Source organism: Anolis carolinensis, unplaced genomic scaffold (genome assembly GCF_035594765.1).
Source record: "Anolis carolinensis isolate JA03-04 unplaced genomic scaffold, rAnoCar3.1.pri scaffold_10, whole genome shotgun sequence".
Taxonomy (NCBI): Eukaryota; Metazoa; Chordata; class Lepidosauria; order Squamata; family Dactyloidae; genus Anolis; species Anolis carolinensis.
Window position 1 is genome coordinate 7,440,959 of NW_026943821.1, and position 60,968 is coordinate 7,501,926.

Consider the following 60,968-nt stretch of genomic DNA (forward strand, 5'->3'; position numbering starts at 1 on the left):
TTCCTGCTTAGAAGTTTTGTCTTTGGTAATGAAGACTTAGCTTTCCAATACAACTGAGACCAAAAGCTCCTCATCCCTCAAGCTGAGTTTGAAAACTTTACTTTTCGGACTATATTTCCAGAACCAACAATGCAACTGCGGTTCCAGGTTTCTGGAAGCCCCAGTCAAAAAACATCTGCTCATACCTTTATTCCAGGCATCCTCAATCTGCAGCCCTCCAGCTGTTTTGGCCTCCAACCTCCCAGAAGCCCTAGCCAGATTGATCAATGGTCCAGAATTCTGGGAGTTGAAGGCCCAAAGAGCTGGAGGGCCGCAGTTTGAGGACCCCTGCTTGATTCCATTAGGGAAACTGTCCTCTTAAACAACATGGCTATAAGAATGTGTTCTTTGTCGTCTCATCTAGAACATTGCCACACATGCCACATCCTGAGAAAGAGGTTCTGAAGACGTAAACATTCAACTCCTGATACAATTTTCTATTGCACTGGAACAACAGGCTACACATGTACAACATAAATACAAGGGGTGAGGCCCAACACCAGAAAAATAGACTTTAAGAACACAACAAAGTACAAACCCAGGGGTTTGCAGTTGCATTATGTTATCTATAATTCTCTGCTCTAGTAACTCACAAACTCTAAATTCTGCCATTATGGTTTAAGGATGTTATCTAGACTTCTCTGTCAGAGAGTTTTAAAAATTCACCAAACTACAAATCCACAACAGAATCATGGCAGTTAAAAGAGTATCAGTGCTAAATTGTGCAGTGTGAAAGGGCTCAAAAGAAGCTCTCCAGGCTGCCACTGGGGAACATTTGTGGATGTTCGAAGAGCCCAAAATAGCAAAAAAAGAAGAAAAATGCCACATGGTCAATCAAGTAAGGAATAGACATTTGACAGCCAAGGGAAATAAATCTGACAAAGAGAAACATCCAGTGGTTTCTGCAACTGAAAGAGCAATCTACGGGGAGGCGGGGGATCTTCCTCTGTAACGCATACCCTTTATTTTTCAGCATTGGGAAATTCACACCTGAATATATGAAGCAAAAACACTCAAAATATTGCAGCTGGGTGTTGTAACTGCATTTTGCTACTCATAGCACTCTGTACCCTTCAAATAGAAAACATGCATCTGCGAAGCAGTCTTGAGAAACCAGTTGGCATTAAATATACTCCTAGTTCCTTCCTCCTCTGTGTCTTCCTGCTTCTCCCCATCTGTTCTTGTTTCACCATATGAGGGAAAGTACTGAGGGATTTCATGTGGCACAAAAACCTTAAAACTTGGTCAAAAAGAATGTTGTTAAAATGAGAGAGATTTAGAGGAGAGACCGCTGACATAAAACCCTCCTTTTCTCATACACGAAGCAAATCTCATTAACTTCAATAGCTTCTGCACATGTACAAATCTCCAGCCCCAGTCTAGCAACTTTCCTTGTTAAGGACACACCGCTGGCTTAAAATAGGAGATCTGCTCTCCTCTGAAAGGAGTAGTTAGCTATTCATAGTGTTCAAAAATGCAATTAGAGAAGCAGCCGGCCTTTTCCTTTCTCCTCTGAGATCAGAGAGCACCCTCAAAGAATAGTTTTAAGGACAAGACGGCAAGCGCCTTGGAAGAGATTGAAGTGTCTTCCCCGGGAGTGACCTTGGAAAGAACAGAAAAACCCACAGGGCCTTTGAGAAGTAGGAACTCGGGAGGCAATTTCCCACTGGAGTTTGTGGAGGAAACAGAGGGCAAGATCCACACATACTGTTTTCCCCACTACCCTGGGTCAACCCTATCTCATCTCATCCTCTCCTCTCATCTGCAGTCCCACAGGCCTTGAGAAGAGGGGTATTTTTGGCAGGTGCACCTGTTCAAAGAATTCCTGCAAACTCCGGGTAAGCACATAGCTTAGAGTTGGAGAACTTGCTGACACACACACAGCCACACACGCCTTAAAGACTGGCTAGAAATGCCTTTTGAGCAAAAGGCACCCCACCCTCCAGCATTTCACAGATGAAATCGGGGACATGGGGTGGGAAAGTGTGGTCAAGATGGCTAAAGTTATAAAGGAAGAAGGAAATTCAAAAAGTAACACAGGATGCAGAGGTTTGCTTTAGCCTGAGCTTACTTTCATCACAGTTCCTCTCATAGAATCATAGAATCGTAGAGTTGGAAGAGACCTCACGGGCCATCCAGTCCAACCCCCTGCAAGAAGCAGGAAAATCTCATTCAAAGCACCCCCGACAGATGGCCATCCAGCCTCTGCTTAAAAGCTTCCAAAGAAGGAGCCTCCAGCACAGTCTGGGGGAGAGAGTTCCACTGCCGAACAGCTCTCACAGTGAGAAAGTTTTTCCTGATGTTCAGGTGGAATCTCTTTTCCTGTAGTTTGAAGCCATTGTTCCGCATCCTAGTCTCCAGGGCAGCAGAAAACAAGCTCGCTCCCTCCTCCCTATGACTTCCCCTCACAGTAGCAGAGAGGAGCTAGTTACAATAGCAGAGAGGAAATTATATACCGTGTTTCCCCGAAAATAAGACAGTGTCTTATATTATTTTTTTCTCCCAAAGATGTGCTAGGTCTTATTTTTAGGGGATGTCTTATTTTTTCCATGAAGAATTCACATTTATTGTTGAACAAAAAAATGAACATTTATTCTATACTGTACAGTAGTTGTCATCACAAACCAACATAACCAAACCAGACAAACTATGACTCCTGTCAAGAATTTCTTGTTACTACTGTATAAATATAAATAATATAACATTTTAATATATTATTATTTTATTATTTTATTATTTCCATGTACAACTGGTATGTACATTTACCAATCCTGCAAGTTCTGGTGTTTTGTTTGGCGGGTGCCGGGCATGCTTCCAAACAAAAACTTTGCTAGGTCTTACTTTCGGGGGAGGCCTTATATTTAGCAATTCAGCAAAACCTCTACTAGGTCTTATTTTTTGGGGATGTCTTATTTTCGGGGAAACAGGGTAGCACAGTTGTTCCCAACCTTGGGTCTTCCTGTTGTTTTGGACTTCAACTCCCAGAAATCCCAGCTAGTTTAACAGATGTTAGGAATTGTGGGAGCTGAAGCCCAAAACAACTGGAGGACCAAAAGTTGCAAACCACTGATATATTTTGTGTCAAAATCATTGCTTAAATAGATAATTTTAAAACTGAGAAAATAATGGGATCACAAGCTGCTAGATAGTTTTAGACCAAAAACGGGCAACACCGACTGCACTGTCAGTAGCTTTAAGCAATTTTTCCTCTGTGCCTGAGGCAGGGCATAGTGGGCAAGTATACGGATGCTGGGTTTGTTCGGCGCCACAGTCACACAAAGTGGAAGATTCTTCTAGGTAGGTCCATTTAGTCAGGTTGTCTTCTGATCTGCCCACTCCACTTCTGAGTCTGTTCAGGGACTTCTGAGTTGCCCATTCTTGGTTTATCCCTAGAGGAAGACCCTCGTGGGGGGCTATCCAGTTGGAATTGCCTGATTTTGTTACCCACAGGGATATGCTTGCTTTTGCTGGAGGCACATTAAGAGGAGTGGTGGTTCTCATGAAACTTTTCCTTGATTTAAGTCTACTGGGAGGAGGCTGATAGCCATGCAGTGGATGGCTTTCACAGTGCTCATCCTTATTTCTTTCACACATCGAGGGGGGGGGGGATGCCAGCTAACCTGTAGAGTCTATCAACAGGTGTAGGTTTAAGACATCCTGTGATTATTCTATATTTCTCATTCAGTGCTATATTCACCTGCTTCGCGTGGGCAGATTTATACCAGACAAGGCAGGCATACTCAGCAGTTGAGTAAGACAAGGCCAGGGCTGATGTTCTTATTAATTTTCGGTCTGCACCCCATGCGCTGTCAGTAAGTTATTGTGTGCAGTTGCTTTGTGCTTGGTGTTCGGTGTTCGCACAGTGTTTCCTAATGTTAGTGTTCAGTCTAAGGGGACGCTGAGATATTTAGGGTGGGGAAGCTCTTGGCCTTCCCAGGTAACCTTCAGTTTCCTGTTGGCAATTGACAACAACTAATAATTAAATATCCAGATATGAGGTTTCATCCTTCCACAAAACACTTCCCTAGCTCTGTAATATGTACCTCACCCCAAGGAAATAAAATCTTATGTAGGACAGCTCTCCAGAATTCCCTGCTGGGATATTTTCTTTTTAAAGAGCATGAGTTAAGTGTCCTCCTGTCATGAGAAAAGCAGCAACACAGGCAAAGAACGGGGCTTAACTGTGGAACCCGATTCTTCTACTTCTCCTCTCCTGGGAGACATGAAATGATGGGCCATCTCTGAGCAAGTGAAGAACAGCCCTGTCATTACCAACAAGAAGCCCCAACACATCTACCATTAGAAAGATGGCCTTCTGTGGAATAGATGGTACCACTAACCTTTTCTTCTCATAGAAGAATCAAAAGCATAACCAGTAAATGGGGAAAAACATCAGACCTATCTCCTCCTAATAAAGGTGATGCATTCAACAAAACAGAGCACAATAGTACCACATACTTCACAGCACCCTATATATTCTGAACTAGCTGTGCCCGGCCACACGTTGCTGTGGCGAAGTATGGTGGTATGGGAAATAAAGTATTGAGGAATTGGTGGTAGTTAAGGTCAAGGGTAAAGGTGTGGAGTCCAGATAATCCAGTTAAAGCAGAGAATATAAGATTATAAATGGGTTATATAGCTGTGTGGAAGGGCCTTGAGTCTACACTGCCATCTAATCCAGTTAAAATCTGATAATCTGTATTTTATAGGCAGTGTGGAAGAGGCCTAAGTGAGGCCTAACTCTGCCTGTCCCCTGGGTGAGTGGGTTGCTAGGAGACCAAGTGGGCAGAGCTTAGCCTTTTAACTGGCAGCAATTGGATAAAAACAATTATTCCTCTCCCTCTAATTAGGACTTTATTTTTCTTTTCTTTTTGTTGTATAACCTAGAGGCGTGGATGATGGGTTGTGTTGTCAATTTTCGAGGTTGTGGGGTGTTTAGTTTTGTTGTTTTGGCGGTCGCCAGGATTCCATCACTCTTTTATATATACGTATAAGATTGTGGGAGTTGAAGTCCAAAACACCTGGTGGGCCAAGGCTCATGGCTGCTGTATATGGTATTGGGATCATCTCTTCTATCCATTGATACAACCACCAAAAGCTTGAATATATATATATTTTTAAATAAAAAAAGGAAGCGTTGATTTTCCCATTTAATACAAGGAGTAACATTTTTACTACACTATTGTATACAATGGGGCTTGGGCAGCCACAAATTTTGGTACCCATGGGAGTCTTGGATCCAATCTCCATCAGATACCAAAAGCCTACTCTATATGTTTTATACTTAAATGTTACGTTTAAAAGCGAAAAAACATGCTTTTCTGGTTCAAATGGTTCATTCGCCCAAAGAACTGCTACAATTCAAGAATTCCTGACTGCCTTTATGGTCCATTGCATTCTGATATCGGAGTCAGAGAACCTGTGAAAAGTACACAACTTAACATGGCTCCCAAGATTTTAAATGTCTCCTTGGAAGGAAGAGAACTTCCTAGAGCAGGGGTCCCCAAACTAAGGCCCGTGGGCCGGATGCGGCCCTCCAAGGTCATTTACCTGGCCCCTGTGCTAGACTTCAGACTTAGGGTTGGCCTAAGTCTACCTGATCTTTGCTTACTTATGGCCTCATGAGATCGTCTAGATGGTCTTTGAAGGTCTCTTTGCTTAGCTACGGGCATATGAGACCATCTAGATGGCTTTTGGAGGTCACTTTCCTTACCTATAGTCCTATGAGACCATCTAGATGGCTTTGGAGGGTCCCTTTCCTTATCTATGGTTTTATGAGATTGTCTAGATGGTCTTTGGGGACCCCTTTCCTTACCTATGGTCTTATGAAACCATCTGGATGGTCTTTGAGGGTCCCTTTCCTCATCTATGGTCTTTTGATGGCCTGATGAGATCATCTAGATGGTCTTTGAGGGTCCCTTTCCTTATCTATGGTCTTTGGATGTCTCTTTGCTTACCTATTGTAATATTCTTCGTATGAAGGAAGCTCAACAGCCAGCAGAGTCTTGTAGGAAAGAGTTTATTCCAAACATTAGGAAGGCTACTGAGGCTTTGGGTGCACAAAAGCTATATATCCCAGCAATCAGTAGTTCTTACATTACAGCTGTCAACCAGAGAGTGTGGCTTAAAGGCACAGTATACCACACCTATGGTCTTATGAGATTGTCTAGATCAGGGGTCCCCAAACTAAGGCCCATGGGCCAGATGCGGCCCTCCAAGGTCACTTACCTGGCCTCTGTCCTAAACTTTAGACTTAGGGTTGACCTAAGTCTGAAATGACTTGAAGGCACACAAAAACAATCCTAATTTTGGACTATTTCATCATAGTCTGGCCCCCCAGTAGTCTGAGGGGCTGTGAATCGGCCCTCCACTTAAAAAGTTTGAGGACCCCTGTCCTAGAGAATTGAGACCATTAATAAAGGACCAGTGACAACAACATAAATCTTGCTGGAGAACTCTTGGTTAAGTCTTCCAATAATGCTCTAGGAAGGCCCCGGTCTCATTTACCTATCCCTCTCCCCCTACCTCAACTCTAGTATGTCTCCTGCATCCACTTAATTTCCAAATTCAGAATGAAGCAGGGAACATTAAAAAGAGCATTTTCCCACTGGTTTTTTATTATTTGGTTTATTAAACCAGCCAAGTGCTGACTCTGGATTTCTTTGGAGGAGAAGGGCGGGAGAGAGCATCTTTCTGGACAGGGATTCTAAAGATGAGTCAACAATGCAACAGATCCTTGGCCTGCAAACGAAAGCAATGTTTTCCCAGGTTTGGAACATTCACAGCCTTGGTCAAATACTGGTATTGTTATCAAGAGTAACAACAAAAGCCTTCACTAAGAATACAGTGATATGCAAGAGGTATTATTTTTTCTCCCCACTCCTTATTTATTCATTAAAATATTGAGATCCCATCCTATTTTCAACAGTGTGGCTTATGGTAAAACCAACTGAAAACAATAATCTCTAGTGGTAATATTAAAAGATTAAAAATATATCAAACCATCCGTTAAAAACCAGATACATTAAAATGGTTTAAACAATTTGATATATAGTAGAGTCTCACTTATCCAACACTCGCTTATCCAACATTCTGGATTATCCAACACATTTTTGTAGTCAATGTTTTCAATACATCGTGATATTTTGGTGCTAAATTCGTAAATACAGTAATTACTACATAACATTACTATGTATTGAACTACTTTTTCTGTCAAATTTGTTGTATAACATGATGTTTTGGTGCTTAATTTGTAAAATCATAACCTAATTTGAGGTTTAATAGGCTTTTCCTTAATCCCTCCATATTATCCAACATATTCGCTTTTCCAACATTCTGCCGGCCCGTTTACATTGGATAAGTGAGACTCTACTGTAATACCAATTTTAATATAATGCCAACTCTAGCAAATGTGCTAAGAATAAAATCAATTAGGCCTAGAGAAAGCCAAGCTTTGATTTGTCGCTGAAATGATATCAGCTTTAGCACTACCTGAGGCTCTAAGGCAGGCATGGGCAAACTTTGGCCCTCCAGGTGTTTTGGACTTCAACTCCCACAATTTCTAACAGTCAGTAAGAAATTGTGGGAGTTGAAGTCCAAAACACCTGGAGGGCCAATGTTTACCTATGCCTGCTCTGAGGAAATTCCACAACTGGGATGCCACAAGAAAAAGAACCTCTCCCACATCCTACTATAGAATAGCTTCCCTACTGATAGAAAACAGAGGAGTATGCCACCATCAGACTCTATTGGTGGACAGTCATAGAAAGAGACATTATTTTGTTGTTGTTGAATGCAGTCAAGGAAATTTTGACTGATGGTAACTCCATGAATGAGAGACCTCTACTATCCTCCACATTCCTGCTTGGGTATTGCAGACACAGAGATGTGGCTTAATTGAGCTTCTTCTGCCTAGAATATGGTCTTCTCCTTTTCTTACTTTGTTCCACCTTATCGCCCATTGTTATGGAAGTTTTCACAGTCACCAGGTTGGACTAGATCCCAGAGGCCATCTAGTCCAACCCCTCTGTAGTGTAGGAATAAGCAGTTCCAAGACTATTTCATTATCAAACAGCCCTTATAGTTAAAAACTGAATATTATAGTAAAAAGATAAAGGTTTTCCCCTGACGTTAAGTCCAATCGTGACCGACTCTGGGGGTTGGTGCTCATCTCCATTTCTAAGCCGAAGAGCCGGCGTTGTCCGTAGACACCTCCAAGGTCATGTGGCCGGCCTGACTGCATGGAGCGCCGTTACCTTCCCGCTGCAGCGGTACCTATTGATCTACTCAGATCTGCATGTTTTCGAACTGCTAGGTTGGCAAGAGCTGGGGCTAACAGCGGGCGCTCATTCCGCTCCCGGGATTTGAACCTGGGACCTTTCGGTCTGCAAATTCAGCAGTTCAGCGCTTTAACACACTGTGCCACCACCAGGGGCCCGTTTATTATATTATATTATATTATATTAATCAATATATCAAATCAATATATCAAGATGTGGGCAGAAGAAAGCCAGTGAAATGACATTCCTAACCTATTAAAAGAAAGTTCCTGGCAGTCCATTGTCAATCAAATTGTATAAACATTGTCTCGCCTTCTTTCACTTCCTCCAAGAAACCCCGGCTTTCTCAATCTGACAATTTGTCTTCTATTATCTACTAGCTTAGCTACCTGGTAATGCCTAGGTTATTTGAAAAAGGCATTGTTAGTTTTTGGATGTTATACAATATCAGTTTGGTCATATGTTACACTATTTCTTAGAAAAAACTCAGTCTTTGCTTTTGTTTTTTATGAATGCCCTCATTAGAAAATGCATAAGGATGTCAGTGAACTACAATTCCCAGAAATCTTTGGCCACTCACCCCAAACTCCGCCAGTATCCACAGTTGGCCATGTTGGGTCTGTGTGCCAAGTTTTGTCCAGATATGTTGTTGGCTAGGTTCAATGCTCTCTGGATAAGGGTAAACTACAACTCCCAGATTCCAAGATCAACTCTCTCCACACTCCACCAGTATGCAAACTTGTTCATGTTGGGTCTGTGTGCCACGTTTGGTCCAGAACTATCATTGGTGGGGTTCAGAAGGCTCACAGGATACAGGTGAACTATAACTCCCAGAGTTCAAGGTCAATCACCCACAAAGTCCACCAGTATTCCCAGTTGGCCATGTTGAATTTGTGTGCCAGGTTTGGTCCAGATCCATCATCTGCTGGGTTCAGTGTTCTCTGAATATAGGTGAACTATAACTCTAGGATGTCAAGGTCAATCACCCCCAAACCCCACCAGTATGCAAAGTTGACTGTGCTGGGTCTTTGTGCCAAGTTAGTTCCAGGTGCATCGTTGGTGGAGTTCAGAGTGCGCTTCGATTGCAGGTGAATTATACATCCCAGTCCCTACAACCCCTATAAATCATGGTGAATTCTCCCCAAACCTAGGATGTTCAGTTGCTGTGTGCTATAGAAAAGAATAGGAAAGGGCTAAGGGAGAGGCAGTGGGTGGGGTCATGCAAATTCCACACCAATGGAGAGAGAAAGGAATACTGGGATGTGGAGCCCACTGTAACCTGCAATGTCCTTGGAAGGAGGGCTTTGGTGGCTCCTCAGCACTGGGAGTTGTCGCTGATTGTGTAAATGGACACCTCCGCCACATAGACAGGTACAGATTTTCACTTTTATTACGTGTACAGAAGATAATCACCAGCCCATGTCCATCCATGGACCAGTCTTACATAAATCCCAGATAGAACTACTAGGCCAACTGAAGGAAGCAAGGTAAAGTCTCAGTCTTCCGTCCCTTGCCTCATATGCCCAGTTTGTGACCCCAAAGTATTCCTCGTCCCACCTTTCCGGGCCTGGTTTAACCCTCTGAGGAAGTAAATGCCCCCAAAGTAATCACCTCTGTCTGACCCCTGAAGTTGAGAACAGAGGTGCTTAACACTCCCTCCCTAAAACCTGAGATGCCGACCCTATGATGAATGGCACTCAGCTGTTAGCCCAGGATAAATAAAGGTTAGTAACTGGAGAGGCTGCCCAGGGAAAGGACTGGCATTAAATCCTCACTCTCAAGAGTGTACACACACAAACGAGCACACACTTGCCCATTAACATGAAGAGGTCCTGCTTCCATTGCAGACACAAACCACACTGTGAGGCATATGCACACTTTTCACGTTAACTGTCTTGCACAGTTAATATGTGCAATGGCATAACCGAGGCTCTGGCAGTAGTGGTCAATAACAGCCAAACAAAAACAGTGTTTCCAGACCAAGTCAAAATGAATTGAGGTCCTTGGACTGTTTACTTTTAGATACTGTGAGGCCTGAGTTCGGATTTAGACACATAATACACATAATAAAAGGGAAATATGTGTATGTGGCAAAGGTGTCCACTTACACAGACAGCCTCCTGCCTCCACAAACAGGCTATAGTTCCCACTGAGCAGGAGACACTCATAGTGCTCCCTACACTGACATGAAGGTTATAGTGAGTGCCATGAACACGTAGCCCAAACTCTGCCGGTGTTCCCCACAAACACCATTCTGCCCCCCACCCAAGTGAAGTCTTTCATGCGGGGACCATTTCATCCTAGATGTTCTGTTTTTCCTCCAGAATGGACATCCCAGGGTTCCTTAATTTGCATGACCCTGCCCACTGCCTCTCCCTTAACCCTTTTCCTACCCTTTCCTATGGCACACAGTTAACAGAGGAATTGATTAGCAACTGAACAAGAGGTTTGGGGAGAATTCACTATGATTCACAGAAGTTGCACTTGACCTACATCCAGAGAGCATTGTTAACACAACCAACAATGCATCTGGACCAAACTTGTCATGGATAATGGGACTTGCAGTACCTTCGCTGATACTGTGACCCCCACCAACAACGGACTAGGACCAAACTTGGCACAGAGAAGTCCCATGACCAACTGACCATAATGAAGGGGTTTACAGGAATGATTTTGGGAGTTGTAGTTCATCTACATCCAGATAGCACTAAATGCAGCTGGTGTCAGATCGGGACCAAACTTGGCACACAGACCCAACATGTCCAACTGTGCATACAGGCCTGGTCTGGGGGTGACTGACCTCGGATCTGGGAGTTGTAGTTCACTTGCATCCAGAGAGCATTCTGAAACCACCCGATGATGGATCTGGACCAAACTTGGCACACAGACCCAACATGGCCAACTGTGTATACCAGGGGTCCCCAAACTAAGGCCCGGGGGCCGGATGCGGCCCATCGAAGCCATTTATCTGGTCCCCACGGCACAAGGGCAGAAGGGGGTTGGGCTAAATGACCTAAGGGGTCTCTTCTTCTCTTACAACCATTATTATTATTATTATTATTATTATTATTATTATTATTATTATTATTATTATTATTATTTATTAACATTGAGGCTGGGTGGCCATCTGTCAGGGATGCTTTGCTTGTGCTTTTGGTGCACAGAGGCAGAAGGGGGTTGGACTAAATGGTCCAAGGGGTCTCTTCCAACCCTCTTTATTATTATTATTATTATTATTATTATTATTATTATTATTATTATTTTATTATGACACAGCAAACAAGATAGATATGCTGGATTTCATATCACAAAATCACGTGTCGAACACTTCCCAAGTGTCTAGGACTGTGTGATGTATTTTCGGATGATGTGTGCAGATCCCAGAAGGGTGGCCTTTTGCAGATGGCAGATCGTAATTTTGTCAATGTCTATTGTTTCCAAATGCCAGCTGAGATCTTTTGGCACAGCACCCAATGTGCCCATCACCACCGGGACCACCTGCACTGGTTTCTGCCAGAGTCTTTGAAGTTCAATCTTGAGGTCCTGATAGCGGCTGAGTTTTTCCTGTTGTTTTTCGTCAATGCGACTGTCACCTGGGATGGTAACATCAGTGTTCCAAACCTTTTTCTTTTCCACAACTGTGATGTCTGGTGTGTTGTGTTCCGGAACTTTGTCAGTCTGGATTCGGAAGTCCCACAGTATCTTTGCGTGCTCATTTTCCAATACTTTTGCAGGTTTGTGATCCCACCAGTTCTTTGCTGCTGGAAGGTGGTACTTGAGGCATAAGTTCCAATGAATCATTTGGGCCATGTAGTTGTGCCTCTGTTTGTAGTCTGTCTGTGCAATTTTCTTACAGCAGCTGAGGAGATGATCAATGGTTTCGTCGGTTTCCTTACACAGTCTGCATTTTGGGTCATCAGCTGATTTTTCGATCTTGCCCTTAATTGCAATTGTTCTGATGGCTTGCTCCTGGGCTGCAAGGATCAGGCCTTCTCTCTCCTTCTTCAGGGCCCCATTCGTGAGCCAGAGCCAGGTCTTCTCCTTATCAGCTTTTCCTTCAATTTTGTCAAGGAACTTTCCATGCAATGTTTTGTTGTGCCAGCTGTCAGCTCTAGTTTGCAGTGCGGTTTTCTTGTACTGGTTTTTTGTCTGCTGTGCTATGAGGAGTTTCTGATTTTTGACTTCAATCAAAGCAGGTTCTTCACTTTGCTTTACATATATTCTGCCATTATTATTATTATTATTATTATTATTATTATTATTATTATTATTATTTATTGCTCGGTGACCAACTATAGTCCGGCCTTCCAATGGTCCGAAGGATCGTGAACTGGCCCCTTGCTTAAAAAGTTTGGGGACCCCTGGTGTATACTGTCAGGGTTTGGGGATGATTGCCCTGGGAATCTGGGAGTTGTGGTTCACCCTTATCCAGACAGCACTGAACCAAGCCAATGACGGATCTGGACCAAACTTCAATGATATTACCTAACATCCCAAAACAAACAATGCCTTCTTTGAATAACCCGGGCACCGCCGGGTCCCCAAGCTAGTATCAAATAAACATGATGAGTAGTTTTAACCAGTTCCTTAGCCGTTGACTGCCCAATGAGACCCTCCATGGTCAAAAGCTTTGGTAAACACTGGAGACAGATTATAATAGCTCCTATCAGAACGCCACATGCAAACAGCCAGCCAAGCCCTACCTAGCTGACCGACTTTGGAAAGAATATGCTAGAGCGACCAGACATCTGATCCAAGACTCAGGGACTTTTTCCCCTTCATAGGTCTTGTCTCTATATGGAGGAGAGGGGAGGAATGGGGTCTAATCCAATCTCCTCCCCGCCTCTAAACTCGGCAGACGCCACCTGTTCCCAGGCAGTTTGATGGCGAATGTCCCAAACCGACAACAGAACTGATCTCTAATTTTAGACCCTGCTGAGTTTGGTCAAGGGAGAAAGAGGAAAGGCCGTACTCCACTGTGTGCCTCCCAAAAGAGGTCGAGAGCAGCTTTGCGATATCTTCAGGGTCTAAAACTTTGGCCCTCCCTCCAGGTGTTTGGGACTTCAACTCCCACCATTCCTAACAGCCTCAGGCCCCTTCCTTTTCCCCCTCAGCCGCTTAAGCGGCTGAGGGGGAAAAGGAAAGGGCCTGAGGCTGTTAGGAATGGTGGGAGTTGAAGTCCAAAACACCTAGAGGGAGGGCCAAAGTTTGTCCATGCCTGGTCTAACACCTACAGAACTTTGCTCCCCCATTAGAAATCCTTTCAAAGACTTTCTTAAAATCAGACAGCAGCTGAGAAAGAAAGGAGCAGTGAAAGAGGAATCTCACGGGAAAGTTGTGGGACTGATTGTAGGAACATAAGGAGCAACGGCACTGAGAAACAAGTGGAAGGCTTTGCAGCTCACACAAAGGTGTCGGGAGTGATCAAAGTCACCTGTTCATCTGTATCTGACAACACACCTTGGCACAACTGTGCACACATCTGACTTTATATTGAGATCAATGCCTGGATGTCCCAACTCTGTTTTTTGCCTCTCCAAAAACTCCCCCCAATAAGTTTGGAAATTGAATTTTATTTATTTACTCTACTTCTATCCTGTCCTTCTCATCCCTGAAGGGGGACTCAAGGCAGCTTATAAACTATTACTTATTTATTATTTATTATTTATTTACACCCCGAAGGGGACTCAGGGCGGATCACATTATGTGCATATAGGGCAAACATTCAATGCCCATAAACACATCGAACAGAGACAGACAGACACAGAGGCAATTTAACCTTCTCCTGAGGGGATATTCGATTCTGGCCACAAGGGGGAGCAGCTGCTTCATCATCCACTCTGATGGCACTTCCTCATTCCAATGTTGTAAATTAGTTAAATTAGCCTCCCCGCTTTTATAAGTGGTACCTTATTTCCTACTTGATAGATGCAACTATCTTTCGGGTTGCTAGATCAGCAATGAGCATGGGCTATATTTTATTTTTAATTGGCGGGTGCTCACTCCGCCACGGGCTGGCCTCGAACTCATGACCTCATGGTCAGAGTGATTTATTGCAGCAGCTGCTCAACAGCCTGCGCCACAGGCCGGCCCCCCTGTCTGCCAGATTCAGACAGTAACAATAAAACACAGTATTATAAAACTATAAAAACATATGCATATCAATTATAATCTTTCAAATCATTAAAACATATAAAAGGTCTAGCACAAGCTGAGCTTTAGAATGTTAAACCAATTGCTTTCGCCGTTCTTATACGGGTTCCATGATACTCATGGGTCATATTTATCCCTAAAGGCTTGCTTAAATAGCCAAGTCTTAAGATTTTCCCTAAAGCTTAAAAGTGAGGGGGCTGTTCTGATGTCACTGGGGAGGGAGTTCCACTGCCACGGGGCCACCACCGAGAAGGCCCTGTCTCTTGGGTTGGACTAGATGGCCCATGAGGTTGGGTTGGACTAGATGGCCCATGAGGTCTCTTCCAACTCTACTATTCTATGATTCTATGATTCTATGATTCTTGTCCCCTTGTGATGAGACTGAGACCAAGAGCAGGGCCTCCCCAGAAGATCTTAACAATTGCACTGGATCGTAAAGTGAGATACGTTTGGACAGGTAAGATGTATTCAAGGTTGTGGAGAACAAGCCCTATGAGGAGCGGCTGAAAGAGCTGGGCATGTTTAGCCTGCACAAGAGAAGGCTGAGAGGAGACATGATGAGGGCCTTGTATAAATATGTGGGGGGAAGTCATAGGGAGGAGGGCGCAGGCTTGTTTTCTGCTGCCCTGGAGACTAGGATGCAGAACAATGGCTTCAAATGCCAGGAGATTCCATCTGAACATCAGGAAAAACTTCCTCCCTGTGAGAGAGAGCTGTCCAGCAGTGGAACTCTCTGCCTCGGAATGTGGTGGAGGCTCCTTCTTTGGAGGCTTTTCAGCAGAGGCCGGGTGGCCATCTGTCAGGGGTGCTTTGAATGCGATTTTCCTGCTTCTTGGCAGAAAGGGGTTGGACTGGGTGGCCCACAAGGTCTCTTCCAACTCTAGGATTCCATGATTCGCTTTTTTCTGCTTCTCCTCCCTTTCCTCCCCTCTTTCCCACCTTCCTCCTTCCTTGCCACCTTTTCACCTTCCTTTCCCCTCCTAACCTAATTCCTCCTTTTTCTCCTTTTCTTCTTTTTCTGTTTTTCCCTCCTGCCCTCCAGTTTCTTGTTCCTTCCCTGTTGTTTCTCTTCCTTCTTCCTTTCCCCTCCCTGTCCTTTTTCCCTCTTTCCTTTCCACCTGTTTTCCTCCTCCTCCTTCCTTCTCTCCTGCCCTCCAATCCCTCTCCTGTCCTTACCACCTTTTGTGCCTTTCTCCTTCCCTCCTGCCTCCTCTCTCTCCCTCTCCTTCTCTCTCTCTCCCATTCATTCCCTCCTGTTTCCTTCCCGACTCACGGTCCGGACGAACTGGACGTCGTCCTCTCCTTCTCCGCCTCCTTCGGCCATGGCTGGGCTGGGCGGCTGGGCGATGGATGGAAGGAGAGCAGCCCGGTGGGGAGGTTGCTTCGCCGCCGGAGGGAAGAAGGGAGGGAGGGAGGGAGGGAGGCAGAGACACTCCGCCTGGGCGTCCCGGCTCAGGCAGCAGCAGCAGCGGCAGGCAGGAGAGCTCCGCCCCCGAGGAGGGACGAGGAGGCTGAGCCGGGCGAGGAGACAACCTGGCAAAGAGAAAGGAATGGCTTATGGCAGGGTCCTCAAACTTTGGAAGCAGAAGGCCAGACCACAGTCCTTCAGACCAGGGGTCCCCAAACTAAGGCCCGGGGGCCAGATGCGGCCCTCCAAGGTCATTGACATGGCCCCCGCCCTCAGTTTTAGACTTAGGCTCAGGCTCACCCAAAGTCTGAAATGACTTGAAGGCACACAATTTATTTTATTTATTTACAGTATTTATATTCCGCCCTTCTCACCCCGAAGGGGACTCAAGGCGGATCACATTATGTACATATAGGGCAAACATTCAATGCCCATAAACACATCGAACTGAGACAGAGACAACAGACAGACAGACACAGAGGCAATTTAACCTTCTCCTGAGGGGATGTTCGATTCTGGCCACGGGGGGAGCAGCTGCTTCATCATCCACTCTGGGGCCCCCAGATGGCGTAGTGGACTAAGTGACTTGAAGGTTGGGTTGCTGACCTGAAAGCTGCCAGGTTCGAATCCCACCTGGGGAGAGTGTGGATGAGCTCCCTCTATCAGCTCCAGCTCCATGCGGGGACATGAGAGAAGCCTCCCACAAGGATGGTAAAAACATCAAAAACATCCGGGCGTCCCCTGGGCAACGTCCTTGCAGACGGTCAATTCTCTCACTCCAGAAGCAACTCCGGTTGCTCCTGACACGAAAAAAAAAATCATCCACTCTGATGGCACTTCCTCACTTCCTCATTCCAACGTTGTAAATTAGTTAAACTTGCCTCCCCACTTTTATAAGTGGTACCTTATTTCCTACTTGATACCCTGTTTCCCCTAAAATAAGACATCCCCAGAAAATAAGACCTAGTAGAGGTTTTGCTGAATTGCTAAATATAAGGCCTCCCCCGAAAGTAAGACCTAGCAAAGTTTTTCTTTGGAAGCATGCCCAACGAACAGAACACCAGAGCATGCAGGATCGGTAAATGTACCTGCCATAGAGTGTTGTACATGGAAATATTGGTAGTAACAAGAAATTCTTGATAGGATTCACAGTTCATCTGGTTATGCTGGTTTGTGATGACAACTATGGTACAGTACATAATAAATGTTCATTTTTTTGTTCAACAATAAATATGAATTCTTCATGGAAAAATAAGACATCCCCTGAAAATAAGACCCAGCGCATCTTTGGGAGCAAAAATTAATATAAGACAATGTCTTATTTTCGGGGAAACACGGTAGCTGCGCCTGGCCACGCGTTGCTGTGGCGAAGTATGGTGGTATGGGAAATAAAGTATTGAGGAATTGGTGGTAGTTAAGGTAAAGGTGCCGGCCTGTTTATGTTGGATAAGTGAGACTGTACTGTATATTTATAATCTTATATTATCTGCTTAGAACTGGAATATATGAGGCCCCTTCTACACAGCTGAATAAAATGCACACTGAAGTGGATTATATAGCAGTGTGGAGTCAAGATAATCCAGTTGAAAGCAGATAATATAAGATTCTAAATGGGTTATATAGCTGTGTGGAATGGCCTTGAGTCTACACTGCCATTTTTTTTTCTTTTCCAAGCAAGAGCTTAAGAATACGCTGCCACTGAGCATGCACAAAGTATCCCCAAGTCACTACTAAACATTACTTAGAACAGTGGTTCCCAACCTCTTTTGAACCAGGGGCCACTCTCCAACATTAGTACCAATAATAATAATAATAATAATAATAATCTTTATTTCTACCCCACCACCATCTCCCAAAAGGGACTCGGTGCGGCTTACAAAGCACTCGTAATGTATCAATACATACAGTGCAATTAATACAGATACATCAATACATCAATAGGAAAACAGAGTTCACATTATCAATACATAACTATCTTCTTCTTCTTTATTTGTTCAGTCATTTTCGACTCTTCATGACCTCATGAACCAGTCCACGCCAGAGCTCCCTGTTGGCCATCACTGCCCTCAGCTCCTTCAAGGTCGAGCCAGTCACTTCAAGGATACATAACAATACCACAGTAAAATCAATCAACCCTAAAATACACATCAATAAAATGTTATGGTTATTATAGGCATAAAATGAATAATGACCAACTAGTCATATAAAGTGCTTCCAGTGAGAAAACCATTGGGTCTACTATTTGAATCTTTTGGGCTCTATATCTACTGGAAAGCTTGCTTAAAAAGCCAAGTTTTTAGGTTGAACCAAAAACCAAAAGAGTTACAAATCAGTTTTTGGTCAACTTTAGATTCGGTTTGGTTATTTGGGGTGCTGATTAAGAAAATTGCATTGGATAAACTACATCAGCTCTAGTTTCTGATACAGAACATATACCATCCAATGGTCGCCATCTGCTCACTCACAAAAAACCAGATTTAATAATCTAGAGCTGATGTGGTCCATCTAATGCAATTTTCTGAATCAGCACCCCAAAATAACTAAAAATGAAGACACCAAGGCACCCCGCTTCCAGGCGCCACATAGAACAGCTCCGCTCAGGGAAGGGAGGAGGAGGAGAAGCAGCAGTCAGGAGGCTTGTTGAGTCTTTCTTGGGTACTCAGCCTCTCCCCTCCAGATATCCCCGTTGCCTCAGCACTATAAGAGGGTTTCGCAAGACCAGTCACTCTCGTTGCAATGATGTAGTAACAGTGAGGCCGAGGACCATATTTCAATTCTTGGGGACCACAGGTTGGGAACCACTGACCTAGAAGAATCCCTCACCTTATGCGACTGTGGAGCAGAACAAACAACTCACCATCTGTATGCTTGCTTACAATGCCCTGCCTCATGCACAGAGGAAGAATGGTTTAAAGCTACAGACAATGAAGTTGCTGTTGCCTGTTGTTGGTCTAAAACTATTTAGCTGCTTGTGATCCCTTTTTATCAGTTTAAAACTTATTTATGCTATGCTTTTGACATGAAATAAAGTTTGAAGGGTGGAAATCTGTCAGAGGTACTTTGCTTGTGCTTTGTGCATGACAGGGGGTTGGACTAGACGGCCCATGTGGTCTCTTCCAACTCTATTAATCTATGATTCTATGAAATAACTAGCTGTGCCCGGCCACGCGTTGCTGTGGCGTTGTCTGGTGGTGTTGGTGAGAAATTGTTGAGGTAATGGTAGTATTGAATGTGTGTTGTATGGTTGTCTTTATGTTTAGTATGCATTTGGTTGTTTGTGTACTGTGAAAGTGGTGACAATAGAGGGGGTCTATGTGTGGAGCTTAGCTTTCTAACTGGCAGCAATTGGATAAAAACAATTATTCCTCTCCCTCTAATTAGGACTTTATTTTTCTTTTATTTTTGTTGTATCAACCTAGAGGCGTGGATGATGGGTTGTGTTGTCAAATTTCGAGGTTGGGGGGCCTGTAGTTTTGTTGTTTTGTCCCTGCCCTGATGCCATCACTCTTTTATATATATAGATGTGTTCTTATGTGCCTTCAAATTAATTCTCGAAACCCCAATTTTCTCCTTTTTATGGCAAGATTTCTTCACGGACATTGCCTCCCTCTCAACTGAGAGAGTAGAACTTACCTAAAGTCACCCATTGGGTTTCCTTGGATGAATTTGGATCCTGGTCTCCTAGGTTCCACCGCAAGCTGCGCTATGTTGTGCTAGCTTTCCAGATCCTGGCCCACAGCCAGCAGTAGAGAATTTCAACTGGCATCTTAAAAAATTCCAAGGAAACTCCCAATTCCCCAGTTCTGAGAAGTGTTCATTTTGGGAAACACCAAAGAGGAAGGTTATGATGAGACACATGCACACAGCCATCGTTTTGAGAGCAGCAGCCGATGCATCACTTGTGAAACCAAACAAGACCAAAAACAGCTAGCAGAAGAATGTTTTTTTTTTCTTTCCCTCTTTTTCAATTCTGCAGAGTCATCCCGGTGGCAGAGCAGGAAACAGCAGCACAAATCAAAGCAATGGGGTGATTTTGGCATCTCTTCCAAGATTTCTCAGATGAAAACGGTAATACATGAGGCCAGACAACGTCAGAGTGTCATCAAGATGGTCTCAGTTATGAAGAAGAGACAAGCCAGGAGAGGCTGCAGCAGTTTGCTTTTGTCTGAGCAGACTGGACTCAGGCAGAAGATTCAGTCCTTGAGACTCCCATTAATTCAGCATACATTGCTTTTCCACATGGAGCTGTTTGCAGCAATTTAAGTAAGATGTAGAGCAGGGGTCCCCAAACTAAGGCCCGGGGCCACATGCGGCCCATCCAAGCCATTTATCCGGCCCCCGCAGCACCGGCGCCCTCCTCCTCCTTAACCTGGTGCGTGCCTTCCAAAGCTTTGCTTATTTATAATGGCATTTTAATTATTATTTAATTAATTATTAATTATTAAGGGGTGTTTTGCTAGTGTTTTTGGTGCACAAAAGCAGAAGGGGGTTAGACTAAATAGCACAAGGGGTCTCTTCCAACTCTCTTTGTTGTTGTTGTTGTTGTTGTTGTTATTGGCACAAAGACATAGTATAACACAGGAAATGAGATCTATATGCTGGATTTCAAATCACAAAATCACAAGTCGAATGTTTCCCAAGCGTTTAGAGCTCTGTGATATTATTATTATTATTATTATTATTATTATTATTATTATTATTATTAACAACATTGAGGCTGGGTGGCCATCTGTCAGGGGTGCTTTGTTTGTGCTTTTGGTGCACAAAGGCTGAAGGGGTTGAACTAAATGGCCCAAGGGGTTTCTTCCAACCCCCTTTATTATTTTGATGATGATGATGATGATGATTAACATTGAGGCTGTATTTGTTCCCATTTTGTTTTTTACTTCCAAATAAGATATGTGCAGTGTGCATATGAATTTGTTCATAGATTTTTTTAAAAAACTATAGTCCGGCCCTCCAACGGTTTGAGAGACCGTGAACTGGCCCCCTGTTTAAAAAGTTTGGGGACCCCTGATGTAGAGGAAAAGTGGGAAGAAGATCGAGATCTGTTTTTCTTCCCCATTTCCTTTTTGTCCTCTTGTTGTTGAGCGCGTATATTTTATATTTCCATGTATAAAAACATCTTTGAAGAAGTCTGCCACTGTTCAATACCTTTTGGTGACCTTTTTGTTAGCATCTCATGACCCATCTCATGACTCATCACCCATCATCTCTGGGCCAATCCATCTCTTCTGGCCCCATAAACTCCAGCTGTGCAGAGGACAACAGAAATCCGGGGTACGGGCCGCCTGTCCTTTGTGCAGCTACTTGGACACATAAAGATACTCATCACCTGGCATGACAGTTCCCAACAATGAGACAGTCATGTGTCCCATTTTCCACAATGCCATTTCCCCTTTTCCCAGGACTTCTTCATCTTGCCAGGCCCACGGATCTACAGGTGGACCGGTATCTGCACTTCAGCTTTCGTTATCCACGCCCTGGATCTCACTATCCGCGGCTGGTTTAAATTGCTCCATTTCACTCTTGCTTGGCCAAATGCATTCCAGTTTTCATCACTGAGCTGGTTCAAGATTTATACACTTCCTATAAGGATTTCTCTGAGAATGCCTTGGGACCACTTCTGAACACTCAGAAAGAAATGCCATGCTATTAAATGCTATGGAAATGCTAAGCTATTATTGCAGTAGTAATCATGGAGAAATAAACTAGCACTCCTATACTGCGGGGGCGACTTTGCCCACCCATAAACTAAAAAGCAAAAGCTCTTTGGGTTCATATGCTGCATAATTTGACTTAAAAAAGAAGAATTGTTCTGCAAATAAATTACTGTTGATGTAAACTAATTAATGGGGAGGGGGTGGGGGGGGGACCCTGCTTTTGTGGGCAAGTCTTCTTGATACAAGTGAGCAGCTTCCCTCTCTTGGGACTGAACTGCCCACCAAAGCTTACACAATTCTGCATCCAATAGCAAATAGCCAGGTATTTTTAATTGCTCTTGGGTCCCACAATACCATTTGAACACCAGATAATTCACTGTAGGATCATTGTACATTTCATGGCATCTCTCGCCTAAACAGAATTGGCAAGGAAAAGACAAATGTCCAGGCTGTTGAAAGATTATTTCCCAGCCCCAAAATATTTGGCAATTCATAATAATGAGGATGGTAGTAATTATGATAATTGCAATTATAGCCAGGCATAACTATGGTTGAGAAGACGAAAGCCTGGGTTACAGGTGTGGCAATCCCAGAGAACAGAAGGATCAATGACAAAGAGCAGAAAGAAATTCTGAAATACTGAGATCACCAAAATGTGATTCAGTGCCTTTGGGAAAAGAAAACAGCGATCATTCTGGCAGTGATAGGTGCTCTGAGAGTGATTTGGACTGACAACACAGCCGAATAACATTTGTTGTAGATAGGATCACAAGAGCAGAGTTAGATGCTGTTTTATAGGCTGTGCCTGAAGATGATGTTTGCAAAGCTTCAAAACTAGCATGGTGTTCAATGTGTTGTCGAAGGCTTTCATGGCCGGGATCACATGTTTTCCAGGCTGTATGGCCATGTTCCAGAAGTATTCTCTCCTGACATTTCGCCCACATCTATGGCAGGCATCCTCAGAGGTTGTGAGGTATGGAGAAACTAAGCAATAAAGGTTTATATATCTGTAAAAGTTCCTGGGTGGGGGGAAGAACTCTTGTCTGTTGGAGACCAGTGTGAATGTTGTAATTAATCACCTTTGTTAGCATTAAATGGCCTTCCCAGCCTCGCATCCTGGTCTGGGGAAATCCTTTGTTCAGAGTCGTTAGCTGCCCCTGATTGCTTCTTCTCTGGAATTCTTCTGTTTTAAGAGTGCTGCTCCTTATTTATTGTTCTGATCTTGGAGTGTTTTAATACTGATAGCCAGATTTTGTTCATTTTCATGGATTTTTCCTTTCTATTGAAGGAAGCCAGGCTTTGAAGCTGCAAGGCCATTCAATGTTAATCAAGGTGGCAAATTGCAACATTCACACTTGCCTCAAAACAGACAAGAGATTTTTCTCCCACCCAGGACATTTCACAGATATATAAACACCACTTGCCTAGTTTCCAACAGACCTCACAACCTCTGAGGATGCCTGTCATAGATGTGGCCATACAGTTCAGAAAACTTATAGAAACTCGATGTTGTATATGTTTATTGTTGTAAGCCATAACTATTATTAAGCCAGTGTAGCATAGTGGTTTGAGTATTGAACTACCACTGTAGAGACCAGGGTCCGATTTTCCACTAAGCCATGGAGATCCACTCAGTGACCACACACTCTCAGCCTCAGAAAACACCATAACTCAGAAACAACTTGAAGGCCCACAACAATAACAAGTGGAGAATTGCTGTATTTCCAAGGACAAAGTAATTTACAGTACCTTGATTTGAGGTCTGATGCCTGTCTGCTGATGCCTCCCAGGGAACAAAACATCTCAGCAATGTCCCCTCCACATGCACATTTTCCTTTTGTTAACCATACTGGCCCTGAACAAAAGACTAATGAAACAGTGTAGGACAATTAAAAGAAAAATGAATATTTAAAATATTTTAAAATACGGTATATATACCTACAGCAATGTAAATGAGGGCTGGGCTTTAGTACAGTGGGCTGGGCTTTAGCACAGCAGCTTAAACCACCAGCTGCAGTAAATCTTGTCAATCAAAGGTTGACAATTCGAAACCTGGGTCAGGGTGAGCTCCTGGCGTTTAGCCTAGCTTCCGCCTACATAGCGGTTTGAAAGCAAAATGTGAGTCGATAAATAGGCTTAAAAGTGGGGAAGTATTTTAAGGCTCTTGTAAGGAAATGTCAGAAAATTCTGGCAATTTAATCAAGGAGGAAAGTTTACTAACAAAGCTCTTTGGTAGGGAGATGGAGCAGCAGCATTTCCCCTCCACCCCCCCCCCTTGCCAGAATCGAGTACAAGCCTCCAAGATGCCAAAAATGGGAAAAGCATATATATACTTCTACAGTAGAGTCTCACTTATCCAAGCTAAATGGGCCGGCAGAAGCTTGGATAAGCGAATATCTTGGATAATAAGGAGGGATTAAGGAAAAGCCTATTAAACATCAAATTAGGTTATGATTTTACAAATTAAGCACCAAAACATCATGTTTGACAACAAATTTGACAGAAAAAGCAGTTCAATATGCAGTAATATTATGTAGTAATTACTGTATTTATGAATTTAGCACCAAAATATCATGATATATTGAAAACATTGACTACAAAAATGGCTTGGATAATCCAGAAACTTGGATAAGCGAGGCTTGGATAAGTGAGACTCTACTGTATCTATGTAAAATTGTCTGTCTTGTCTGTGTATAACTGGCATTGAATATTTGCAGCATATGTATGTTCTGTGATCTGTTGTTTAAGAGAAGACCAATCACTTGATATTTCTTGCTTTTAATTATTTTGTGATAAGATTAAGAAAAGGCACATGAGAGGCAAACACAACAATCATTATAAAATCATTATGGGGTATATTAGAAACGACAGGGCACTTGACATCTTTCTAAAGGAGGATTGAAGAAATGAGGTGCATACAAACATCATCCAGACCAAACAGGAATGATCCATTTTTTCCCACCTGCTGGTGTCCATCAGTTTTATTGGACAATAGCTTGCATTCATTGTGGTGCAACACATATAGAGAACACCAAGTTTGAGAAAAATTATTCTGTCATATGCATAATATATCAATTTATATTTGTGTCTTAGTATCCCTTTCGTGACCACCGTAATTTGGGGTAGAATACATGTCACAACAGTTGATAGCCAAACTATATTCCCTTTTACTTTTGCTATAAACCTCAAGTCCAAAACAGGTTTGAGAAGCCAAACATCTTCTCATATTCAGGCTCTGCTGGCTGTAAATCATATACCCAATGGCAAAATAATAATATTGAGGACAATAATTCAAATATTTCAAAACAAAAATACACAGGCCTGGTCATTCAAGGCCAGTAGAGGTAGCTTATTTGGATGGAGGGCAGGATGACAGAAGGATGACTAAACACATCATTTTTAAACATCTATAATCAAAATATGGTTTGCTAGAAGACACTGATGTTGTGCACGAGCACAAGGTGAAATGGCAGGAAAAAGAGAGGATGGACTTAAGGTGGATTTAAGGGCAACAGAATGGACTATGCGAAGGCTAGGAGACCAAAACCAACATCAGTCTCATCTTAAGGGACAGAATAGCTGTTACCAGCACTTTTCTTTCCAGAAACCTAACCCCCTTATAAATTTGAGCTACTTGAAATTGTGCCAAAAAGCTACAAAGAAATGCAATGAAGTTGGACTGTGCAAATTAAACGTTCCACCTGTAATAGCAGCCAGAAATAGAACTCTACTCCCAGCAGGCAAAAAGGCTGAGTACATTGGGGCAGGTTTTCCTACACATCTGGTTTTTTAAATTATTGACAACGATCACCCAAGGGCAGAGTCTGGGAGACCATTATTACAATCTTATTTTATTTACCTTTGATTGTTTTCCTTCTCACAGATATTCCTAGTTATAGTTCTGGTGTGGCCACAGTTGGCCCTTCAGTGCCCCGGGGGCATGGCGCCTCCTTTTTGCCTCGAAGCCCAGCAAAAGACATCATGATATGTTTGCGGCTTATAAAAAATTGCCTCCCATAAGCCTTGAAGGACTGCAAGGGGCTTCTGGGAGACTGAACAGAGGCCCCCTTCTTGGCATGGCTACTCTGCCCTGTGGGCGCCTCTTGTTCAGCCTGCAAGGGCAAGCCACTTTCATGGCTAATCGAGCGACCAAATCGGCGCCCACCTTTACGTTTGGGAACTTTGGATGTCTCACTGGCTTGAAAATTGAGGGTCAGGCACTTGAGCCGGCTTTTGGGCACCTCTTTGATTTGGCAGAGGCCTTCAGCAAGAGGGATACGGCTATCACACAGGTTTGGTGTGGAGGTAAGTGGATCGCGAGGCCCATTCTCTGGGCAGCCAGGATCACAGCTCTCCACCGGTGTTACACACACAGCAGAGATGCCCAGCTGCCTCACGCCAGCCACTAAGACTTCCATATCGAGTTGAGCTGCGTCGGGTAGGTCAAATGGGAAGGCTTCATGTTGTCCAGGTTTCAGAGGAATTTCGTCTGGAGAGAAATCTGTTTCTTCGGTGGGAATGTTCATTGACAGACCTTCAGACCAACTTATCGATCGACGGATAGGTTTGTCTTGCTTGGCTGGAGGAGCCAACGGCTGGGTCTTCCTTACCAAATAGCCAGCCTTGTCCAATACCCCTCTTTTTTCAAACCCGTCATCCAAACCCATCTCTTGGCATCCAGACATGACATAATCAACGCCTGGGCTTGGCACCTTACAGTTTTTGCATTTCACAGCAACAGGTGGAGTCTCCGGTTTTATAGAGATAGCGGGGCAATTGCTTCCTTTGGCCAACTGTCTTGGAAAGCCTAAATATACAAATAAATAAGTAATCAGCAGCTAATTATTGCAGAAGCTGCTGTGATTATTATTATTCCAGGAGGTATCATTTATTAACTAATTATTTATTACAAACAGTTATTAATTGTTTCTTTTGACACCAGGATCCAAAACGGGCATAAATCAATAGATATGAAAAGATGGTGCAAAACCAATAAAGAACTATATTATGAATTACAAATTCAATGATACAATTGGCAAAAAATATAGGGAGACCAATAAATATAGAAGAATGGGAATCAATCTGGAATAGGAAAATTAGATACACATATGCATCTATGTTTAATCTATGTTAATTTTATCAATATTTGTATGTATGTATTTTTATCCTTTACAATTTTATCTTGTAAATCGCCTAGAGCATCGTGGATGGAGGGCGAGGTAATTAAATGAAGATGATGATGATGATGATATGCGTCAGATCTAAAGGAGAACTGGTTAAAATTAATACATAGGTGGTATTTAACACCGAAAAAACTGGGCCTAATGTACAAAAATACCAGTAACAGATGCTGGAAGTGTAAGGATCAAGTAGGCTCCTATTTTCATATGTGGTGGAGCTGTAAAAAAATTGAAAAGTATTGGAAAATGATACATACAGAATGTAATAAGATTCTTAAATTAAATATGATTCTAAAACCGGAACTCCTCCTGTTAGGGTTGTATGATCATGATGTTAAAATTGAGACAAATAAAGATAAACTCTTCACTTATTTTATAACGGCTGCTAGGATGCTTTTGGCGAAATATTGGAAATCAGAAGAAACCCCCACTAAAGATCAGTGGATAAATAAAATCATTGAAATAAGAGATATGGACAATTTAACCTTTTGGTTAAAGGACAATTCCGGCAAGGCCATGAAAAAAACAAACTGGACTGATTTTGAAGATTATCTAAAAAAAGAATATGAATGAAGACAGAAGAAATCATATTGGAAGAGAAGAACGGAAGCCACTCTACCCCCCAATCCCCAGAGCATAGGTAACTTCCCCCTGGCTATATAGCCAGTACTCCTTCCCCTCAACCCATATCCACCCTCCCCCCTTTATCCTTATCCCATTTTATTTATTATTATTATTATTATTATTATTATTATTATTATTATTATTATTATTATTATGTATTTTCCCCTTACCACTCCATCTTCCCTCACCCCCAATTTTCCCTCACTAACTTTTCCTTTAGTTTACAGCCCCCATATCACTTTCATGTATTAACAAAGTTTCAATAAAAACTATATTTTTTTAAAAAAGAACTATATTATGATTCCTATAGTTACCTCTCATGATGCAGCTAGGAGAAGTTCTGAGATCATTCCACACCCGCTGAGCTTCTCCTTTGTCATTTAAATATTAAAAACCCTGAAAACCTGCATGTTCGGGGAAACAGCAGGTTATGTGAAACGGCCTTACCTGTTGCACTTTCTCTGAGCCTGTATGACTGCAGCTGGGCCCATTTCTCTTGGGACGTGGGACTTTCAATAGTCTCTGGGACCATCTTCTTCACCAGAAGCCAGCTGCTTGGTTCTCCTGCCTTAGCAGAAGTGGAAGGAAGTTTCCAGGTGAGTTTTAAAAATAGGAGTAAATAATAAGGAATTCAGGTTCCACATCCGCTCAGTAAAATCTGTCCTTCTAGAGGCAGGTGGAGATTCCCTTCTGGGTGCACAGAAGATTGGGTGACTTAGAAGGCGCTAACAGACTGTGCTCTGGCACCACAAGTTGCAGAGCCAACCTTAAGAAATGGGGCTACAAAGTGGTATCCACTACATGCGAGTGTGGAGAAGAGCTAGCCACAGACCACTGACTACAATGCAGTCTGAGCACTGCCACATGCACAATGGAGGACCTTCTTATAGCAACACCAGAGGCACTCCAGGTGGCCAGTTACTGATCCAAGGACATTTATGATAATGCCACATTTTTAACTTTGCTTGTATTTTTAAATACATTATAACTGTACCCTTGTTTCACTTCTGACATGATAAATAAATAACCATTTGCTGCCTTCTGCTGGTTGGAGTGGAATGTGCAGAGATCATAACCAGATAATATATATTCCTCAGCTAACAAAAGAGAATATTTGATACTAGAGAAAAAATAACATGTAAAGAATAGAGATAGGTGTGTACATCGCAAATAGTGAAGAGCTTTTTTTTTTTTCAAAATTAACATGAACATGTGAAATGAAACCAGGTAAGTTAATCCATAGGGGCTCCTGGTGGCACAGTGCGTTAAAGCGCTGAGCTGCTGAACTTGCGGACCAAAAGGTCCCAAGTTCAAATCCCGGGAGCGGAATGAGTGCCCGCTGTTAGCCCCAGCTTCTGCCAATCTAGCAGTTCGAAAACATGCAAATGTGAGTAGATCAATAGGTACCGCTCCGGTGGGAAGGCAACGGCACTCCATGCAGTCATGCTGGCCACATGACCTGGACATTTCTATGGACAACGCCGGCTCTTCGGCTTAGAAATGGAGATGAGCACCAACCCAGAGTCAGTCACGACTGGACTTAACGTCAGGGGAAACCTTTACCTTTTACTAAGTTAAGCCATCCATAAGTAAGAGATCACTTGAAGATTTCTTCCAAAATGCAGCCAGGGATGAATTTTATTTTCATCAGCATTCACTGTTCTTATTATTTTAATTTTGTTTGCCAAAGAGGTAAATCTAAGCCTTTTCTTAAAATGCTGGCAGGAGCTGCTTTTCCCTTAAGTCCTTTCCCCGTTTTTCTTTGTTTTTCCTATTCACACACTCTTAGTAAGAGATTCTAGATGCAACGGCTTTTCACCTTGCCCTGCCATCCAACAAATAACTTACCAGATCTTTACTCTGGCGGGAGAAGATGCGTAAGGATTTGCGTCCTGTGTCCTTTCGCTCAAAAGAGGTTGGGGAGGAGCTAGGGGAAGTCTGAACAGGATGTTTTCTGAAAGACAAGGGAAAACTGGGAAGTGGTTCCAGCACTTTTGCCCAGGTTACATTGTATACCAGGCATGGGCAAACTTGGGCCCTCCAGGTGTTTTGGACTTCAACTCCCACCATTTCTAACAGCTGATAGGCTGAGTAGATAGAGGAAAGCCAAAATAGTATATAAGGATCTGTGTTTCTTTGTCTTGTACCCTTTTTTCCTGGAGACAGGAGGGTCTATATTGCTTATTCTCTCTGGCCACTGAGAATAAACTTCTTTTTTTTTTTACAGCCACCAGAACTCCCTTTGTCTCATTTCCTCAAACCTTTGTCTGCCATTTCAGTTACACTCCCTCTGAAGTCACAGGTTCGCAGCTTGGGAGTTCTCCTGGATTCCTCGCTGAGCCTGGAACCACAGGTTTCGGCATTGACCAGAGGAGTTTTCGCATAATTAAAACTTGTGCACCAGTTGCACCTGTACCTTGGAAAGTCAGACTTGGCTACGGTAGTCCACACTTTCATTACATCTTGAATAGACTACTGCAATGCGCTCTATATGGGGTTGCCTTTGAAGACTGTTCAGAAGCTTCAAGTAGTCCAACGAGCGGCAGCCAGGTTGCTCATCGGAACGGTGTACAGGGAGCATACAACTCCCCTGTTACATCAGCTCCACTGGCTGCCAATCTGCTACCGAGCACAATTCAAAGTGCTGGTTTAGCCTATAAAGTGCTAAATGGCTCCGATCCAGCTTACCTGCCGGAACGTATCTCTATGAGTGTCAGGGTGCAACAAAGAACAGCATCATCAAAGCTGGTCTTTTCGCAACCTGACTACAAGAGGACAGAGGAAGGAGACCATTTGGCGGGATAGGCTGATTTATGACAGGGTCTGGTCTTCAAACGTGGGAAAGGGCCAAAGGAAAGGGAGGTGTGGATGGAGAAGGAGGAGGGGGGAGGCAACAACCCCATATACTGAAGGGAAAAGCGGAAGAGGGTCAGTAAAAGCTTTTGCAGTCATCTTGGCAAGGCGGATTCAATAAAGTTTTCCATTGCGACCAGCGGTGTGAGCCTATTTCTTGGGTCCTACACCTTCCAGGAATGGACAATGAGCCAGTTTGAGCATTAAGATCTACAGGGGAATCTCCTTCACAAGCATGATTGGTGTGTCAAGAGAAGGGTCTTCTCGGTGGTGGCCCCTCGGCTGTGGGACTCCCTCCCCAGTGACATCAGATCAGCCTCCTCCCTCCTGATCTTTCACAAAAAAACTTAAATCCTTGCTGTGGAAGTAGGCCTTTGGCAAGTAGAAATTAAAGGGCAATAGACCCTCACAGACCCGACACAGGAAAAAATCAGGATGACGATTTCAGGATTGGTGTTTTGGTTACATGTTTTAACTGGTGTGAATTGTAATTTATATGTTTATTGATTTTAATGATGTCTTGTGTTTATTGTATAATTGTGGCATTGAATTTTTGCCAAAACTTGCAAACTGCTGAGTCCCCTTAAGGGTGAGAAGAGTGGGGTAGAAATAAAGTAAATAAATAATAATAAATAAGATTACTTCTAGCAGATATCCCTCTGAAATTGAGAAAATGTGACTTGACCAAGGCTACCCAGTGGGTTTACATCAATGAGAGTGAATTCAAATCCTATATTCCCAAAGTCTACACTGTATGATAGGTAAGATATCTTGAATACGACATCTTCCCATTTTCATCTTCCCCACAAAGCCCCTTCCTCCGCAATCCCATAGAGAAACCCATTTCATATGCACTGTACCTCTGAGTGTGTTTTTTCTTGCTGCCGCTCCGTTTTCTTTGAATTTGTACAGTTGAGCTTGGTGGGCTGAGTGCCTCTTTTCCTGTGTCAGTGACAGATAATAAAACTACAAATTAAGATTCAATCACTTTACAAAAAGAAAATCAATATGGTTCCAGCAGTGATAGGTACCCTAGGAGCAATTCCAAATGGACTAGCAAACCATTATCAGATGATACTACAGTGATTGCTAGATTCTTAAACAGAATTGGAATGATTGATTTCCAAAACAACAGTTTTTAATTACTGTACTTTTAATCGCTTTTAACCTAACTGTGCTTGGCATTATGAATAAGTTTAGTTTAATCATGATCACTTCTCGTATTAATGTTGGTGTAATGGCATTGAATATTTGCCAATTTTATGCTTTATGTTTGGAAGCCACCCTTAGTCCCTTTGGGGAGAGCGGGTGGGTTAAAAATAAATAAATAAATATTGAGCAGCCTGCTGCAATAAATCACTCTGACCATGAGGTCATGAGTTCGAGGCCAGCCCGTGGCGGGGTGGGCACCCATCAATTAAAAATAAAAAATAGCCCCTGCTCGTTGCTGACCTAGCAACCCGAAAGATAGTTGCATCTATTAAGTAGGAAATAAGGTACCACTTATAAAAGTGGGGAGGCAAGTTTAACTAATTTATGACTTGGAATGAGGAAGTGCCATCAGAGTGGATGATGAAGCAGCTGCTCCCCCCTGTGGCCAGAATCGAACATCCCCTCAGGAGAAGGTTAAATTGCCTCTGTGTCTGTCTGTCTGTCTCTGTCTCTGTTTGATGGGCATTGAACGTTTGCCCTATGTGTGTATAATGTGATCCGCCCTGAGTCCCCTTCGGGGTGAGAAGGGCGGAATATAAATACTGTAAATAAATAAATACATTATTATTATTATTATTATTATTATTATTATTATTATTATTATTAGCACCTGTTTTTAATCTCATGATGCACTTTGGGTCTCAGCTTTGTGAGTCTATGTATTTATAAATCTATTTACAGTACTTATATTCCACGCTTCTCACCCCAAAGAGGACTTAGGGCGGATCATACATATGCGGCAAACATTAATGTCGTTTTATACACTGAAAGACAAACAATTGTACATATAGAGGTGCTGTTGCTCCATCTCCCTGCCAAGGAGCTTTGTTTGTAAACTTCCTTCTTTTTGATCGAATCTCTGGCATTTTTCCTGGCATTTCCTTATGGGTGCCTTAATACCTCCCCGCTTTTTTTTATCTACTCACATTTTGCTTTCGAACCGCTAGGTAGGCAGAAGCTGGGCTAAAGTTCAGGAGCTCACCCTGACCTGGGCTTTGAACTGTCAACCTCTTGATTGACAAGATTTAATACAGCTGCTGGTTTAACCTGTGTGCTAAAGGCCGGCCGCAAACAAACAAGATAAAAAGCAAACAATAAGCAGACAAAAAAAATGTAAAACGGTAGTATGCTTTCAGCTGGGAATAAAAACAATCACCTTGCACAGAACCCCAATACATTGGTTGAATACATGGGTCCCCGGCTTCATCCACAAAGGTATCAAAGCTGAGTGAATCCAAGCCCGATCTCCTGCAATGAAATAATTGATTCAGTAACAGTCAGCCTTTGGTATTTGCTGGGGTTTTGTTCCAGGATCCCTTGTGAATCCCATTACATAACCAACACAAGCAGTTCCATTTAGCCCAGCCATGGGCAAACTTTGGCCCTCCATGAGTTTTGGACTACAACTCCCACAATTCCTAACAGCCTCAGGCCCTTTCCTTTTCCTCCTCAGCCGCTTAAGCGGCTGAGGAGGAAAAGGAAGGGGCCTGAGGCTGTTAGGAATTGTGGGAGTTGTAGTCCAAAACACATGGAGGGCCGAAGTTTGCCCATGCCTGATTTAGACAAACCAATGTGTTGTGCTGTCTGGATCAGAACACATAAGTGGTAGGAGCCAAATATGTGATCTAAATCTCACTGGAAGAAAGGTAAGACAGAAAATAAATAAATTAAAAAGCCTACTATAATATACAGGAATCTCTACCTCTTCTTGACTGAAAGTTCAGCAGCCCAGGCAACATCTTCAGAAGCTTTCCGCTTGGAATTAAAAGACATTCTCAGAGTACTGTCAGTCGAGGAGCCTGTGATAAAAGGATAGTTTCAAGGCAACCACAGATCAAGCCAGGGAAAATTCATTTTTTGTGTACTTTATTGTCAGTGTTCACTGCACTGTACATAATGTTTACATTCATTTTTTATTATCCTGCCCACCCCCCCAAATACTTAACGAAACAACTCGATCATGACTTCTGACACTAGCTTTCTACTCACCTGTTTTAATCTCTTGGCAAGGAGCAGCATAAAGAGATCGGCTTGTCTTGAATTTGCTCAGGGTCTCAGTTACAAAGTCTGAAAGTAGTAACAGAAGGACATCTTAGAGTCCTGAATAGTGGAAATTGATGGCACCCATACCTGTTGAATAGTGAACCATTCCAAGTTTGACACCCCAATCCCAAGTACGGAGCTCTCCAAAGAGGCTGAACAGTCTCCAAAACAGCTTCAGCACCTTGGACAGCTCTACAATGGATTTGCCACTCGTTGCAATTGGTTCCGGAAAAACAAAGCCTGAGATCCTACACAATTCAGGTGGAGCTTAATTATCTGGCCGTGTATTTCTCTAATGTCCATTTCTTAATTGAAAGTCACTATCAATCTAACAAAAAGGTGATAACAGGAGGAGAAAACAGGAAGTCAGAGATATCAATGAAGAACGGGCTTTTTCCAGCCAACCAACTACTTCATCTCATTTACTAAATTCGACAGAGTCTTCCACTTCAGAAGTGGTAGCTGTGTTCATCACAAGATGTTGGGTTCAAGTATAGGGTAAAGCACTCTTTCTCTATCTAAAGTGTTCGGAACAGCTATCTTTTCATACATTTTCAGAGCTGGTTGGAAAGTGGATTTTGGGGGAATGATCCAGATGTAGATGGGCAAAATGGCCAATTCTGTAATGTGGTGCTCCCAGGTTTTAAAGCAGGGGTCCCCAAACTAAGGCCCGGGGGCCGGATGCGGCCCATCGAAGCCATTTATCCGGCCCCCACGGCACAAGGGCAGAAGGGGGTTGGGCTAAATGACCTAAGGGGTCTCTTCTTCTTTTACAACCCTCATTATTATTATTATTATTATTAACATTGAGGTTGGGTGGCCATCTGTCAGGGGTGCTTTGCTTGTGCTTTCGGTGCACAAAGGCAGAAGGGGATTGGACTCAATGGCCCAATGGGTCTCTTCCAACCCTCTTTTTATTGTTGTTGTTATTATTGTTATTATTATTATTCATTATTATTAGTATTGCTCGGCCCACTATAGTCCGGCCCTCCAACGGTCCGAAGACTCATGAACTGGCCCCCTGTTTAAAAAGTTTGGGGACCCCTGTTTTAAAGGATACATTTATGCAATTTGTGGAAAGGCTCTTCCCATGACTTTGTAGCACCTTAACTTCCTTCTTGTTTACAAGTTCCACTCAGTGCACTTTTCCCAGCTCATTTTATGTTTTTACTGTTGTGTTTTTCATGTGTTTTATAATGATTGTGATTTTTAATGCCTTTTAAATTTATTTGTGTGTTTTTGTATTTGATACCACTGTATGCTGGTGGCGGGGTACAAAATAAAATTATTATTATTATTATTATTATTATTATTATTATTATTATTATTATTATGCTCCTCTAAGTAAAAGGGGGGGAGGGGGGTTGCCTCCAGTTGCTCCTTTAATGGGTCCTCCCCAGTCCAACTCCATACTGCCTTCTTGATCACAGATGGACCATGGATGATGGGATTTGCAGTACTTACACTTGCTTTGGATCTGACCTTAACAGAACACTGAGACCCTTACGAATTACCAACCTGGGCTAAGCTTAGCATAGAGAAGCCCCCTGACCAGCTAAATATACTGAAGAGGTTTTTTTTTGGGGGGGGGGGGATTGATTTTGGTTTATTGGGAGTTGTAGTTCACCTGCACCCAGAAATACTGTGACCACCACCGACATTGGACAGAGACCAAACTAGGCACAGAAAACCCCATGACCAACACAACATAATGCAGGGGTTTGGGGGGAATTGACCTTGATTTATGAGAGTTATAGTTCTCCCACATCCAGAGAGCACTGAATCCAGCCAACGTTTGGATCTGGACTAAACTTGGCACATAGACCCAATGTGACTAACTTTGAATACTGATGGGATTTGTGGGTGATTGACCCATGATTTTGGAAGTTGTAGTTCACCCACACCCTTATGCATTTTCTAATGGGAGCAGTCATAAATAACAAAAGGAAAGACTGGGTTTTTTCCCCCTAATAAATAGAATTACAAATTACCAAACTGACATTACCAAACATCCCAAAACAAAATATACCCTTTTCAGATATCCAGGTACCCAAGCTAGTATATAATAAAAGTGTCCATCCAAAGAAAGAATTTCCAGCACATTCCAAGGCAGCATATTCTAATATATTCTTACTATTTTATGGACTCAACACTTAATACCCCAAAGTAGGTAAAGGTAAAGGTTTCCCCTGACTTTAAGTCCAGTCATGTCTGACTCTGGGGTTGGTGCTCATCTCCATTTCTAAGCCGAAGAGCCGGCGTTGTCCGTAGACACCTCCAAGGTCATGTGGCTGGCATGACTGCATGGAGCGCCGTTACCTTCCCGCTGGAGCGGTACCTATTGATCTACTCACATTGGCATGTTTTCGAACTGCTAGGTTGGCAGGAGCTGGAGCTAACAGCAGCCGCTCCCGACGCTCCCGGGGTTTGAACCTGGGACCTTTCGGTCTCCAGCTCAGTGCTTTAACGCACTTCGCCACCAGGGCCCCAAAGTAGTGTGTCTTTAATTCTAAAGCTGTAAAGAAGTGGGAAAAACCTACATCTCTCCAACTCATTGCATGCAATGTCCACCATAAATTTCAAAGGGATGAGGTTTTTGTTCAACGAAGACCACAAGGAGGAACAGTGGACGGGGCCAAATCTCTGTGTGATGGCAAATCAACTGAAGACTACTGAGTACAACTGAATAAAATTGATAGATTTAACAGTGTGATGAAGGTAGGAAAATCATCCATTTGATTTCAAAATGACTGAACTCAATGATAAGTCTACTCTATCAAACACTTGACCTGGTTCAATGTGATGAAGTGGCAACTCATCTGCCTATCTAAGTCCTTGATGCAGACTGCAAGCCTGTGTAGGATGTGACTGAGTCCCATCCTTTCATAACACATCAGATCAAGGAATCAGGAAGTCCAGAAATAAGTTTGGATCAAGAACATTTTGGAAGAATCCAAATTCCATAATTTGGACTTAGATAGTCTGAGTGTCCTCGGTTGCACTCACTGCTCACACTGCGCCTCCGCCGCCTCCGCCTTACTTCCCCTTCGCTCTCTTTCTGTCCTTCAGATTCAGATGAAGGCTGTCTCTTTCCATCCAGGTCAGAAAATGCAGCTTGCACTTTTCCCAAGAGAGACTTGGGGACAATACCTAAAACCAAGAAAGCACAAGAAAGGAAATGTTGTGAATCAACACATATGTAAATGTCATTGCATTCCTGGATCTACTTTGGTTGGGCCTAAAGATTGTATTCAGGCCTAGGCCAGGCATAGGCAAACTTCGGCCCTCTAGGTGTTTTGGACTTCAACTCTAACAATTCCTAACAGCTGGTAACAATTCACCATTGAAAAAGAAATGAAGGAAAACTGCCATTTCTAGATGTCCTAGTCATCCGCAAACCCAATCAATAATTGGGCCACATAGTTACAGAAAATCTACACACATAGATAGATCCCTGCATAAAAACTCAAACCATCACCCAAGTCAAAAAAGAAGCACAATTAAAGCCCTGGCAGACTGTGCAAAAAGAATTTGCTAACCACACCTCTTCCAAGGGAAACTGAACCATCTAAACTGGGCTCTCCAGGCCAATGGAGACTCCACCACAGACATCAGAAGATCTGCAAGGCCAAAAACAAGCCATGAGAGCAAAGACAAAGATCCACCCAGAGCAACACTTAGAAAACAGGGGAATTCTGGACCACAGGAAATAATCTGGGCCAGCCAGCACCTCCTAACAAAGGATTCTCCCAGGCAGGAAGCAGCCAGGCTTTGAAGTTGCAAGGCCATTCAATGCTAATCAAAATGGCCAATTGCAACATTCACACTTGCCTCCAATAGACAAGAGTTCTTTCTCCCACTCTGGACATTCCAGATATATATAAACCTCACTTGCCTAGTCTCCAACAGACCTCACAACCTCTGAGGATGCCTGCCATAGATGTGGGCGAAACATCAGGAGAGAATGCTTCTGGAACATAGCCACACAGCCCAGCAAACATACAGCAACCCAGCTGGTAGGCTGTTAGGAATTGTTAAGAGTTGAAATCTAAAACACCTGGAGGGCTGGAGCTTGCCCATACCTAGATATTCCAACTCCTGATGTCAGATTCATTGATGAGCTTGAATATGTCAGATTTTTGGACAAACATATGTAGAGAATTCTCAGTTGTTCAAATCAAATCAAATCCTGTTCAGAATGAAAACATGCATGCTTGTTTTTCTGTGGCCAGGCATAGCTTTATTCAAGAATCTCAAAATGTACAGTGTAATAGCACGCTGAGCATATTTGATGAAATTATTCTGACTTTTGGCCAGGGTTGTCAGAAGTCAACCTCCCAAATCCTGCTGAAAGAGCAACCACATAGGAACTGCTATTCGAGCTCCATCCAGCAGAGGGGAGCATGGATGCTTCAGTGAATGAGCAAAGTCTGCTCTACCCCTTTTGGGTTTGGCTTTTCATCTCACTATTTTTTTGTAGTTGTGCTTTGATGCCACTTTGACCACCATGGAGGCATCCTATGGAATCTATGGTAATTTATTTATTTAAGATATTTTTACCCTGCCTTTCTCCACGAACGGACCCAAGGTGGCTTACAACATATAAAACATACAATACAGAAGTTAAAACATTGTTCAAATCAAATATTCGATATAACTAATTACCACCTCTCCAATATAAAACCATTCCCACATAAAAGCATTAAACCTTAAATCTTAACCCAGCCCTAAAACATATGGTTCTGTCTTTAGTCTTCAAGGGGAGTGTGACCCTGTCCAGCTAAGGTTGAAACCCTATTCCCAGATCCATCTTACATAAGACCAGCAATACTTCCATCTTGTCTGGATTAAGTTTCAACGTGTTTACCCTCATCCAGTCCATTACTGACTTCAGGCAATGGTTTAGGTGCAGAACTGCTTCCTTGGTATCCAGTGGAAATGAGTAACAACGTTGAGCGTCATCTGCATAGATGATACCGAAGTCCAAAACTTTGGATGATCTCTCTCAGCAGCTTCATGTAGATGTTAAATAACATCAGGGATAGCAATGAGCCCTGTGGAACTCCACACTTCACCAGCCATGAGGTCAAGCAGGACTCCCCCAGGACTACCTTCTGTGTTCGGCCTTTGAGAACCACATGCCCTTGAGTCTCCCCAGAAGGATACCATGGTCAATGGTATCGAACACCGCTGAGAGGTCCAGGAGAGTCAACAGGGTCACATTTCCTCTATCAAGCTCTCCAAGTAGATCATCCACCAAGGCAACCAAAGCCATTTCTGTCCATATCCCAGTCTAAAGCCAGATTGAAATGAATCCATATAATCAACCTCTGGAGCCATTTCAATCTTCCATTTCAAAATACCTCAGAAAACTACAAAACTCACCATTTCATTGGCAGCTAAAATGCTCCTATAGTGCTATTATTGGCTGCCTGCCATGTATAAAAATATATATTCTATTATGAAAATTAGTGTGGTGTCATGGTTAGAGTGTAGGGTTATAATTCTGGAGACCAGCATTATAATCCCTGCAAATTACAAAGGAAGACAAAGACAAACATACTCTGAATAAAGCTTGCAGAAAAACTGCAATTATACCAATAACATTATTGTAATTTTTTAAACCACTAGTATACATTACAGTGGGTTAATGGGGTTGGTTCCAGACCCCGTGAATACAAAAAAATCTGTTAATGTTCAAAGTCCCCTAATATACAACTGTTGTAGTTGAGTCAGTAGGTAATGTAGCGTGTGTGGCTCTTTAAGGCCTTTGTGCCTCGACAACAACAGCATAATAAAACGGTGTCCCGTATATAAAATGGCAAATCGAGGTTTAGCTTTTGAAATTTAAAAAATATATATTTTCAACCCATGGATGGCCGAATCCATGTATGTAGAATCTGTGGATATGCAGGTTCAACTGTATATAAAAGTCATGAATCTTGTTTGTGTTTCAAAGGTTGTATGCTATGAGAGGCCAAAAAGTCCGGTTTATTATATTCAGCTGAGTCCCTGGAAGTGGAATCTCTTCCAAAAGGCAAACCAGAGAGACGATCAAGGCGTTGACTTGCCTTTTATACATTTTCAGACAAAGAACATGCTTCTACATACATCTCGTCATTAGTACGTCACTTCACATGCTTACATACATGGACATAAATATGCACGATCAGCATTTTCCTATCTTAAGTACTCTTAAAAGCGTGTAGCAAGTCACAGACACCACGGCTGGGCTTTAGTACATTAATCATGGCCCCTTGTCAAAAGGGAGGGGGAGAAGTCAGCTCTCCTTCCATTAAGCTGTGCTAGGAACCAATTCACACTGGAATGTATAGATAACAGGCCCCCCTTCTCCCCCCTGTCCTGTCAGCTTGTGCATCCCTAAAATCCAACACAGAGAGAGTCTGATTTTTCTACATTTCACTGCTTCTAATGTGCATAGAATATATGTCTAAAAATCCATATTTTTCAGTTCCTCATCAGCTATAGATTAGGTATGGGCAAAATTTGACCCTCCGGGTGTTTTGGACTTCAACTCCCACAATTCCTAACAGCCTCAGGCGCCTTCCTTTTCCCCCTCAGGTGAATAATCTTATAGCACAAGGCATGGGCAAATGTTGGCCCTCCAAGTGTTTTGGACTTCAACTCTCACAATTGGGAGTTGAAGTCCAAAACACCTGGAGGGCCAAAGTTTGCCCATGCCTGCTATAGATAAATTAGTTATAGCCAAACTCTGGCAGTGCAGAGCACATATACAGAAACACACTGTCTGGGCAAGGGCCAAGCTGAAATCCCTCGCAGGCAACTCAGACTCACCAATCTCAGAAGCGTGGGAGATGAGAGTCTGAACCACGGTGGCCTGGCTTCGCAGCTGCTCCTCCACTTGGCTGTTCAGCTGGCTGCAGGGCTCACTGAGGAATAGGTTGGGTGCAAAGACAACAGCCAAGTTGCCTAAATCCATTTTATTCTGAGCACACCTGAAAGGAGGCCCAAAGCAGGAAGAATGAAAGAGGGGCTCTGGAATCAGGAAAGGTCCATGAAAGAAAAAAGGAAAGTCTCTAGAAGTCTAATTTAGGCTGGTTTCGGTCCACTTATTCACTAGCTTTGGTGGATCACTCATTTTAATGGGTATTGGAGTTCAGGTGGTGAGAGTTTGAATCCCACCAGCTCTGCCACAGAAATTACCTTAGGCCAGTCATTCTCTCTTCTGCTCAGAGGAAGTTAATGGCAAACCTCCTCCGAAAAAACCCCAAGAGCCATGGTAGTATAATGGCTTGAAGGCTAGATCAGAACTTCAAGAGGAAAAGTATAGGTATAGTTATACAAATGTTTTAATGTAATTTAATGTAAACTGAATTGAAATGTAATTGTAATCTATATATATATATAAAAGGGTAACGAAATTTCGGCCTAGGACAAAACAACAAAACGACACATCCCAAAAACACTAAACTTGGCAGCACAACCCCTCATCCATGCCTCTACATTCATACAACAAAAAAGAAAAGAAAAATAAAGTCCTAATTAGAGGGAAAGGAATAATTGTTTTTATCCAATTGCTTCCAGTTAGAAGGCTAAGCTCCGCCCACTTCAAGGCTATACAGTGCTATTCAACCTGGCCAACCAAGATTTCCCCTAGATAGAAAACTCCCAAGCTCTGAAGCCACAAGGCTACTCTGCCCCATTGAACCTGGCCTAGCAAGGATGCCCTATGTAGAAAGCGGTCAGGCCTTTAAGCTGCAGGACTATTCAGTGCAGTTCAAGCTGGCCAAACAAGGATTCCCCTACTGAGGAAGTAGCCAGGTTTCAAAGCTGCTCTTTGATTGAGGGTACTACTCCGGCTACTCCAGAAAACGGCCAGGCTTTGAGGCTGGAAGGCTATTCACTGCTATTCCACCTGGCCAACAAATGATTCCCATAAGCTACAGCAACGCGTGGCTGGGCAAAGCTAGTTGTTTTATATATGTATTTTATGTTGTAAGCCACCCTGAGTCCCCTTAGTGGGTGAGAAGGGCAGTGTAGAAATGCTGTAATAATAAATATAAATAATTAATTAATTAATAAAAGGAAAATCACAATCTCAGAGGATGGAACAAATCTCCTTGACACAATAAATCTTGTCAAGCAAAGTTTATAAGGAGTAAGTAAGAGTCAAGCTGCAAACACATAACAATTTTTCACTAATTGCAAAAATAAGTTACTAGTCCTTGTGATGCTAGGTAAAGGTTTCCCCCGACATTAAATCTAACCATGCCTGACTCTGGGGGTTGGTGCTCATCTTTATTTCTAAGCCAAAGAGCCAGCGTTGTCCGTAGACACCTCCTAGGTCATGTGGCTGACATGACTGAATGGAATGCCTTGTGATGCTAAGCTTCTTTTTAAAAGTCTTTTCTAGCATTACATGAAAGCTCTGTGCACTTTATTATTAAGGAGTATTTAGAATTCTCAACTAAAGAATTCACGTGTTCCTAGGCATTTTTAAGACAGTAGGTGAAAACAGAAGAACGGACTGCCTCAGGGGAGCGTGCTTTCCCCTTCATTGTTTAACATTTACACAAATGATCAGCCACTGCTAGAAGGAACAGAGAGTTTATGCAGACAATCGTGCCATCACTGCTCAAGCAGGGAGCTTTGAAATGGTTGAACAGAAACTGTCTGAAGCTTTAGGTGCTCTTTCTGCCTATTACAGGGAAAACCAGCTGATTCCTCATCCATCTAAAAGGCAGAAGTGTGCTTTTCACCTTAAGAACAGACAAGCATCTCAAACTCTGAGGATTACCCGGGAAGGAATCCCACTGGAGCATTGCAGCACACAAAATATCTGGGAGTTACTCTGGACCATGTTGACTTATTTATTATTTATTTATTTGCAGTATTTATATTCCGCCCTTCTCACCCCGAAGGGGACTCAGGGCGGATCACATTATATATATATAGGGCAAGCATTCAATGCCCATATACACAGACAGAGACAGACGCAGAGGCAATTTAACCTTCTCCGGAGGGGATGTTTGATTCTGGCCACAGGGGGGAGCAGCTGCTTCATCATCCACTGTGACCGCATTTCCTCATTCCAACGTCGTAAATTAGTTAAATTTGCCTCCCCACTTTATAAGTGGTAGCTTATTTTCTACTTGATAGATGCAACTATCTTTCGGGTTGCTAGGTCAGCAACAAGCAGGGGCTATTTTTTATTTTTTAATTGATGGGTGCTCACCCTGCTATGGGCTGGCCTCGAACTCATGACCTCATGGTCAGAGTGATTTATTGCAGCAGGCTGCTCATCAGCCTGCGCCACAGCCCAGCTTATAAGAAGCACTGCTTGAATAGCAAGCAAAACGTGGGTACTAGAAATAACATCATATGAAAGCTGACTGGCACAGCCTGAGGATCACAACTAGATATTTTCAGGAAGAACGTTAAGATATGGCTTTGTGCGCAAGCATTTAATGAATAAGCAATATATTGACATGGTCTGAACTTAGGTTTATGTGCAATGGTTCCGTGGAAAAGTGGTTTTAAGTAACTATATGTTTTAGCTGACTAATTTATTTTATGTATTTTATGTGTTGTATTTTATGAATAGTTGTTAATGGTTTTAAATGTGTTGCTGTTTTATTGATCTGTTTGGCATTGAATTTTGCCGGTTGTTGTAAGCCGCCCTGATTCCCCTCGGGTGAGAAGGGTGGGGTAGAAATGTTGTAAATAAATAAATAAATAAATAAATAGATATAGTGGACATCTGTCCTTGCTCTTTGCTCCTCTGCTGATGAATACATCTCACCATGTTCAAATTGTGGATCTCGCTCTTAATGAGACATGCTGCATTATCACAGGATGTCTACACCCTACACCTCTGGAGAAATTATACTGTTTAGCCAGTATCGCACCGCATGACATCAATCGGGAAGCAGCAGCCTATAATGAAAGGGCCACCTGATAATGAAAGTCTGTGGTTTCTCCAGTTGTCTTTCACAATCCTTCCAATGCCCAAACTGCTTTAAAACTTTGAGCTAGATAAAGGACAAGGAAAAAAAGTGTCAGATGTGTGAATATAAAAAGACTATGTAAAAAATTAACATACTTTGTTAATTGAAGTATGCCTGCACAACAAATTTTTCCAAACATCCCTGAGCACAAGACGTTTTCCATATCATGCTTCTCTCCCCCCCCCCCCCCCCCCCCCCGACCCACCTGGCTGCCACATCCTGTAGAAAGTTGAAGAGGTAACGGAGAATGTCCACATTTCTCTGAGGAAGAAGTGAGGTGACCAAAAGCATCAGTGAACGATTATCCTCGCTGCTATCTTCTTGTTGCTGGGCCTGGCAGAGGGGCCCCTGAAGGCTGACTGGGATCAAGGGCTCAGGCAAGGCTCTCAGGAACTGCTTTACTAGAGTTGCTACATCACAAGGGAGAGCCATCTCCAAGCAGCGTTCCCCAGCCTCCAACCGGGTCTGGAAGGGTGCAAATTCATGTAGAAGGTTGTCAGTGAACCAGCCTCAGCCCACCATCAGCTGGGTTCACATTCATAAGCTCTAAGTGGCAGAACTGAGAACACAGAGCTTGCGTAATGAACTTTGCCCCCAGGGAGATGGGTTTTAGAGTCCTTGTTAGCATCCTAGAAGGATGAAAGGGTTAATTTGCATCCATGTCCTTGTTGAATACTTTTTGTTGTTGATTTTGCTGGGGAAAGATATGAAGGCTGGAAATGGAATGGGAGTGAGAATTTTCCTTGGTTCATAACCCGCTTTCAGCAGTTTTCATAGCTACCCTGTTTCCCCAAAAATAAGACAGTGTCTTATATTAATTTTTGCTCCCAAAGATGCGCTAGGTCTTATTTTCAGGGGATGTCTTATTTTTCCACAAAGAAGAATTCACATTTATGGTTGAATTTTTAAAACATGAAAATTTATTATCTACTGTACAGTACTTGTCATCACAAATCGGCATAAACAAACTGTGAATCCTTTTAAGAATTTCTATATTATATTTCACTAGCTGTACCCAGCCACGCGTTGCTGTGGTGAAGTCTGGTGGTATGGGAAATAAAGTATTGAGGAACTGGTGGTAGTTAAGGTAAACGGTAAAGGTTTTCCCCTGGCATTAAGTCCATTATAAATGGGTTATATAGCTGTGTGGAAGGGCCTTGAGTCTACACTGCCATATAATCCAGTGCAAATCAGATAATCTGTGGAAGAGGCCTAAGTGAGGCCTAACTCGGCCTGTCCCCTGGGCTGAGTGGGTTGCTAGGAGACCAAGTGGGCAGAGATTAGTCCTCTAACTGGCAGCAATTGGATACAAACAATTATTCCTTTCCCTCTAATTAGGACTTTATTTTTCTTTTCTTTTTGTTGTATCAACCTAGAGGTGTGGATGATGGGTTGTGTTGTCAAATTTCGAGGTTGGGGGGGGGGGCTGTAGTTTTGTTGGTCGCCGTGATGCCATCACTCATTTATATATATAGATTGCTATACTGTTTTTAAATTACTGTTTTTAATTTCTGTTCGTATGTAAATTTATGTTGTTGTTGAGCTTGTCCCTGTGTAAGCTGCCCTGAGTCCCTTCTGGGAGATGGAGGTGGGATACAAGAATAAAGTTATTATTATATTATTATTTCTTGTTACTACCTTTATTTCCATGTACAACAATCTATGGTATGTACATTTACCGATCTTGCATGGTTCCAAACAAAAACTTTACTAGGTCTTACTTTCGAGGGAGGCCTTATATCCAGCAATTCAGCAAAACCTCTACTAGGTCTTATTTTCTGGGGATGTCTTATTTTCAGGGAAACAGGGTATGAGGATGGGGGGGGGGGGGAAATGGGTCATGCTTGCATAGTTTGGTTCTCTGTATTTGCCTGTGCACCATATAATCCTTGAAAGCTCTTCTTCCTTCAGCCTGAGGCCACGGAGAAGGCCGCCCAACCCAGATGCTTCAATTCAGTATTGCAGACTGAATTTAATTATCACCTTGGAATAGTCTGAGTAAAATTATGCTGTAGAAGTCTTGGCTAATATCTGGAATACAGGCATTACCGGGGAGAGTGGATACCATTGCTTCTAACTGTCCTTTCTCAAGGGATAGAGCCAAGCTAGCACCTTGGCTTACTACAGAGTTGGTTGACAGTGATGAAATGAATGGGATGAAGACTAGAATGATGATGTTGGATGCTGGAAATAGCAACCTTCTTCAAGCCTCCACTAGTTATTTGTTATGTATATAATTCAGATTGCTTACTGTATTGTATATGTGTGTATTGGTATGCAGTTTCCCATAACTCTGTGTTGTGTGATGGCTCCAGACCATGTGACCAGATTTGGGACTATTCAGAACTCAGACTCCGTTTTAGAAACAGTATGCATTCAAACACTAGTAGAAGCAGAGGCCATTCGACTTTCAATGTAAAAACAGTATGTTTTAGAAGTCGTTAGAGAACAGAGAATCTATTAGACTCTCAGAACAGACAGAATTTGAAATAGTTTATCTGTGCAGATAGCACAGGACATCTTTCTCTTAATCAACATTCCATAATGTTGATTAAGAGAAAGATGTCCTGTGCTATCTGCACAGATAAACTATTTCAAATTCTATCTGTAACTGGACTGATAAGCAATGTACCTGTATGCTGAATTCATGAAGTTTGTGAGTAAACCAACTATGTTACTTTTAAAGAAGTCTGCTTATTTTTCTCTTGACAGCATATTTAAATCAAGATGTTTTAAAGGGAGAGTAGATGTTTTTGGACAACTGAAAGAACACTTTTTCTAAAATGGAGTCTGAGTCCTGAATAGTCCCAGATCTGATCACATGGTCTGCATCCCCTTCCACAACATAGAGTTAAGGAAAACGGCATACCAATATACACATATACAATACCATTGCTCCTAACAGTCCTTTTTCAAGGGATGGAGCCAAGCTAGCACCCCGGCTTACTACAGAGTTGGTTGACAATGATGAAATGAATGGGATGAAGACTAGAATGGTGGTGTTGGAAACCTCGGGCTGAGCCCAATCCAACATTGGAGTTCACTAGAAAGCCTATGCCTTGGCAACGGTGGCAGCAAAGAGCTTGGAAAAAGTGCTTCTAAGTTTTGTCAATCCAGTATTTATTTATTTATTTATTTAATATATTTATATCCCGCCTTTCTCACCCCGAAGGGGACTCAGAGCAGCTTACAAATTAAATTTACATACAATATTATATTAATAGCATAGCACAATACTGGCAATAAATTACTATATTGTACTATATCAATATATTGTAATATTATTATTAATATTACATGTAATATATATAATTAACATTATTATATTGTATTATATTGTATTTCAAAATAATAATATTAATATTATATGCATATACAATATATTATAATATTATATATTATTGTTAATAATATATATATATATATATCGGTACATATGTATATATGCATGTGTGTATACATACACACACACACACACACACACATATCTATATATATAAAAGAGTGATGGCATCACGGCGATTCACAAAACAACAAAAGTACAGGCCCCCCAACCTCAAAATTTGACAACACAACCCATCATCCACGCCTCAAGGTTGATACAACAAAAAGAAAAGAAAAATAAAGTCCTAATTAGAGGGAGAGCAATAATTTTTTTTATCCAATTGCTGCCAGTTTAGAGGGCTAATCTCTGCCCACTTGGTTGCCTAGCAACCAAGGGACAGCCAGGTTTCAGTTAGGGGACAGGCAGATTTAGGCCTCACTTAGACGTCTTCCACAGATTATCTAATTTGCACTGGATTATATGGCAGTGTAGACTCAAGGCCCTTCCACACAGCTATATAACCCATTTATAATCTTATATTATCTGCTTTGCACTGGATTATCTTGACTCCACACTACCATATAATCCACTTCAGTGTGCATTTTATACAGCTGTGAAGAAGGAGCCTCATACAATCCAGTTCTGAGCAGATAATATAAGATTAGAAATATACAGTAGAGTCTCACTTATCCAACGTAAACAGGCCGGCAGGATAAGTGAATATGTTGGATAATAAGAAGGGATTCAGGAAAAGCCTATTAAACATCAAATTAGGTAATCGTTATACAAATTAAGCACCAAAACATCATATTATACAACAAATTTGACAGAAAAAGTAGTTCCATGCACAGTAATGCTATGTAGTATTTACAGTAGAGTCTCACTTATCCAACACTCGCTTATCCAACGTTCTGGATTATCCAACGCATTTTTGTAGTCAATGCTTTCAATATATCGTGATATTTTGGTGCTAAATTCATAAATACAGTAATTACTATATAGCATTACTGTGTACTGAACTACTTTTTCTGACAAATTTGTTGTCTAACATGATGTTTTGGTGCTTAATTTGTAAAATCATAACTTAATTTGATGTTTAATAGGGTTATCCTTAATTCCTCATTATCCAACATATTCGCTTATCCAACGTTCTGCCGGCCCGTTTATGTTGGATAAGTGAGACTCTACTGTAATGTATTTACAAATTTACCACTAAAATATCACAATGAATTTAAAACACTGACTACAAAAACATTGATTATGAAAAGGCAGACTGCGTTGGATAATCCAGAACATTGTATAAGCGAATGTTGGATAAGTGAGATTCTTCTTTAATATGAAATAATTACTGGGATAGAATAATGCAGAACAATATAATCTCTAAAACCAGGACAGTAAATAAACGGGAATTCCACACAGGAAACAATCAGGGCCAGCTAACACCTCCCAACAAAGTATTCCCATCATCAAAGTCTGGCAAATCCTGTTTTCTCAGGGCCACAGACAGTAGAAGCACATAAAATATCGCAAACAACACCACTCTGAAAACAAGGGAATTCCAGACAGAAAACAATCAGGGCCAGCTAACACCTCCCAACAAAGTATTCCCATCATCAAAGTCTGGAAAATCCTCTGTTTTCTCAGGGCCACAGACAGTAGAAGCACATAAAATATCGCAAACAACACCACTCTGAAAACAAGGGAATTCCAGACAGGAAACAATCAGGGCCAGCTAACACCTCCCAATAAAAAATTCACTCAGGGAGGAAACAGCCAGGCTTTAAAGCTGCAAGGCCATTACATCCTAATCATTTTTCCTAATTGCAGCATTCATACTTGCCTCCAACAAACAAAAAAAACCAATCAGAAATATTGTATATTCACAACCTTTAGGAAATAATATCCCCTGATGGCGCAGCGTGTTAAAGCGCTGAGCTGCTGAACTTCTGGACCGAAAGGCCACAGGTTTGAATTGGGGGAGCGGAGAGAGCCCCCACTGTTAGCCCCAGCTTCTGCCAACCCAGAAGTTCAAAAACATGCAAATGTGAGTGCATCAATAGGTACTGCTCCGGCGGGAAGGTAACGCCGCTCCATGTAGTCATCCTACATGACCTTGGAGGAGTCTACGGACAACGCCGGCTCTTCGGCTTAGAAATGGAGATGAGCACCAACCTCCAGAGTAAGACACGACTGGACTTAATGTCTGGGGAAAACCTTTACCCTTGACCTTAACTACCACCAATTCCTCAATACTTTATTTCCCAGACCACCAGACTTCGCCACAGCAACGCGTGGCCGGGCACAGCTAGTCTATATATATAAAAGGGTAATGAAATTTCGGCCTAGGACAAAACAACAAAACTACACATCCCAGAAACACTAAACTTGGCAGCACAACCCCTCGTCCATGCCTCTACGTTCATACAACAAAAATAAAAGAAAAATAAAGTCCTAATTAGAGGGAGAGGAAGAATTGTTTTTATCCTATTGCTGCCAGTTAAAAGACTAAGCTCCACCCACTTGGTCTCCTAGCAACCCACTCAGCCCAGGGGACAGGCAGAGTTAGGCCTCGCTTAGGCCTCTTCCACACTGTCTATAAGATACAGATTATCTGATTTTAACTGGATTATATGGCAGTGTAGACTCAAGGCCCTCCCACACGGCTATATAGCCCATTTATAATGGACTTAATGTAAGGTAAAACGTTTACCCTTTACCTTAACTACCAGCAATTCCTCAATACTTTATTTCCCATACCACCAGACTTCGCCACAGCAACGCGTGGCCGGGCACAGCTAGTATATATATATTGCCATTGGCTATGAGATACTGAGTACAGTAGTCCAAAATATTAACATTTTCCTGAGTTCTGGCCTTGCAAAGGATAAGGAAAAGGAATGAGCATGTCTTTTGGCATGAAAACCAAATAATTACTATCAAGCAGACTGATTAATGAATGTTTAGACATGTGAAATCAGTTGTGATAAAGTATTTATGTATGTATTTGTTTAGACTTGTTAGGGAAAAATATACTTGTCCCAGGATTTTTTCAAACAAAACGAAAAAGAATTACTGGCAAGAGGATTGCTCAAGTTCCTTGCTTTTTAAGCAATTGTTCCATCCATCTGTATTTCAACACCCTTCCCCCCTGTTCTCTGTTGTCATGATGAGGAAGGAGACAGCTGGTGTGACTCTTCAGAGCATGGGATATGGTCTTAAAAAGAAACCGACCTACCTTAATTCTGAGAGTCAGAAGTGGGTGGATCCTATTTCAGAGATCTGTCTCAGATATGGCTACGCTCTAGTATTATTCATTTATGTTGTTGAAGGCTTTCATGGCCGGAATCACAGGGTTGTTGTGTGTTTCCCAGGCTGTATGGCCATGTTCCAGAAGTATTCTGTCCTGATGTTTCACTTACATCTATGGCAGGCATCCTCAGAGGTTGTGAGGCATATGCCGGGCCATACAGCCCGGAAAACATACAACAACCCCGATTATTCATTTAATTTACATTTCACCTTTCTTCTAGGTAGAATGATTGGGGTGTGAGTAAGGCTGTTAAGTTTTCAGACAAGCAAGGTACGGAAAAATATCTGCACATGGACTGGTGCAGGAAGCAGACACCGAGGTATGGACATACAGTAGAGTCTCACTTATCCAAGCCTTGCTTATCCAAGCCTCTGGATAATCCAAGCCATTTTTGTAGTCAATGTTTTCAATATAGCGAGATATTTTGGTGCTAAATTCATAAATACAGTAATTACAACATAACATTACTGCGTATTGAACTACTTTTTCTGTCAAATTTGTTGTATAACATGATGTTTTGGTGCTTAATTTGTAAAATCATAACCTAATTTGATGTTTAATAGGCTTTTCCTTAATCCCTCCTTATTATCCAAGATATTTGCTTATCCAAGCTTCTGCCGGCCCGTTTAGCTTGGATAAGTGAGACTCTATTGTACCACATCTCAAGCTCCTGCTGATCTGCAATTCCACTGCTTCTAGTCACTTCCTTGTCCGTATCCACATTTTAATCTAAGCTTTAAGGATGCTTTCCAAGGTGATGAACCCTATACACAAATAGGTTCAGCACCGCGGAGATCTCCTTTCAAGCCACCACAGTGCAATTTCAAATGTTACCTTTAAAGCCTTGATGCGTGTCGTTGATCCACATTTCCGGAAAAGTCCTTCAACGTGAAGGTGTGGCCGGAGCAACTCACAAGCATCAGCAAGGAACCTTAAAGTCACAAATACAAAGGGCAAGATTATACTCCTCTCTTCTCTCCTTCTGCTGAGTCAATTGAGAGCAAACTACATTTTACATTCGAGTTCCTTTGGGAAGAAGGAGCGAATAGAGTAAACTACAACTCCCACTATGGTGACTCAGTCCCCTCAAATCCCTCAGTAGGTTGAGTTAGTCATGGTGGTTCTGTGTGCCAAGTTTGGACCAAGTCAATCATCAGTGGAGGCCACATTTTCCCTGGTTGTGGGTGAACTACAACTCCCAGAAAGGAAGGTCAGTTTCCCCCAAACCCCTCCAGTAATCAAATTTCGGCATATCAGGTATGTTTGCCAAGTTTGGTCCAAATCCATCGGTGTTTGGGTTCACAGTGCTCTCTGGATGTAAACTACAACTCTCACAAATCAAGGTAAATTTTCCCCAAAGACCTGTAGTGTGCCACTACAGCTGACAAAATTGGATCATCAGTTGTATTATTATTATTTGTATTATTGTTAACATTATTATGTATATGATGCTCTAATATATATATTGCGTTCTATGTTTTGAACCTTTACTGTGGTGCATATTTTTCAGATATTGTTTAGAATAGACAGCTGTGTTTAGTTATTATTATATATTGTCTGTGTAAGTGGACAACCCTTCCACATACACACATACAGATTTTCACTTTTATTATGTGTATAGAAGATATATTTACTTGCATCTGAAGAAATGAAATGACAGAATTAATCAGGAATGTCTCTGACAAAATGGAACTGTTGGAATATGACAAGGAGCCGGTGATCTAGGGCAAGTGAACACATTATGAATTACTCACTGTGGCACACCGGCTACCTGCTTTGAAATGGGCAGTGTGTGCAGTGGGACACCAAACAGACCACCAGCTACACAAGGCACCGTGTGATTCTCCTAGGGGGAAAAAAGCAAACATGGGTTTCATTGCTCAGCTCTCCTTCCAGCATTAACATTGTCAACCCCTATGTATCACTCCTTTGCATTGCAGTTATCTGCCGGGAATGATGAATAGGGATGTTGCATTAAGAAGAACTTCTTTACTGCAAGCGCTTTATATGAGTGGAATAGACTGCCTTAAAGGGTGATGGAGCCTCTTTCTTTGAAGGTCTTTCAAAGGAGGTTATATGGGCATTTTTACAAAGTGCCACTGAGATAGTCCAAGCATGGGCAAACTTTGGCCCTCCAGGCGTTTTGGACTTCAACTCCCACCATTCCTGGTCTCAGGCCCCTTCCTTTTCCCTTAAGCTCTGTTCTTTATTTTTATTTTTCTCTTTTCTATTTATATAATTCTCTACTTGTTGCCATTTTGTCTCTTTTCTTGGTTTTCCCTGCTGTTAGAAAAGTTAATCTATCCATGTTTTTTATTTCTGAAACTTTAATTATCCAATCTATTTTCCTAGGTGTTTCTTTTTGTCTCCAATATCTCCCATAGATGATTCTGGCTGCTGTTGTTAAATATGTTACTATTTTTTCTTCGTTTGACCCCGGTGGAAAGTTTGAGATGCCTAATAAATATGTTTCGGGAGATTTATTAAATCTTTTTTCTAGGATCTTTTGCATACTTTCATGAATTATTGCCCAAAATTTTTTTGCTTTCCTACATTTCCACCAAATATGAAAATATGTACCCTCTTCCTCACCACACTTCCAACATTTTGTATTCATGCTTCTATTTATCAATCCTAATTTTTTTGGTGTTATATGCCACCTGTAGAGCATCTTCATCCAGTTCTCTTTTAAATCATAAAAGTATGTAAATTTTAATTTTCTGTTTCAGCACGCCTCCTATTTGTCTAATTGTATCGCCCTCCCAATATTTTTCGCCCATTTGGTCATACATTCTTTGACTGTTTCTGTCTCTGTGTCCCATTCAAGTAGTACATTATATATTTTCGAAATTGTTTTTCTTTCAGTTTCAAAGATTTTGTCCCATCTATTATTTTTTTCCCTTAAGCTTAAGTGGCTGAGGAGGGAAAGGAAGGGGCCTGAGGCCAGAAATGGTGGGAGTTGAAGTCCAAAACACCTGGAGGGCCAAAGTTTGCCCATGCCTGGGCTAGACAGTCTTTGTGGTCCTATCCAACCATATATATATATATTTTGAAATCTTGCCAGGTAACTCCAAGGAGAGGGTCTCCATAAATCAGAGTCAGGAGGCAGGCAACAACAGAACACATTTGTGAGGTTTCCAGCCTGAAAATGTAACTTTACTGTGAGACCAATGATGAGATAATCTTCATCCATGACAGAGGGAAATGGGTTACCCTAGAGTAATGGTGTTTCGTGGCTGCCAGTCCATGGCAAATTTCCAGGAAAGTATGCAAATCTGATAGTAATACAGAACAAAAACGGTTCCAGTTCCTGGTACTGTATATTGAGATAAAAAAAGGCCAGTCTACCACATCTGATAGCTTGAGCAGCACTGACTCAGAAAACACATGTCACAAATGAAACACAGCTCTCCCAAAGCCCCATACTGAGCAAGGGCCCTTTCATAATACACAATTATAGCAGAATTATTCCACTTGAACGGACGTGGTAACATCCTATAGAATCCTTACATTGGTATTTAGTGAGGCACTGGAGCTTTCCAGCTGAAATTTTTAAATATAATAATAATGATAATACTTATTAGTCAAAATAGTCAAAAATCAGAAACTCCTCAAAGCACAGCAGACAAAAAAACCAGTACAAGAAAACCGCACTACAAACTAGAGCTGACAGCTGGCACAACAAAACAAGGAAAGTTCCTTGACAAAATTGAAGGAAAAGCTGATAAGGAGAAGACCTGGCTCTGGCTCACAAATGGGAGCCTGAAGGAGGAGACAGAAGGCCTGATCCTTGCAGCCCAGGAGCAAGCCATCAGAACAAAGGCAATTCAGGCCAAGATCGAAAAATCAGCTGATGACCCAAAATGCAGACTGTGCAAGGAAACCGACGAAACCATTGATCATCTCCTCAGCTGCTGTAAGAAAATTGCACAGACAGACTACAAACAGAGGCACAACTATGTGGCCCAAATGGTTCATTGGAACTTATGCCTCAAGTACCACCTGCCAGCAGCAAAGAACTGGTGGGATCACAAACCTGCAAAAGTATTGGAAAATGAGCACGCAAAGATACTGAGGGACTTCCAAATCCAGACTGACAAGGTTCTGGAACACAACACACCAGACATCACAGTTGTGGAAAAGAAAAAGGTTTGGATCATTGATCTTGCCATCCCAGGTGACAGTCGCATTGACGAAAAACAACAGGCAAAACTCAGCCGTTATCAGGACCTCAAAAGATTGAACTTCAAAGACTCTGGCAGAAACCAGTGCAGGTGGTCCCAGTGGTGATGGGCACATTGGGTGCCATGCCAAAAGATCTCAGCTGGCATTTGGAAACAATAGACATTGACAAAATTACGATCTGCCAACTGCAAAAGGCCACCCTGCTGGGATCTGCGCGCATCATCCGAAAATACATCACACAGTCCTAGACACTTGGGAAGTGTTCGACTTGTGATTTTGTGATATGAAATCCAGCATATCTATCTTGTTTGCTGTGTCATAAGAAAATAATACTTTATTTTTATCCTGTCCTATCTCCCCAAGGGGACTCATCCCTGAAGTAACTGAAAATCTCAGGATTTTCTCAGCATCATACTCTCCAGTGTTTCTCAAATGAAAGCAACATCAGATTGTGGTCAAACTGTTTTTAAAAAGAACAGAGAAGTTAGGAGAGGTGACTGCAGTTTGCTTTCGTCTGAGCCTATTGGGAAGGGAAAGACTCTTGCCATATAGATACAATTGGAGGGTATGTAGGATATTGCTGTGGTCGTTAAAGTGGCATCACATAGTGCTATAATTCGAGGGCCTTAAGTCGCACTACGCAGTTATAGCATTACGATTCTCCTTACAGATTCCAGTGCATGGCTCCACCCCACGAAATCCCAGGTTTGTGATGGATGAAGAACTCCCAGCTATAGAGAAGACATGGGTAAACTTTGGCCCACCAGGTATTTTGGACCAACTCTCACAATTACTGGCTGTTAGCAACTGTGGGAGTTAAGGTCCAAAACATCTGGAGGGCCAAAGTTTGCCCATGTCGGCTATAGCGCATTCGTGTTTTGCTAATGACTGCTTCCCGGAAAAGGATGGTTTCTTTTCAGACACTTTTGAAGCTTTTGGTTGATAAGAATGCTTTCAACCACAAAGCACTTTGAGAATTTGGGGGCAAAACGCCCCTCTTAGATTACAAAGAGAAAACATCCTGTTTTAGCTCACAAGGCACATCACCACAAGAAAGGGTGTACCTTTTAAAAACCCATCTTGGTTCAACAACAAACACTTTGCTAGTATTTAATCTTTAGGGGCTTGTTGCTGTGTTTCTTCAAGTTCGCACTGATTTACAATTACTCAGTCTTGGAATTTTCTTGTTAAGATTTCTTTAGAAGAAGGAGGCTTTCCGTTACCTTTCTCTGCGGCTGAGAGAACGTGACTTCCCTGAAGTCATTCAATGGGCTTCAATGAATGAGACCATCCAAACAGCTGTCTCACAGAGTCCTAGCCAAGCATGCAAACCTGACTCTTTTTTAGGGGTTAGTGGCCTCTGCCTTAAAAAGCAGAATATATCCATTACATTTTAAGGTGAAATCTATATATATAAAAGAGTGATGGAATCCTGGCGACTGACAAAACAACAAAACTAAACACCCCACAACCTTGAAAATTGACAGCACAACCCCTCATCCACGCCTCTAGGTTGATACAACAAAAAGAAAAGAAAAATAAAGTCCTAATTAGAGGGAGAGGAAGAATTGTTTTTATCCAATTGCTGCCAGTTAGAAGGCTAAACTCCACTCACTTGGTCTCCTAGCAACCCACTCAGCCCAGGGGACAGGCAGAGTTAGGCCTCACTTAGGCCTCTTCCACACTGCCTATAAAATACAGATTATCAGATTTTAACTGGATTATATGGCAGTGTAGACTCAAGGCCCTTCCACACAGCTATATAACCCATTTGTAATCTTAGATTATCTGCTTTGAACTGGATTATCTTGATTCCACACTGCCATATAATCCATTTCAGTGTGCATTTTATACAACTGTGTAGAAGTGGCCTCATATAATCCAGTTCTAAGCAGATAATATAAGATTATAAATATACAGTACAGTCTCACTTATTCAACATAGATAGGCCAGCAGAATGTTAGATACGTGAATATGTTGGATAATAAGAAGGGATTCAGGAAAAGGCGCAGCATGTTAAAGCACTGAGCTGCTGAACTTCTGGACTGAAAAGTCGCAGGTTTGAATTGGAGGAGTGGAGAGAGCCCCCACTGTTACCCCCAGCTTCTGCCAACCCTAAAGTTCAAAAACATGCAAATGAGAGTAGATGAATAGGTACTGCTTCAGCGGGAAGGTAACAGTGCTCCATGCAGTCATGCCACATAACCTTGGAGGAGTTTGCGGACAATGCCAGCTCTTCGGCTTAGAAATGGAGATGAGCACCAACCCCCAGAGTCAGACACAACTGGACTTAATGTCAGGGGAAAACCTTTACCCTTTACCTTAACTACCACCAATTCCTCAATATTTTATTTCCCATACCACCATACTTAGCCACAGCAACGCGTGGCCGGGCACAGCTAGTATTATATAAGAAGTTTCTGAACAGAGATCAGATGATCACATTCCAGAGATGTTTCATTGGGTTTCATTTTGGGTTAAACCGCTAGCTGCAGGAAATCTGATGACCGGAGGGTTGGGAGTTCGAGGCTGCGAGTCAGGGTGAGCTCCCGACTGTCAGTCCTAGCTTCTGCCAACCTAGCAGTTTGAAAGCATGTAATGCGAGTAGATCATTTGGTACTGCCTCAGCAGGAAGGTAAAAGGGTGTCCCATGCAGACATGCCAGCATGTCTATGGATAACAGGCTCCTTGGCATGGAAAAATGTAACAAGAGGACCTCCCCAAGGCCAGAGTTCAGCATCACCTCCTTTGTCTATGTATTGTATGTCGTTGTTGCTCATTCTGTAAAAAAGTCACTGAATGCTTGCCTTATATGTGTATTCTGAAATCCCTCTGAGTCCCTCCAGGGAGATAAAGCGGAATATAAATAAAATGTATTATTATTATTATTATTATTATTATATTTCTCCTCCAATAAGGGATATTTTGTCTCTCTCAACTTTATGTTCTATTGGTTCACCTTTCATTTTGGTTGATACTTTGCACCCCCTCATAGTGATAGAGTTTATACACCTGAAGCCCAAAGGTAAAGGCTCGTTGTCCAGGCTCAGAGGTAAGAACCTTTATTAGTACATGTTCTAAAAGTTAACTCCTGAAACATGGTCTTTGAGCAAACTAAGAACTATATGAGGCTTGGTCCACTCAAGATCTTGGAGACCATAGTTTCCAACTAGTAAATGTTTTCTACATTGTACCTGCCTACATGCTAGGAAAAAAATGTTTGCTTTACTTTGGATTTAGGCTACTACTTGCAGCTGCTAAATATATGGGATTGGAAGGACCTTTTAAAGAAACACAGTTAATGTGTGCTCACAGTTCAACCTACTTATATCAATGTATCAATTGCTTAGTGGCAATTGCAGCACACCAAAATACCTGGGAGTCAATCTGGACCGTGCTCTGACTTACAAGAAGCACTGCTTGAATATCAAGCAAAAAATGTGGGCGCTAGAAATAATATTATACGAAAGATGACTGGCACAACCTGGGGATCACAACCAGACACAGTAAAGACATTTGCCCTTGCGCTTTGCTACTCTGCTGCTGAATACGCATGCCCGGTGTGGAATACATGATCTCACCACACTAAAATAGTGGATGTGGCTCTTAATGAGACAAGTCGCATTATCACAGGATGTCTAAGCTCAACACCGCTGGAGAAATTATACTGTTTAGCTGGGAAGTAGCAGCCAGTAATGAAGGGATCAAGGCAGTGACATCTCCAGCCCATCCTCTGTTCAGATATCAACCAGCATGCCAACTCCTTAAATAAAAAAAATAACTTCCTAAGATCTACAGAGATACTTGCAGGAACACCTCAGCAAGCAAAAGTCCAAAAGTGGCAGGCTAAAACCCAGAATCTCAATCAGTGACTGAGACGGATGAGAAACTCCCTCCTGGGCACACAGAAGACTGGATGACTTGGAAGGAGCTGAACAGACTGCACCCTAGTATCACAAGATGCAGAGCTAACCTTAAGAAATGGGGCTACAAAGTGGAGTCCACGACATGCGAGTGTGGAGAAGAGCAAACCACAGACCACTTACTACAATGCAGCCTGAGCCCTGCCACATGCATAATAGAGAATCTTACAGCGACACCTGAGGCACTCCAAGTGGCCAGCTTCTGGTTAAAGGACATATAGTACAATGCCAAGTTTTAAACTCTGTGGTTTTTCTATAAATAACTGTATTCTCAATTTGCTTCTGACATGATAAATTAAAAAAACTCATCAATTAATATTAATCAGTTTGCTATAGTTATGTGCCTTTAAATCATCTCCAACATATAGTGACTCCTCCCTGTAAACTCAGGCAAAAGCAAACTGCTACAGTCTTCCTCATTAAGAACATTTTCAATCTTCAGGTCACATCTGTGTGCAGTCAAGATGGAAAATAGATTTCCACCTGTCAAATGTTGAATGCATGATTTTACTACATCAAGACTGTTTGACAGGAAACTCTGATACAAATTGCAAATGTTCTTGTCATCTAGCCAGGAATCGAGCAATTCCAGAAGACAGAAAAAATCCATACTAAAAGAAGAGTTCTAAAAACCAACTACCTTGTTTCCCCGAAAATAAGACATCCCCAAAAAATAAGACCTAGCAGAGGTTTTGCTGAATTGCTAAATATAAGGCCTCCCCCGAAAGTAAGATCTAGCAAAGTTTTTGTTTGGAAGCATACCCGGCGGCCGCCAAACAAAACACCAGAACTTGCAGGATCAGTAAATGTACATACCAGTTGTACATGGAAATAATGGTAATAATATATTAAAATGTTATATTATTTATATTTATACAGTAGAGTCTCACTTATCCAAGCCTCGCTTTTCCAAGTTTCTGGATTATCCAAGCCATTTTTGTAGTCAATGTTTTCAATATATTGTGATATTTTGGTGCTAAATTCGTAAATACAGTAATTGCAACATAACATTACTGCGTATTGAACTACTTTTTCTGTCAAATTTGTTGTATAACATGATGTTTTGGTGCTTAATTTGTAAAATCATAACCTAATTTGATGTTTAATAGTCTTTTCCTTAATCCCTCCTTATTATCCAAGATATTCACTTATCCAAGCTTCTGCCAGCCCATTTAGTTTGGATAAGTGAGACTCTACTGTAGTAACAAGAAATTCTTGACAGGAGTCATAGTTTGTCTGGTTTGATTATGTTGGTTTGTGATGACAACTACTGGACAGTATATAAAAAATGTTCTTTTTTTTTTTTTTTGTTAAACAATAAAAGTGAATTCTTCTTCATGGAAAAATAAGACATCCCCTAAAAATAAGACCTAGCACATCTTTGGGAGCAAAAAATAATATAAGACACTGTCTTATTTTCGGGGAAACACGGTAGGACAAGATCATTTGGGACATCTATATGACTCAGAAATATGGAAAACATGTATCAAATCTCCCAGAATCCATCATTTTACTATTGGTATTGGCTGTGGGCACTGGGAGTTGCAGTTCAAAAAAGTAACATTCCTGTGGCTCTTTAACAAGACCTTTTAACAGTCTATTCTTGCCCTACTCACCTCGCTAGAGCTGATCTTCCAAGGCTGGACATGAATCCCAAGACTTCTAAGATAGAGGATAATTGCATTGGAGAGTTCTTCTTTCTCCAGGTTGGACATGATTTGCTAAACGTTTGTGAAATTCAGGTGGAGTTTAGTACATTTCATTTGAAGTCTTGCAGTCTATCAAGTTGGCCAAACTCAACATGAAGAGCCTGGACAACCAACTGCAACATTTCTTTCCTCATCAATAAGTAACAACAAGAGGAAGTACAGAGGACAATTTTCTCCTTGGTCGCCAGGCAAGAGGACATAAACCCACCAAGAACATCAGTCCACAATCCAGTCTTTTTTTAGTATAGAAATGTTTAACTGTTTCCCATTGTTTACTTAATTGATCTATTAACCTGCAATTTAGGAGCCAAATAGAACAAAAAGCTCTTGTTTGGGGAAAACTTATTGGTGTTTTTAATTCTTCCCCATATCTATCTTTTCCTATACTCAGCTTTAATCAACCAAACTAGCAACTCTCCTTTATCCTGCCCCTTTAAAAAGGAATAATAACTCAGAAACTATTTTTTCCAGTTCTACTTTAAAATCTTAAATCTATGAATTTGCTGAGCTCATTTGAGATTTTTATCTAGGCCTCCTTTCCAAGCAAACGGAAACCATCTCTCTGAAACAAAACAAAAAAAACCCTTCCTCTACCTACAATAACCCACTTCAGACAACAAAGGAATTTTAAAAAGAAAGGAGGAGGAGCAAGGGGAAAGTAGTGGTCCATTTATAAATTCCTTTTGGGAGGTGAAGACAGTAGTTAAAGAGATACACAACTTTTCTAAAGGGAAAAAGTGGAGGAAGTTATTCTTAGTGGTTAGAGACTTATGAAGCCTATGGTGTGCTGAAATAGTTTCCTAGATAGGTATAGATCAGGGGTCCTCAAACTTTTAAAGCAGAGGTCCGGTCCACAATCCTTCAGACTGTGGAGGGGCCAAATTATCATTTGAAAAAAAAAACAAATTCCTATGCACACTGCAGTATATGTCTTATTTGTAATGCAAAAACAACAACAACAACGAAAGAAAAATACAATACAGTAGAGTCTCACTTATCCAACATAAACGGGCCGGCAGAATGTTGGATAAGCGAATATGTTGGATAATAAGGAGGGATCAAGGAAAAGTCTA

At 42.0% G+C, this 60,968-nt stretch overlaps 2 protein-coding genes across 15 annotated transcripts in view; both read right to left on the reverse strand.

Annotated features, from left to right (window-relative positions):
• ryr1 (ryanodine receptor 1) overlaps positions 1-15,959 on the reverse strand; it is a 178,284-nt gene extending 162,325 nt beyond the window's left edge. For all 14 annotated transcript variants that reach the window (XM_062962718.1, XM_062962727.1, XM_062962723.1 and 11 more), the window contains exon 1: positions 15,745-15,959. In XM_062962718.1, coding sequence (XP_062818788.1) covers positions 15,745-15,795 — 51 coding nt within the window. In that variant the 5' untranslated portion in view covers positions 15,796-15,959. The remainder of the gene's footprint in view (positions 1-15,744) is intronic.
• An 8,345-nt stretch (positions 15,960-24,304) lies between these two features.
• Positions 24,305-60,731, reverse strand: LOC103280544 (uncharacterized). Its single transcript, XM_062962380.1, has 13 exons — positions 59,803-60,731; positions 51,833-51,924; positions 50,913-51,009; positions 43,649-43,908; positions 40,271-40,431; positions 36,461-36,604; positions 33,401-33,478; positions 33,114-33,210; positions 32,568-32,659; positions 31,060-31,141; positions 29,195-29,300; positions 27,794-27,914; positions 24,305-26,349 (listed from the first exon to the last, which is right to left on the reverse strand). The coding sequence occupies exons 1-13, from the start codon at positions 59,899-59,901 to the stop codon at positions 25,436-25,438; spliced, it is 2,343 nt and encodes a 780-aa protein (XP_062818450.1). The 5' UTR covers positions 59,902-60,731; the 3' UTR covers positions 24,305-25,435.
• Between the last annotated feature and the right edge of the window lie 237 nt (positions 60,732-60,968).

What these genes read in the sequence shown, in the direction of transcription:
- LOC103280544 (XM_062962380.1), bottom strand. Translation starts at nt 59,901, where the DNA reads ATGTCCAACCTGGAGAAAGAAGAACTCTCCAATGCAATTATCCTCTAT. An exon ending in GAACTTTCAGTCAAGAAGAG is followed by an intron (nt 32,660 to 33,113) that starts GTAGAGATTCCT and finishes ATTTCATTGCAG; the next exon opens with GAGATCGGGCTTGGATTCAC. An exon ending in AAGAAAAAACACACTCAGAG is followed by an intron (nt 29,301 to 31,059) that starts GTACAGTGCATA and finishes CTTGTCTTTCAG; the next exon opens with AAAACATCCTGTTCAGACTT.